Raw genomic sequence first — 70,970 nt, 5'->3', positions numbered from 1 at the left:
GAGTAACATTCCCCAAAGTGCTTTCTAATTATGGGCTCCTCCATTCCTAAGCATCCAGATTGGGTTGGGCTTGCAGCAGGGTTCAGCTCAGTGTGTGCTTTGAGCTCTCAAAGACCACCAGAAAATTCAAGCCCAAGAGGTATGAAAATGCTCAAACTGAGTCATCAGAAATGAGTGGACATTTTTTAAGCCTTCACTGCCTGCCAAAAACTGCACAATGACTCAACATCATGGTCTGAGGCAAAGCCTCTGGTTCTGTGTGTTACCTATTAAACCATGTCAGATGTGAGGGAGGGAGAAAATTATAATTCTAGTCAGAAATCCCACTGAGGAGACACCAGAGATCTGCTGCACAGACCACCAAGGAGATTTGCAAAGGCTTTTGATGATCTTGGAAGTAAAAACACCATTGATACACAAAACAGTGTCCTGAGAGAGAGGAGAGCACAAACACCCACAGACAAAACCACTGGAGGATAAAATTCAGGATATTCTACATGCTGTATCAGGACACAGAATCTATTTGAATAGCTGCCATATTTTAATTGCTTCCAACAATCCTGGTTCTTGGCTCTGTTGTGTATTTCTAGCAACAGTGCTGAAATTATTGTATAACTCTGAGGGGGAAAAAAAGAGAAACTTATCATCGGAACCACTTGTCAGGCTGAAATAAGTTGCCTAAGAAAATTTTCTTTTTCCTTTTTATTGTTCTCCTGACAAGCTGGACAGGGGCTCTTTTCTGTCATGCTCAAAAATCTAATTATATACATACATAAAAAAATAGATAGCACTAACCATTTGTCTTGCATGACTCACCACTGTCTGCAAATGTCATAAATGCTGGCAAGCCAACTACAATCACAGAACACATTAGTGTCTCACAAGGCTCCCTGGCTTGATTACAGGCTGGCAAGGATTAGGCTGAGTAATTGGGAGAAGATGGGAGGAAGATTTCACTGGACATCTGGGATTATTGTGTGCAAGAAGCATGGCAGGAGACAAACCACTAGAGGACAATCCAGGGCCTTCAGTGGCAATCCCTGCTGCAGGCTGATACCATTTGTACAGCCCAGGAGAGATGAAGAAACAGAGCCTGTAATTTAAATAAATGGCTGTGAAACCCTTTATTCATTTATCATTTGGGCATCCTCTTTTAAAGGAAAAGAGGAGATCCCTGTCTGAAATAAATCTTCATGGCCACCGCCTGTGCAGGAGCAAGGCTGGAAAGCCCTGCCCTGCACCAGGTGGTGGGAGGAAGGTTTCTGCTACACCACAGTGGGACCCTAGACACCCTCACCAGGGTGCACAGTAAATGCATTTCCCTTCCTCACCAACCCCACTGGAAGACCAGGGTCCTTCTGGGTCCTTCTGGGTCCTTCTGGGTTCTACAGCACCTCTTTCTCTCTGCCCTGGGGCTACACCAGGTCCTGAGACCTCACCTGCTGGGCTGTGTCCAGCTCTGGGACCTCCAGTAGGACCTGGAGCTGTTGGAGCCAGTCCAGAGGTGGCCAGGAGGATGCTCAGAGGGCTGGAGCCCCTCTGCTGTGGAGACAGGCTGGGAGATCTGGGGGTGTTCACCAGGAGAGGAGAAGGCTCTGGCGCCACAATAGGACACAAAATAAACGATGCACACGAGCTGAGATGTTTAAGGTAAAAAGAGGGCAGTTTAGTTCTGAACTCTAATATTTATAAACTTTTAAAAGTGATTATGGATTGGAGGATGAAATTGCTACTACTCTAGTTACACTGGTTAAACTAACAGTATTTTAATTTTTCTTCTTATAGAAAGGAATGCCAAACAATCATTATTTACATGAAAAGTGTGTGAGAAACTCCATTACAAAAATGTAAACACCAGAAGGCTTAGAAGAACTTAGAAGAACAGGGTGACACTCTGGGAAGACCTTAGAACTTCCTTCAGTGCCTAAAGGGCTACAAAAGAGCTGGAGAGGGAATTTTGACAAGACGTGGAGTGACAAAAGAAGGGGAAATAGCTTCAAACTGAGAGAAGGCAGGGTTAGATTGGATGTTGGGAGGAAATTCTTTACTGTGGGGTTGGTGAGGCTCTGGCACAGTTTTACTGGAGATGTTGTGCCTATCCCAACCCTGGAAGTACACAAGGCCAAGTTGGTTGATGCTCTGAGCAACCTGATTTAGTAGAAGGTGTCCCTGCCCATGGCAGGGGTGTTTAAACTGGCTGATCCTCAAGGTCCCTTGCAACCCAAACCATTTCATGGTTCTGTGATTCTGTGCATGGCAGGGCAGACCAGAGCCACAGAGGAGCACCCTGGGCTGAGCAGAAGGTGAGATCACAGGAGTAAGTCTCAATCTCAGAACATCAGACATGATGGATCTGCTGCAGATAGGCTTTAATAAATAGACAGTTGTTCTAGATTACAGGGCAATGTGTGTTCTATCCCCATCTGTCAGAGGTGGGGCAGTTATCTTCTGTTCATTGGGCAGTTTTCTTTATCCCTTCCACAGCCAATCCTCCCTGCAGGAGATCTCTGCTGTTCATGGGCCATTAATTATTAATTATCTTCTGTCCATGGCCAGTGAGTGTCCCTGCATGGCTGATCAAATTCCATCATCCCATGGGGAGATGCTCCACCCAGGGGAGGAGCCAAGCATTCCTACCTGGATACAATCTGAGATTTGGAACAGCACAGCAGCTTTTGCCCACTGCATTCCCAGAGGAGCAGCTTTCTGCTGCCCTGCATTCCCAGAGGGAGAGCAGGCCCATCTCCAGCAGCCCTGGAGCTGCAGAGGAAAACTCCCCCCTTGTGCAGGATCCCTGCTCCAGCAGAGCCACAGCTGGCACTGCAGGAGGGCTGAGCCCCCCTGGGATGGGACTGTGCCACCACCCTGAGCCCCCCTGGGATGGGACTGTGCCACCACCCTGAGCCTCCCTGGGATGGGACTGTGCCACCACCCTGAGGCCCCCCAGGATGGGACTGTGCCACCACCCTGAGCCCCCCTGGGATGGGACTGTGCCACCAGCCTGAGCCCCCCTGGGATGGGACTGTGCCACCACCCTGACCCACGGGGGCCAGGTCCTGCTCTGACTCTCGCAGTAGAATTACTGCATTTTTTATTTTATTTTCTATTTTCTCCCCTAATAAAGAACTTATTCCTGCTCCCATATCTTTGCCTGAGAGCCCCTTAATTTCAAATGTATAACAATTCAGAGGGAGGGTGTTTACATTTTCCATTTTAGGGGGGCTCCTGCCTTCCTTGGCACACACCTGTCTTTTCAAACCAAGACAACAACTTTTTTAAAACACAAAGCTACTTCTAAAACCTTGGAGAACTCTGAAGGAACTCATCCTTTCACGGCAGGATGGACAGTGAATTTCTGAAACATAGGGTTTCTCAAATGCTCTTCCTCAGCTTCCATGGCACTGATGGACCAGGACTTGTCCTGACAAGAGCCAGTCTCATTTCAATTTCACAGACCCGTTTGAAAATGTATCCCCTCGCTGTTTAATTTTTGAAGTTTAATCCCTTGATTGAACCCTTGTTTAATCCCTGGAGCACTGCTCTCAGTCCCATTCACATGCACAGCATTTCCTGGTTGGCCAGGGACAGCTCCTGAGCTGTGAAATATGTCTGAAATGTGTGAAATGTGTGAAATGAACTGTGTGCATTCCCCAGCTCCTTCGATGTGCCTGGAGCACAGATTTGATCTTGCTGGATGACATCAGGGCAGTGATACCTGATTTTTACTGAAGTTTCACAGTAAGAAATGACAAATCAGGAGGAAATACTCATGTGGCCTGGGAGATTTTGGGCAGGAAAAGAGCCGTGCTCAGTTTAGATGTGAGCCCATCCTATGCTGCCTTGGGAAATTGTGCTCTTCTCTACAAAAAGCTCTGCTGTGCTTTTTTCATTTGACAATTGGATCTGTGGTTTATTTTTAGCTTTAATTAGGTATTCTTTCAAATGTTATCACTGCCCACCCAGAGCAAGTGGAGTGGCATAAATACAGACACGATGTAGAATACCTCATGCTGAAGAGCACAGCAGCACCAAATTAATAATCTTTTTTTTTTTCCCCAGGAATTTCATCTTGAATCCAGGAAGGGACTTGTTTACTGATTTGGTTCATTAGTTCAAGAATGAAATATTGTCTGGCAAGGTTAATATTTCACATTTTATTATGGCTTTTCACTTGAGGATCTAAAAATTATTTACAAGACTCAAAGCTTGAACTACAAACTTTTTTTTTTTTGCAGCAAATTGTGGGTGCCTTTCCCTGGCAGTACTCGAGGCCACGTTGGATGGGGCTTTGTGCCACCTGGTCTTGGGGAAGATGTTTTGGGATTTTTTTTATACACCATGATTTCCCTTCCCCTCTACCCCCTTTACTTTACCTATCAAAAATTTTACATCTAAAATCATAATTTGAGTTACAAAGTACTTTAGAGCTGTATAACAAAACATCCCTTGCCACTATACTTGTACCAAGTTAAGCAACGTGCATTTGCATGAAAAACCCACCTCATTGCTTGTCTTTTTAAGCTTAACTAAAGCTGCAAATACCTCACAGCTCCACGGGTGGAAAGCTGATCAGAGCAGCCAAAGGCTCGCTGTTCCAGCGGGAATGGTGGGATAATTGCCCGAGGATGTGCTGGGAGCACACACCTGACCTGAATGCCTGTGGAGGAGTTTGTACAAACGAGGCCGTGTCTGGAGCAGCAGCAGGAGAAGCGTGCAGCTCCTCTGAGGGGGGAAATCACTCTCTGGAAATGCTGCTTTGCTCCCAAGATAAGGAAGCCCCAGGGAGATTAAAGAAGCATGTGTTAGAATTCTCCAAGGATTTTTCTTTTGGCAGGATGTGTGAGTATTACTTGGTCATTAAATCTGGGTATATATATTATATATATAGATATATAGATATAGATATGTATTATACATATATATAATATAATAATAATATAATATAATATAATATAATATAATATAATATAATATAATATAATATAATATAATATAATATAATATAATATAATATAATATAATATAATGTAATATAATATAATATATATTATATATATGATATATATTTTATAGATACCTATTATATATTATATATATTCTATATAGATAGATTATATATCTATATCTATTATCTATATATTATAACAGGTCCTTTTGGAAGATATAGATATAATCTATATAATAATATAATATAATATAATATAATATAATATAATATAATATAATATAATATAATATGTATATTATATTTATTGGTATATTTATGGGTATACCTATATATAGATATATAATATATATTAGTATATTATATAATATATAATATATATTAAGATATATTATATATTTTATATATAATATATATTAATACGTGTATATATTATATATATTAATATGTATGTATGTATATATATATATTCCCTCTGGCAAGAGAAGGGATAGAATATTAATGCAAGGCTGGGGAAGGCAGATGAAGAATTGGAATGGTTTGGGGGGCAGCAGGCAGCAGGAATCACTGCACATGTTGGTGGGTTGCTAAGGGCACGTGTTCATGCTGGCACCTCTGCTGGGGGTGCCCAGCTGTGCCCAGCTGTGCCCTCTGCCACCCCACAGCTGCACCTGCTGGGTCTCAGAAAGAGCAGGAGAGAGGGAAACTCCTCTGTGGGTTGTGATATAGGAGAGGCTGAATAGAGGAAAATACATCCTGTCTGCTAAGATGATGAACTTCTTTGAGCTGGATCACACAGCTCTTCAGGGCCAGGACAGAAATCCATCAAAAGCTCATCTTTTCCAGGAACAGATAGAAAGAAAGTGGGGAAAGAAATGAAAATCCTGATGAGGACAACAGAAACTGGGCTGGGGAGTGAGAGTGTGTGCACATTGCCCTGCCAGACAGCTATGCCCACCCAGCAGATCTCTGCACCATCTCTCTGCTTTCCCAAGATTGCTTTTTTTGCCTTTCTTCCCTATTCTCCCAGCTCAGTAATTCTTTCCCAAGAATTCACATAAAATGGTGTACCAGGTGCTGTCCCTGGTGTGAGAGACAACTGCTCACTTTGAAGATTTAAAAAGGTTTATTAAACCTTAACAAAAATACAACAAAAGACTACATAAGGAAAAAGCTGGGAACTGCCCCTCGTGCATACAACACAGCTGGTTCATCCTCAAGCTGGCTGCTCAGTCTTTAATACCCCTGGGGGCTGCATCAGCCAGCCCTGGCCCCTCCCAAAGTCTGTCAGGCAGCTCTTCTGTGCCATTTATCACTGGAATCATCTGGATTGGAGGTCAGGTGTTGCCATGCCTCACCCCCTGAGCACCCCCAAGCTTCTCCATCCCCACCTGCCCCAGGTAAGGGACACTTGTGCAGCTTCTTTGTACCTGTCCTGGACATCCCAGGCTGTCTGATGGCAGCAAAGCAGGGGGGAAAGGGAACTGTGGGGAGAACAGAGAACATCTAAACTACAACAAATAACCCAGCATCACTAAGGCTTTTATTAATATTCACACAAAAGTTATGCTTTAATTGTGAGAGCCAATCATCTCATTATCCATCTATGCCATGCCCACCCAGCAGATCTCTGCATCATCTCACTGCTTTCTCATATTTGCTTTTTTGGCCTCTTTTCCCCTATTCTCCCAGCTCAGTAATTCTTTCCCAGGAATTCACATAAAATGGTGCACCAGGTGCTGTCCCTAGCCAACAGCTCAGGAACAAAATCCAAACATGCTGACAGCTGTGTCAGACTGATTGCTCAGGATCACCAAACCCCTCCTCTCCCAATAACAATCTGTCTGCTTGCCTACTCTGTAATACCAAAACTCATTTTTGGTTGTTCTGATTTTCATGTCTGGCTTTGTACAGGCCAGGCTATGTTTGTTTATTTGACACTGACTTGTGCTAGATAAATATGATCTATGCCAGATAAACATAGGTTGGAGGCAAGAAATTGGTATCCAGGTTATTTATGTTAGCAGCTTGACTGAATCAGTTTTATCCAAGGTAAAGAAGTAAAATCTGAATATAGAGAAGGAACCAGGTAATAAACAAGAACAGGTTAGAAGTTGCTTTCATGTATTTTCTTCTCTTTGCAAAACTGTATTTTTCTGGCCTTTGGGATGAAGTTGCCACTCACCCCCTTTAGATCTGACACCCTCCATAGCCACAAAGCTGACATTTCCCAAACCAGGGGCAGCCACCAGAGCAGATGAAGGTCAGAGTGACCTCCAGGCTCTCCTGGGGAGGCACTGGGTCATGTCTGGGTCTGACTGTGAGCAGCACCTGCAGCAGAGCTTTGGGTCACTCAGGCTGTGCAACTCTCCCCTTCCAAAACCAGGAGAGGCAGCCCAAAGAAACCACAGCTGGCAGAGGCTCCCCAGGAGCCTTTGGGCAACCAGCTGGAAGTGGCTGCATTTTACAGAAATTCACAGTCCAAAATTAGTGCTTATCTAATAAAACTGTGGCTGAAGCAGAGTCCTTTGGCTCTGGAGGCTGAATCCCACATTATTCTAGGAATAAAATGAGGAAAACCACCTGATCTGAAACCACCACCACAGACAGCAAAGACTCCCCAAGCAGCACAACAGGGTGCAGCCAGTTTCTGATGCTCTCAGTGCTGGGCATGGCCCAGGGAGGCTCTGAGCACTGAATTTAAAGCATTTCACATTCTCTGCTCTTGCAACTGGGAGCAGAGCATAAATACCTTCCTGCAGATGAGGTGATGGGTGAAGGCAGGGACACCTCCCACTATCCCAGGCTGCTCCAAGCCCCATCCAACCTGTCCTTGGACACTTCCAGGGTTGGGGCAGCCACCACTCTGGGGAAAAAAAACCAAAAAAACCCCATCATTCTAGCAACAGGTCCTCCCTTGATGGATCAGATTTTATGTAAATTCATCAGATTTTATGTCGATTATTGCAGAAGATTAAGATGTACATGAAGATGGTTTTTCTCTGATAATTTGGTTTTTTACTTTTTTTTTTTTTTAATATGTAGTTCATGTTGCACAGAGCATTGATGAAGAGAACTATATCCTATCCCTTTTTTAATTAACACCCAGGGTGTGCCAAGAATTGCTCTAATTAGAACAATTTTAGTGCTTTCCAGTGAGGTCACTGCTTGGGAAGTGCTACTCCATTAAATAGAACTAAAAATATCACCACCCACCCCCAAAAAAACCCCAAACAAAATATAAAAACAGTTGTTGGGGGACAGAAAACAGAAGGGTTTCTGGCAAGAGAAAAGACTCCCATGCAAATCAGATTCCTCACCACTGCTCAGTTCAGATTCCTGCCTGTTGCTGCTACATGGTGTTCTGTTAAAAGCCTTTATTTTTTGGTAAAAGGAAATCCTGTTTTTCTGGCTTGTGCTTGTCAGGATGGCCCCAAGGGAGCTTTAAATATTCATTTACTTTACCAGAGTTCAGAAATACTTAGCTCAAACCAATTAAGTTTTTAATTAAAATGCATTAGAAGGAGAATCTTGCATATTAAATTTCTCCTTTTATTTTCTTTTTTTAAGAGAGACAGCAATCAGCAGAGTTTGGCAGCCCCTGTATTACAAGAAATAGAAGGCCAATAACATTTTTCACCTTTGCTTGTGAATTGCATGAGTCACAGAATTGAAACTCACTGAGCAGAACCTTGCAACTCCATTTCCTTTTCCCAACGTGCTGATTTATGTATTGACCATATTCCCCAGCTCCCTGGGACAGAAATGCTGTCATTTTAAAAATAAGCAGAGTTTCATCTGTGGGCACCGTGCTTCTGGGGATTGCCAGGCCAATATCTGCAATTCTGTTAATGCAGGAGCTGCTGCAGTAATTGATCTGAGCCAGCACCCACCACCACTTGAATGATAAATCCATGTTTTAAACAAACTGCTCTAAAAAACTGCAGAGAGCCTGGCCAAAAAAAGCCTGGAGAGAGCCAATAAAGAAAGATAAAATAAAATAAACTGTTAGAGAGCCTCCCCTGTGCAGTGTCTTGGGAGGGGACTTAGGTATGGGGTGTCTAGAAGAGGTGAACAATGGTGTTGGTTTTAAAACAAAATAAATCTTGAGTCTTCTTATTGTTTTGTGCTTACCCAAAACACACAAAATCCCATACTGGGACAGCAGGATACAGAAAAAATTGCCATTAGTGGGATGAGTCTGAAATACAGCTTTTCATGGTTGTTATTAGAGATAGGAAAACTTATTTGCAGTCTTCATAAAGTTGATTTAGTGTAGGGATTTTGATAGAAAATGAAAAATGCCATTAAAACACAAAAATACTTTTAGTTCTGTTGGAAAACAAATTGTGTACAGTGAAAAACAACCCTCTCCAAAGTAAGGATGGGAATATTTTATAAAGATACATTAATCTCAGGTGAACTTCAGGTGAAATTGCTTTTCTCTAAGAACAAAAATAAAGGGCTCATATCTTCTCGAAGGAGAAAAATGTCTGTATTTGAACATTTTCCAGACTCCTCCGATGGAGACACCTGGCAGCACCTCCTCACTGGCTCATGGTGTAACACCAAATAATGAAAATAACTCACTGCAGAGGCAGAAGTGTGTCCTCAGAGGTGGGGAATGAGCAGCAGAGCTCACCCAAAACACAACCCCAAGGGGCCCAGGACAGCTTTCCATCCAAATAGAAAATGTATTGACTGGCTTTGAGTCCAGGATTAAAGCAGCAGCAATTCTCCATGTAGGAGAATTACATTAGAAAATTGCATTGAGAACAAAGAATGTCTTTAATGTAAGTGCTTTCTAGGAAAGGGAAGTGCAAGACAGCACTGGACAATTTCCCAGGAGTTGATGTCATTCCCCTGCTCTTTGGGGTACAGAAACTGACAGAGCTCAAAGTTCCTTTGAAACTCAGACTACTGAGAAGTTGCAAAGAGATTACCTGAGACTGTGAAATAGATTAATTAACAAAGAAAAAAAAAATGCAGTGCTTAATAAAAAAATCCATATTCAAGGTGTCTGCCAGGTGTGTTTTGCTTTCAGTGCTATTTTTCTCCCCACAGCAGGGAACAAAATTTTCCATTCTAATCAGGAATACTGCTGGCACTTAATGCCTGAATGGGGGACCAAGGACAAATTACAATGGAATCAATCTTTTCAAACTTTTGTGAAGGGTTTCTCCTCTCACCTTGCACTCAAAAATCTGTTAACAGTAGTAAAATCTATTAGCATTAGTGAAATCTGTTAACGGTAGTAAAATCTATTAGCATTAGTAAAATCTATTAGCATTAGTGAAAGTTGTTCCTTTTTCAGTTTTGTTGGCCCAGCCCACTGTCTTACAGCCAGAGCTTTGGCCCCTCAATAATTCAAAAACTCTCCATTTGTAGGTTCCAGTGGCAGTGTCACCCTTGGCTGTCCCTCCTCCCATGATTCACCCTCATCCCTGGCAGGGATAAATGAGGAATAAAAAAACTGTGGCAAGAGGCAGTCTATATTTTTCATTTCACACTCTGACACATAAAACAGAGCCTGTTTCAACTCAGTGCTTGGGTTTTAAATTTACCCTTCCAACTCTGTGTTTAGGCAAGAAAAGCCTGTTGTTTTTTAAATATTTAGTTTTCTGTTGTTCACCATCCTTTGTCCCTTTAAATTGGGGCCCATTGGTGCCTTTTCCAAATTGGCAAGAAACTGGGAAATAGAAAACCTGAAGAAATTTCTATTTCTAAATTGAGAAACAAACATTTTCAATTTTTTATCTGATAGCAGCTAGAAACTTGGTTTTGGTGAACAAATGGACAGAGTTAACTTTTCAGATGCTTTTCCACAGCTATCCAAGTGTCATCCCCTCCCAGCCATGGCCCTCACCACCAGCTCCCAGCTCCAGGAGTCAGCCCTGGCTGAGCTGGAAAAGGAAAAGGTCATGAAGAGAACAAGGAATAGGAGGGAAAATGCAGATTTCATGAGCTGCTGTTGGAATCCTGGTTAAGTAGTATTGTGTAATTAAATAAAAAACCTACATTTCAGGCCACAAGGAGTTCATTATTGAGTTAAAAGTAAAAACAATTTAAGTGTCATTTCTTAATTAGACAATTTATCTTGAAAAGCCTTGTAGAGAGATAAAGCTCCATTTTTGTTTTGTTCAAGTACTGTGAAACTCACAGTTTGTAAAAATACAATATAAATAAAAAGTAACAAACATCTAATATAAATAAAAACCTAATAAATGGACTGACTGAAGAAAGTGCTTCATATCTGCAGAGTGCCCAGTGAGCCCTAAGAGGCTTCTGCAGCATCCAGGTGCTGTCATCTTGGGCATGGAATGGGAGGGAAAATGCAGATTTCATGAGCTGCTGTTGGAACCCTGGCTAAGGAGAATTGTGTAATTAAATTAGAAGCTCACACTGAGGGCCATGAGTAGGTAGTTATTGAGTTAAAAGTAAAAACAATTTAAGTGTCATTTCTTAATTAGACAATTTATCCTTAAAAAGCCTTGTAGAGAGAGAGAGAGAGATAAAGCTCCATTTTTAGTTTGTTAAAGTATTATGAAACTCACAGTTTGCAAAAATATAATATAAATAAAAATTAATGAATTTCTGAGTCTGAACAAGAAATACCATCTCACACATTTACTCCTGACCCTAAACAAAAAACAAACAAACAAACAAAAACCAAAAAAACCCCAACAGCCAAAAAGAAAACCACACTAAAAACAAAAAACTCCACAAGTTGCCTGTAAGAGTTGAAATGAGAAATGCAGGACTCCAGGCAGCAGCTCTCCAAAATGCAGTTTATTCCATCCAAGGTGTCCCAGCAGTCCAGGGTGGTGGGTGACAGAGCTGTGCCCACACTGTCAGCTCCAGCTGCAGGCAGGCCTGCAGACCCTGAGTTTAGGTTATAAATTCATTCTAGACTTTGCTGAGCATCTCAATACACCAGAACCAATCTATACCTTTGCTTTACCTATAGCCTATCATAACTCCTGTAATTACCACATTCATGTCACTATTCTCAAATCCCTAAAAGTCAGCACATTGCAGTTTGAGCTAGAAGTTGTTTTTCAGTTTTCTTGCAGTGGAAAATTCTGAGCCCTTTTTTCTACTTGCCACATTTGCTGCCTTGTTTGCCTGTGCTCTCTTTCTGCTTGGTGAAAACATCTTCTTGTTTGGGGTGGGTTTATCCTTTGCTCTAAGCCATAAAACCCCTTCTAACTCACACACCCTTTGCCTCCTTGGTTATTCAGTCAGACTGGCTCAGCAATTCTTTTCTTCTCTATCAAAACTTGCTTCCATCTCTGTTCCTTCTTCAGACTCTACATTCAAAATCTTTCTGCTAAGGAAACATATCTGTGAGACTTTCCTGTCAAACTTTCATCCTTGCCAGCAGTTGCCAGTGGAGATTTGTGTTCACAGGTGAAACTCTGAGCTCTGCTCCCCAGAGAAGTGCTGCTCCTTGTCACAGCGTGCTGTGCTGTGCTGTGTGGCCAAGCCTGGCAAAGCAATCACTGCTGAGCTGGAGGTGAAGGGCAGGCAGGCACTGCTGGGATGCTCCTGGCAGTGATGGATCTCATCAGCCCCCATTTGGGAATGCAGCAGTTCAATAGGCTCCATCCATGCTGTGTCACACATGTGCTCATCCTTTCTCAGATCCACACTGCCAGAAAAACTCCTCAATGCAGGCTGGAGGAGATGGATGTTTGCTGTTGTTAAACCACAAACAACACTAAATAAATCTATGAATAAATGTCTGGAGAGTATCATGAGGTGGGCAGAGGTTGGCTCACAGTTAGAGCTACTGTACAGAGTAAGGTGTGCAGCCAGAAGGTGCCAACTATTAAAACTTGAATTCCCAAAGCAGAGCTCTGCCAGGAGCTTGCTTGGGTGTACAGCAAGGAGATAAAAAACTTGAATTAATGAGTGATTTGTGACAGAAGAATGGCTGATGGTGACAGGCTGCAGGAGGTCTGGCATGATGCACAAGGGATTGATTAGGAGTTGGGATGTTGCATTTCTGGCATGTAGGGTGCATGAGCTGCTCCTACTGCAAACACAGAGCTGTGCCTGAAATCAGGCTGGGACACACACAGGTACACACACACACACACACAGAGGAACACCCACACTGTGCAAAACAAAAAAATGCTCAAACCCAACCCTGGCCACAAGGCTGGGCAGCCAGATCTGGCTTTCATCCACACCAATTGTCACTAATCCTCTACAGCAGCTTTGTCTTGCTGAGTCGTGGGCTAAGCACAAATTCAGTTACATGGACCACCCTGTTCCAGTGCTTCAGCTGATTTCCCTGGCCCTGATTTAGCATCATAGAAGTGCCTTCAGGATTCCTTTCTAACCCATTCTCCATAGTCTGGTTTAATGTGGAAACAATACAATAAATAAAGATAATAAAAACTCAACACAAAACAAAAGAACCCCCCAAAAATCAGCTTTCAGTGCTATTCCCCAGACAAGATTATTTATTATACATATTGGTCAAAGTTTTGAGTGATCAACAAATGAAGGAGTGGGTTGCTGCCTTCTTTGAGGAGAAAACACCCCAACAAGCAGTGTTTGAATAGGAAAACATCTATTCCAGGATGTGCAGCAAGCGTGGAAAATGTGAATCCAGGAGCAGCTTTATGAGGGCTGACTCAGACATTGGTCATCCCCAGAAGAGTGGTCAAAACAGTGAGGAAAGAGTGGCAGGAAAGCACCTGCATTGCAGAGCTGAGTGACTCATGGAGAGTTTCATCTCCAGCCTCACAGATTTCTGTCCTGTCGTGCCAGTCCCATGCCCAGGAGCATCCCAAACCCATCCATCTGTCTTTCCCTACCAGCTGCAGGCCTGGGAGTTTGGGGTTCACACTCAGGAGCTTTTCCCTTCCTTCCCAGAGGTGAAATTTTGGGGAAGAGTGGTTCCCCTTCGATGCAGTTTTCATTCAGGTTGAAAAAATGATTTGGCCCCAAAACTATTTGAAAATTCATGTGGGTTTCACCAAACACCCCCTGCTAGCATGGTTAGGATTATGTTGATAATCCCAGCTGTGCTAGCAGGATGGTTAACCAGGATTATGTGTAAAGGGACAGCTGATTGTGCCCTGAAAAAGGTGGATAACCAAAATAGGCCAAGAATGAATGGAAAAAGTGTTTCAGTTTTCTAAAAACCCAAGTATTGTCTTTCCTCCAGTTCCTCTGTTTTTCAATATTCCTTTTCAAAAGCTAGAAATGTGCCAGTGAAAGGGAAAGGCCTGATTCAAAGTTCAAGGGAAAGGCCTGATTCAGTTCAAAGACTATTCCCACACTTCTTTTAACCTTGAGCAACTTGCTCCTGAAACCACAGAACTTCCCAGCCTTGCACTCACCTGACACCCCACACTTCACTCCCGACCAGGATGGGCTGGTTCCCACACCCTGCACTCCTTCCCTTCTCCTGGACAGCTCCAGTCCCACAGAGCCACAGCACCAATGCATTCCTGTCTCACCAGGGTGACCTCCAGACAGCGCTGGAGTCAGATATTAGAGTTCTCCAAGAACTGCAGAAATGTTGCTTGGATGTTTTTCCTGCAACAGAAAGAATTGGGATCAGAAAGAATTGTATGAAAAACCAGAGAATCAGAGCTGGCATTTCTCCATCTGGCTTGCACAGCTCCATTTGGAATTTTAAAGCCCATTTATTTTGCATCAGGCAAGCAGGGAACTGGTAGAAAGCAGCACTGGGTACCTATCACCTCTTATCCCTGCACTGGCTGAGTTCCAAGGCAGCAGTGGACAGGCACAGGCACCTGATTCCCCAAGCACATCAGCTGCTGCTCAGCTCTTCTGCTTTGCACCACTTCCTGATTTCTTTGCTAGTCTTCAAGCAAATTTTCCCACCTCTCAAGATTCACACTCCTCCAAAAGCCTCAGTGAGGTGTGCAAAGGTTTGGGGCTCTGTTTGGAGCCAGTGCCCCAATTTTGGGGGGTTCTGTTATTGTGCCATCTTCACTGCCCTTCACACCTGGCACTCAGCACCAGCCTGGGCAGCAGCACCATGTGAACAAGCCTAACTCAGCACCAGCACCTTGCAAAGCCAGGCTAAGGCAGAATTCAAACCTGCAGGCTGGTATTTGTAGCAGCAAGGTTGGGTTTGTTGATTTTATTGCAGGAAGCTGTGACCCCTGCCAGAAACAGTGCAGGGAGGCAATGGGGAAATGCAGCTGTGGGACTGCAAAGAGTCACATCAAGGGTCTCCTCTCTCTGATTTTTATTAAATTTACTTCTAATTTTTTTCCTTATTTATTTTTTTTACAAAGTCTGAGCCTCTTGAAATAAGTGGAAAATTTTCCAGGGAAGGCAACAGCCTTTGGATGCAGTTTTCAGGGTGTGTGAACCCAGCACCACCACAGTGAGAGATGCAATGGGACTTTGGGAGCTCCTCTGTCACCTGCAGGGCACTACAGCTGATCTGGCTCTCCAGGGAAGGCAGGTTTCTGTCACAGCTGAATTGAGGAAGGTGCAGGTGATTGCAAAGGTGTCACATTGATCACACCTGTATCAGCTTTTGAGGTGGTGTGATTGAAATAAAATAATGAAGTTCTTGTTTTCACTTGTGGTCATTATTTATGTCTTTCATGCACACATTCCTTGGATCAATCCAGTGAAATCTCACAGTGGGAGCAGGGATGGAGAGCAGGAGCAGCTGGCAGAGGAAGGAGGAGCTCCCAGCCTGGATGACCCTCACATGTTGGTTAGAGCAGGAGCTTCCTGATGGGACTGTCTGCCCTGCTGACCTGCTTAATTAATTAACTCATTATCAGCAACTCCCCCAGGAGCCATCAAACATCACCCAGGAGAATATTTTCCCTTGATATCCATCCCACAGAGAAATAAAATCTACTTATTTGTCATATTTCTCTGGCATATCATTTTCCTGCTGAGTAACACACACAGTTGGAAGTTTCCATGGAAGGATGAGAACTGAATTTGCAAATATTACAGCATGTTTCCACTAAACAATTGCTTTTTAGAAAAGGGAAATATTCTATATAGGCTTAGTTCCATGTAAGAGTGGCTCCTCCTAAGGGGGTAGGCCTGGCTGGATATCACCCCTGCTCACAGGGAGAGCAGCAATGCCCAGGTCTACAAAGGCCACATCATCCCAGAACTCCTGAGATGTGTCCAAGACTGAGTTCCAAGGCAGAGGAAAGGCTCAGGCCACCCAAAACCCAAATTTTTTCAAGGTCCAGTGACCAAGGAGATTAAGAGGAAAGTTAAAATATGTGAGTCAGCATGAGCCTGGGTTGAAACATTTTGTTTTGAACTCATGGAAGGAGAACTGAAAAATATGAGCAAAATCAAAACATATTACAGAATATGTTGCTTGTAGTTTAAAAACAAAAATAAAGTAGTATCAGTGGAAAATTCTTACAGTTTTACCAGCATAGTTTATATTTGATGAAGGGAAATCCTTCAAGCAGCTTTCAAGCTGACCACAGAATCACAGAATAAACTGAGTTGGAAGGGACCCCCAAGGATCATCCAGCCCAGCCCCTGGCCCTGCTCAGCACCATCCCCCAGAGTCACCCCCTGTGTCCCAGAGCATTGTCCAAACACCCCTGAGCTCTGCCAGGCTGGTGCTGTGCCCACTGCCCTGGGGAGCCTGGTCAGTGCCCAGCCACCCTCTGGGGGAAGAACCTTCTCCTGGTATCCAACACAAACCTCCCCTGACACAGCTTCAGGCCATTCCCTCAGGCCCTGACTGCAGGAGTGTGGATCCTTCCAGAAGGAGGAGAGCTGAGGCAAAGCACTTGGAGGCCACCTCTGAGCTGAGCACAGGTGCATGCAGAGGACTTGTCATCATCATGTAGTCATTTATAGCTGCAGCCATTTAGAGCTGTAAGCTCACTTTTATCTTGCAGCAGCATCAGACAGATCTGTACACCATAAATGGAGTCATCCCATCCAGCAAGACACCCCCCTTCACTTGCTATGGATGATTCATGTGGCTTTTAACCAAAGCAAAGAAGCCATCTTCATCTAAGCAAGCTCAAATAAAGCCAGTGAAGAGCTTTTAATGGTTTATGAACTTCTATGAAAGTTGTGTCCCAAATTCAAGCCCAGCAGACTGTTCCCAAGCACTAACAGCACCTGAGCTGCCAAGGAACAGCACAGAAACAGTGTGGAAACAGGCATGAGGCCAGCTGAGTCTGGTTGGAAAGCAAAAGACCTGACTTTAGAGAAAATGGGAGGAGTGGCTGGCACTTGGTTTTGTTGTAGACTGCCAAGCCATCACAGTAAACCTTTCACACTTCTGTTTCTCTCCATCTCTTTTGAACCCCATCATTTGCCCAAGAAAGTGCCATTAAAACTCTACCACTCAAAAAGAGCTGTTTGAGCACCCTCTCTTGACAAAATTCAATTTAGCAAAACGTGTTAATTGGCAAATTCTTTGCTTATAATTTCTGCTCAGGTGGGTGGCTGAGCCAAGGGCAGGGCTGACCTGGCTGCAGCAGGTGTGGATTTGCATCATTAACTCCTTCTCTGTTACCACGAAGCATTTGCTGAAGGATTTATTGCACAATTGCCAGTTGGGTGGCAGCCATGGGAAGAGTTTTGTCCAAAACAGGAGGAAAAGGTGATTGTTCAGGGATGGGGCTGAGGATCAGCCCTTGAGTGTCCTTGCAGCCTTCACAGATGTGGTGGCATTCCTGGGCAGTGCTGTTTGCAGAGCAGTGAAAGTGTCCAAGCATTTACTGCAGGTGTTTCTCTTTTATAAATGTCACATCATGCCACTGAAACCCCAACCACCAATATTTTGTTCTGCTGGGCTAAATTAATCCTCTAATTACCTCTGGAAATTTGTGCCTGTTACAACACAAATCACCAGTTCTTCCCAAGCAGGCTCCTCCAAGGGAGCTGCTGTGGGATTCCTGCCTGTTCCCATGCAAGGAGCAGGCAGCATCAAACACATCTGAGGGTTCAGTCATTCCTTGGTGAAGTGGATGCTCTGTAGTGGTGGCCAGAATGACCACAGACATATTTTAGCCTGTCTTTCAGCACTGTGAAATTCATTTAGCCATTCAATAAGGATGTTTTGCACCTCTGATGTACAATGAGATCATTTGTGGAGAGTTCTAGAAAGATTCAAAGTAGAGAAAGTCATCAATGGATTAACCCATGATAATTTTGAATTAATTTTTCCATAAAGGACTCATGAAGTAAATTTGGAGCTCAGTCAGTGCTTCCGTGCTGGGAAATAGAAAAGACAAAATTAAAGATGGAAAATGCTACTTTAAAATTCATGATGAAGATGAGGGAAGAACCCAGAGCATCCTTTTCCCTGAACATACATCTGCATTATGAATCCCAAGCAAGACAATGATTTGCTGCTCAGCAGGACCAGGCAGAGTGTGGGGTCCTGATGCCAGTGGGGATTCTAATGGCTGAACAGCCAAGGGACTTGAGTTCCACTTCCAAAATGAGAATTTCCCCTTCTACCCAGGAGATGGCACTAAGGCATTCAGGTAGAAAGCATCACTTCAGCCTTACTAAAAACCTGCTTTTTCTGAAGCTGGAAGTTGGGGAGAAAAGCTGCAAATTTTACATTCACTGAGTTGTGCTTCTTATGATGGGACCAGCTGATGTCCTGAGAGGGAACATGTTTCTGACTGACCTTCTCATGGCTCCAGTGAGTTCTCCCCAGACCAGAGCAGCCTCCATCCAGGGATGTTCCTCTGTTTTGGACACAGGGAAGCACCAAACACTCTGAAGAAGTATGCCTCAACCATAGCAGTAATGAGGCAGCAGGATCCTGAAAACATCTCCTAATCTCCACCAGCCACTTCCTGACCCATGCCCAGCTTGTTTCTCTGTGTTGTTTCAGGGGTTTTCTCTCGGATTTTGTTACTTCTGTAAAACCTGATTGCATCCCTTTTGGAACCCTGCTGAGCTCATGGCTGGTGTCATCTTGGTGCTGCAGAAAAAGGACTGGAAATGGATGGTGTTCAGGTAAAGCCAGTATTATCTAGATCTTCTCACCTGTTTTTGACCCCAGTGCTCTTCAGTGTTAACCCTGTGTCACTCCCATGAACAGGATCCTGCTCTGAAAAGCCTTGGATGCAATTTGAAAATGAAAATTGAAAACCTGATTCTGTGTCTGCTCCCTTCTGCCACCTGGATGTATTTGCACACAGCCTGAATGGCCCCTGCATGCAGCAGTGACTCCTGGGGAGGTGTGAGAGCCTTTTGGTGTGTTTGAACTGCCTTGGGACCATCACAGCTCCCATTCCCAGGGAGCTGGGATGGGGGAATCACTTACAGCAATCACTGCCATGACACACAGACCTGTATTTGGAAGAGGCAGTGAGGGCTGGAGAAACAAAGGTTGGAAAGAAAATTTTGGGAAGAGGAGTGGCAGGAGATGAGGATGCAAGAGGCTGGATCCTTTGTGGGGGCTGAACTTTCAAAAGCTGCATCTCTAAGCCTGGTCTCCAAATCTGGGAAGCACCTGAACCAGGATACTGCCAGAAAAACCAGGAAGGACATTTATCACCAACATCAGCAGCTTCCTTCCTTCTCCCTGGCACCCCTTTAGCAAACCCAGCATCCATCTGCCTGATTGAATATCCTCATTAGTGCTCCTGACAGCACAAACTCAAGGTTCTTATCCAGCCATTTTTATTCCAGTGTGGTTGTGATTAAAATTTAGCAATATGCTTTTTCCTAGTGGTATTACCTTGTGTGTGTGCTCTGAGAACTTTATCTAGACACAGCCCCCATCAGTGCAGCAAAACAGCAGAGCAGAGTGGAAATCAGTTTGAGGAGTCCAACTCCAGCATGGGGAGACAGGAAAATTATGCTTTTTTAATAAGAGAAAGTTATCAGTAAGGCCACAGGGTAAATTTTAAGTGGTGTAAAAGCACACATTTCCCTTAAGAACATCTCAATTCTCTTGGTCTCATTTTCCTCAAAGAAGTCAAACTCTGTCTCCTCTCTGACCTAAGCAAGTATTTCCCCCTGTTTTTTAGGTTTAAGGTAATTTTATTTTTTTCTGTCCTCCAAAACTGCCACCAGTCCACCACACTCAGCTGCAGTGGGAATCCCAAATGCTGCATGAGCTGTGGTCAGCCCTGCCCCTCACCAGGGCAGCTTTGAGAAACACTGGCCCATTCTACTTCCCTGTATCTTTTGCTTGGAGCTTGGCCCTGCCAGACACCATTCTGCCAAATCCTGTAGATTTAGATGATGAACTCCTTGGGGCAGGGACCAGTGTGCTGCTGTGTCTACACAAGTCCTGTCACCAACAGGTCTGGGGATAGTTGATTTCACTGCAAAGTAAGCAATTTGTTCTCATTATCTTTGACATGTTGGCTGTTTATCTTGCTTAACCCTCAATACTGCAAGGATGCCCTTTAAAAGGAATAACTTTTAGGTGTCAGGGAGAGGTTTCTCTACACCACCTACTCTGGGATAATTTTGGCATCAGTTTAGAAGACCCATTCAGGTCGCTAAAGGCACAGCAGGGCTGTCAGCTCTTCCCAGCTCTGGGTTCAGCAGCTCTCCATTGCCATCTTCAGGCTGGGAGCAGCCTTGAGCCTTCCAGAAACAAAAATCCCGACAGGACACAGCAAACTCAATTCCTGTTTGCCCAGCATTAGCTGAAACTGATGGTCAAAAACTGGAATAAGTTGTTAATGTAAAGGAGGAGAAGGAGCTCTGCAAGGCTGGTACTCGGCTGCCCTGAATAACACGGGATATTTCCCTCCCTGTAAATGGACAAGGTTTTAGAGAGTAAATAAACACCAACAATGCTGTTTAACACACATTACTTCTTGCTGACAGTCAAAGTTTTATCATCAAGTTTTCTTTAAAGTACATAAATTGAAACTGCCAGGGTGATTTTAGCTCTGCAGCCTCCATTGTCCCCTCAAAAAAACCATATCCTGACAATGATAAAAGCTGAGGTTTGTGGGAGATTTTAATCATAACTTGCACTTAAAGAAGTCTTTGCCAAACATTTCACATCTGACAGACACAGTGGTGGGGTTGGTAGTGACAAGGTTTCCAAGGCTTTCAGGGTCTCTGATGAGCAGTTTCACACAGGCAGCTTGGAGGGCCAAAGAGCTGTAATCAACATAGGTACACATCCTAAAAGAACAACACAGGTAACACATCCTAAAAGAAATCAGAAAAATGTGCAATAATGTAGGTGTCTTGGTCCAACAGGGCCAGCCCAGAGGAGGCTCCTCAGAGCCAGTACTGTCACCCAGTGAACATCTCCATGCCACTCCCCCACCTCTCCAGTCTCCAGAGAGTGTCTGACCACCCTCAGAGTGAAAAACATTCTCCTAACTAGATCTGGTTGGAAAATCACTTTCTAGGAGCCCAGGAAATCATAGAATGGTTTTGGTTGGAAGGGACCTTTGAAGGTCATCTCTCACCCAACCCTCCTGCACTGAGCTGGGACAAAATACTGCTGCTCAGAACATTCCAGCAGCCCAACCCTCAGCTCTCATGGTAGTTTGTACCAGATCCCCACTGCCTCAGCCCCTGAAATCCCAGCCCTGAGGGCCAAAATGGATGATGCTGGTGCTCACCACAGCCACCTTGGTAGCACTCAGTTCCCGGCCAGTTTCCATCGCGGCGTCCATCGCGCATCCTTCCCGAAGGGCAGCCACTGGCCAGAGATGGGAGAGGACCAGTCCAGCCTCTTCAGGAAGATGCTGTAGCTGTCTCCATACTCAGTCACCCAGCGGCTCCTGCAAAGGACATGGAGAAGGGCATGAGCAGAGCACCTCCACCCTCTGCTTCGTGCACTGGGACAAGGGACCTGCCTTCCCTCCTGTCTCCCCCACCAACAGGTCTGGGGATAGTTGGTTTCACTGTAAAATAAGTTATTTGTTCTCATTATTTTTGGCATCTTAGCTGTTTATCTTGCTTATCCCTCAATACTGCAAGGACGCCCTTTAAGAGGAAAAACTTTTAGGTGTCAGGGAGAGGTTTCTCTACACCACCTACTCTGGGATAATTTTGGCATCAGTTTAGAAGACCCATTCAGGTCTTCGGCCACCCAGCCAGGAATCTGTGTGGAGCAAACAAAAGCCCATTCAGGTGGGATGGGAGAGAGGGGGAACTGCCTGTGTCCATCAGGAACAGGGCAGATGCTGCAACACACATGGCTGTCACCAGGATCCATCTCCCACCTGGACCAACCATTACACAGGCACAGTCTCCAGCCCACATACAACTCCAGGATGGCAGATTAAAATCTGCAATGCAGAGCTGAAATATATGTGTGTTTGGGGAAGGTGGGGGGCATGAGGCAGCGGGGAGGAATTGCCTTTCCAGTGAGAAATGAGAGATGAGGAGCAGTTTATGCCTGTTTGGTTCATAGTGTGCAGATGAGTCATGTTGCAAACAGCTCCTGTGTTTGATTTGAGAGAGCCCTTTCCCAGGGGAAGCCTGGGCATGGAAATGATGAGACATGCCTCCTGCCCCAGCCCCATGGGGATCTTCTTTCTGCAGGGACAAGGCTGTCACAGGAGTTGTCTCCCCACTCTTATGAACCCCACGGCGAAACTTTTCAAGAAAAGGCTGATCGGGCTTTGGGAGTGGATTTGTCCCCAAGGGAATTTCCTTGGGCTTATTGCATAATGTGGACAAAGAGAAATTTGCTTGAGAAACACCTTCCAATGCCAAGCAGCTCCAAAACCTCCCTGACCTACTCCTAGCCTGTCCCCCAGCCCCAGCAGCCATCCTCTCCTCCCATCCCACCTCTCCCTTACTCATTGAAGCGGAAATCCTCAGGGAAAATGGGAGAAGGCCTTATCTCCTCTGTGTACAGGCCAGCATGGATTCCTCTCCGGGGCTCAAAATCCTGCTTGTAGATACTTTTCCAATCAAGGTCAGAGCAGTCTAGTGAAAGAGAGTCCAAATAATTTAAAGACTTTTATTTTTGGATCTCTGTCTCCTGCACTGCACAGTCTGAGTGCTCCCCCTTCCCCTGAGCTCCACTGGCTGTTTGTGCTTCCAGCTCTCCTGTTGGAGTTACCACGATGAAGGGATTAACCAAGGGAGAATGGAGGAATTGCTTCCCTGGTGTAGATAAGGTCATCTAGATGAGATTATTCAGCCCTTACTTTCTATAGCTGTGTGAGGGAAGCCACACAAGGCAGACCTGGAAATGACATCTTGTGATCTTCCTGTCTGGATACTGACTTGGCACCTGGTATACATTTTCCCATACTATTTTCTTTTTCATTCTGCTACTCATCAGGGACTAAACAAGAGATTCATGGCTCACTTAACCCCTAACTGAGGACCATCACATCTGCTATAATATCTTCCCCAAAAATCCCTGTGGGAGTTGGTTTGAAGAGGCACCATCTCCCTCCCACCAGAGTCTCCAGAGATGTCTCATCTGTGTGTGAGCAGCTCAGTGTGTGTCCTTCTGATCGAGCAGATCTAAGTGGGGATAAACATGCAGGGAGGACACACAAAGAGGTGCCACCCATTGTAGAGAGATTTTCTGGGCATTTTAAAAATGACACATTCATATAGTGAGTAATTAGTAGAGTATTTTTGTTGTTTTCACTGAGGCTGAGGTCACAGGTGTCTCACACGTGCATGGCCATGTCAGATTGTTAATGCAACCCAGCAGCTGCTCCTGTCTTATGACAATATTTCCAGGGACACCACACTGAGGTGTGATCCATGGGATGGGCTGTCCATGGGAAATTGGCATGAAAGAAACACCATTTACAACGCTCCAACCTCTTCTAGAAGACAACTGTTTTTCTCTGCCCTGCTTTCTCCCCACCAATGGGCAGATGGTCACAGGGGAATCTGTGAACCCTTCTTGTGTCACTCATTTTCCCTTCACCCTCCTCAGTCTCTTCTGGAATTATATTAAAAAGCATAAAACCAGGCTGAAGGCCACCAGTTATTCACATGGGGCAGTTTCCACAGCCCTCCATCCATCCACTGACCTTGCAATAAAATACACGAGCTCCGGTTCTTGGTTTTGTATTTATCAGCATTGGACAGCACTTCCTTGTACAAATCCTGGGCAAACTGCTGGTAGGTGATCGTGTTTGAGGGTGGTGGCTCCCTTGGCTCCAACACCCCTGAGACATGGAAGGAGAAGAAGGTGAATCAGTCAGGAATCACCATCAATCACTTACCCTTTGGATAGGGTGAGTTGGAGTCCCAGCTGGCAAAAATCAGGGGAGACCCAGTCCCTTCATGTTGGTGCAGAGCAAGGGGAAGGTACCCACTGCCTCCACATTGCCAAAAGGAGACCTTCAGCAGCAGGTCTGTGTGAGAAGGGGAGAAAACCTGCACTGCTGGGATACACAGGGGAGAACAGGAAGGGAAGAGCCCACAGGAGTTTTGTCATTAGCATAACACACCTTCAGATGGGCTTGGCAAGGAGATCTCTGCAGCCCTCGGAGGTAAGTGGAGTCCATATGGAGACACATCTGACTGAGCTGCTTGTCCAGACTCTCCTGTTGAGTGGAGAGAAAAAACCCACCAGGGCTCACTTCACCTCATTGTCAGGGTGAATTTAAGCTACAGGAGATGGCTGTGCCTTTGCTCCCCTCTGATCATGAAAGGATCCAGGCATCCCACACTGGGAGAGATCAGCTCAGGGAACAGAGGGGACATCCCTGGCCATGTCTCCTGTTTGCTTCTGGAGCACTGCTGAGCAAGGACACCCTCTTGCCTCTCAAGCAGGATCTCAGAGAAAAATCTTTGCTTTGGGATGGCTGAGCAGGTCAGAATGATGCCTGGTGACCACTCCTTTTGTTTTCCTGACTTCCATGACTATTTTAATCCATGCAAGCAAGCTGTTCAATGGTGTGCCTGAGGGCTGGCTTCCAGCACATTTGCTGTCAGACAGGTACCCTTAGCAGAAGGGTTTTGTGAACCACTCAAACCCCTCACACCCAACCAGAGCCCTTTTCCCTCCCTGCACTTCTGCAACGTGGGGTTGACTGCCTCTCCCTCTATCCCAGCAGAGCTATGAAGATAAATCCCAGGCTAGAAGTGGCTCTTCATGCACCAAGATGTTTCTATAACCCCAGCTCCCTACACCCATGCTTTGGGCTGGCCTGGGAGCTGCATATTCCTGGTGAGAAGGAGCCGTGCCCATGTGTGAACCCTCTCCAGCTTAGCCCAGCACCATCAGGATGCAGCCATCCATCCCTGTGTGTCCAGCCAGCACAGAGCAGGGGCTGGGGGGCTCAGGCAGCTGGACACAGCCTGTTCACCAGCAGGGCCAGCATCAGGGCTCACCCTCAGTTTCCTCTGCCTGAGGTGGAAGGGGCGAGAGGCAGCTCAGGTCGTGCACGGGCTCGTGCAGAATCTCCAGTTTCCCTGCCCATCTTGGGCACAGGTCAGAGGGCTGGCACTCTGGCAGGTAGCACTTGGGCAGGTCTCCCAGAGGAGGGTATGAAGGTGCCTGCAGAAAAAAGTCCTGTGTGAATGGAGAGGCAGGAACTGGGGAGGGCAGCTGCCAAAGCCTGGGCTCGGGTGGGGTCAGCATCCCTGGGGATTCAGGGGCCACAGAGCAGCTCTGGGGCTCTCACTGGAGTACAGGAACCAGCACAGCTTCCTCTGTCTGCCCATCTTACAGCCTGGGACTCTGCTGGGCCCTGGCTGGGCAGTGGGAGGGAACCAAAAAAGCAGGAATGGCTCCAGGGTTCATGTCAGGGAAAGGCTAAAGAGGATCCTGGTGTGGCTGCTGCCTCCAGCCTCTCCAGCTGCACACTGCAGCTCCAGAGGCTTCTTAGGGGCTCAGAAAGGGATTCACCTCCTGTGAGCAACTCCAGGCTGCTGGGCCAGCAAGGACCATCCTCACAGGGTTTGTCTATTGTTGTTTTGGGTCTCTGTGGGTTTCTGTTTGTCCCTCAAACTCCAGGGTTGCCAGGGCAATCTCCTAATGTTTTTCATTTGCCAGGCTGACAGGTGGAGGCTGCAGAGCTACAGGAACTACCTGTCCCTGGGGGCTTCCCCCACTGAGGATGGCCAGAGCTTCTCCTGAGGTATCTCCAGAGGGACAAGAGCCTCCAGGAGACCCTGGTGGGGATGGCTCACCAGCCAGAGCTTTCTTCCTTAAGCCAAGGAGTTCCCCTTCCCCTTGGGAGTAGGTTAGTGCCCAAAATTTCACAGATAAAAACATCACAGTTGTTTTACCCTCTTAAAAAGGAACAAATCCTATCAGGGCCAAGAGGGAAACCTGGGCCTCCCGACTACCTCATCATCACACTACCCAGTGGGACAGCTCTCTTTGGCAGCTCTTGGGATTAACAAGGAACCAAAGGGAGCTGCAACCCAAGAGAATCAGACACAGCTTCCTTCCTCCTTATCTCCCAAGCTACACCAGCACCTCCACAGGAAGTGTGCAGCCTTCCAAAAACAAAATTTAAATGAAATACATAAAGGAAAATGAAAATAATTTAAAAAAGAAATGGAGATGCAGGGCTTGGGAACCGCATTCCAGCAGGCAGGGGTTAAACCCTGCCGTGCCAGCCGGGCTCCTGGAAACAGAGCAGCCACCGAGGAGAGGAGAGGGAGAGGGAGAGGAGAGGGAGAGGAGCTCCCCAGGCTGCTGCCCGGGCGGGGATGGCAGCAGTGCCTCTCTGCCCCGGTGGGCACACTCACACAATGATTTCCCTGCTGTTGTCCCCTCCTTTTCCTCCGCAGCCTCCACTTTTTTCCCCCTCTCTGGTGAGCGTACGAGCCCCAAGCAGTCCAGCAGCCGAAGGTGCCCCCCACCACCTCTCCGCAGTGGCCCAGAGCAAACCGCAGCTGTCCCCACCGGGCTGCCACAAGCAATTAAACCAGGGCAGGCGGAGCGAGGCAAATCAGATTAAATAGCTCAGGGGGTCGCTCGCACTGCCAGGAGATTAGGGGAAAAAAGAAAAAAAAAGGAAAAAAAAAGAAGAAAAAAAAAAAAAAACAGCTTCTCCTAGAAGTCCTCTCAAGCCCGTGTCAGGGCAATGAGCCATCTCCATCCCTAACCCAAAGGCAATTCCCCTCCTCAAGGCGCTCAGGGATGGGTTCCCAGCAGCCCCACAGGGAACAGGCGCAGCCCAAGGCTCCGGCACCGGCTCAGCCAGCGCTCGTTAGCGCCCTGACTTAATGAGTGTAATTAGCATCACTCCCCACCAACAGCTTTACCGGAGGGTGCCAGGGGGATTTCCCGCAGGAGGGACGGGGGCACAAGCCGAGGGCATCTGGGCGTGATGGGAGCTGCTGGTGGGTGACAGCCTGGGGACCACAGCCCTGGGGTCACAGCCCTGGGGACGGCAGCCACCCCTGCCGCCCTTTGGCACCATGCCAGTCCCCAGCTGGGCCGGGAGGGGAGCTGGCAGCCTGGGCTGGGCATCCAGGGCAGGGAAAGGAGCTCCGTACCGGTACGTGTGCCTGGATGGGTGAGTGATAATCGTCGTGCCAGCAGAAGTCCTTGCGATAGATGCTCTTGTACTTGTCCAGGGCCGGAGGCAGCTGGGAGGGAGAGGAGCAAACACAAGGCAGCACTAAGCCTCGGGGCAAGCCTGCAAACCCAAAATGGTCCCTCACGGCTCAGGAGAGGATGAGCTGCTCTTCTGGGCCACCTGGGACCAGCCCAACAGGGCCATTCCTTGCTCTGCTGAGCCCCAAGCAGGGTGGCTGGGAAGGTCCTACACACTTTTGGCAATGATTTGTGAGGCTCTTCTTGTCCCAGGGTTTCCCTTTCAACAAACACCTTCCTCCTGCCTTCCCCAAACCTCCTCTGAGTGCCCAAATGGCCTCAGGCAGAGCACTAACACACAGCTGCTGAAATTCTTTGATCAGCTGCTGAGGTCCAGCGTCACTCAGGTTAAATCAGCACATGCTTCCATCTTCCATCTCAGGAACATTTGCTGTGTGCTTGTCACATATTTAAAGAGCTGGCTAATGTCAGTACTCATTCTGCAAAGCCATTGGGGAACTGTGGAGGAAAACTCTGCCAGGGGGTATAAAGTCAGTGACACCTGCCCTACCACCAGAAATCCTTGCAGTGCACATTTAGGGAGACAGGGGGAGGATTTTAGGGAGAGAGCACTGTCTGTGTGTTTTGTCCCTCAGCATGCACTGCTGGAGCCAGGAAAGCTGCTGAGATGAGCCTTCAGGCTGGCTCCAGAGCTGTTTCTGTGCTGCAGCATTAAACATGGGAACTCATCAATGATAACTCATCAATGATAACTCATCAATGCAAGGCAAGGGCTGGGGGAGCTGAGCTCTGACTGCAGTGTCACTGTGATCTCCACTGTTGCACAAACACATCCACCACACAGGGGTGGCTTGGCCAGCCCTGGCAGGAGCTGCCATGTCCCTGTGACAGGGGACATTGCAGCAGCACACGGCACCCTAGGGAGGGCTTTGTGTCCCTTGCCACCAGCCACCCACCTTGGGCAAGGATATATTTTATATTCTCAGTCCTTCTTTTCTAACATTTCACTCTTTTCCCCCTCTGGGTTTCCCAGACCAGTGTTTGCCTTTGGCCAGGATGCAGAATTCCATTGTCACTGATTCCTGTTATCTTCCCAGACCAACAGACCCAGCCAAACCCACTACTGAAACACCAGGGAGGATGAGAGTCCTGTGGTACTTCACCTTCCATGCCTTTGCATCTTTTATCATCTCCATGGTGAACCAGGAACCTGGACCAGAGAAATCACTCAGTTAAAAACCAGCAACCAGGTCTTCTCCTCCATCCCACCTCAAGGGATAAGGGAACTGGAGACCTGGAACTGGCTACTGGCAGGAGGAAGGGGATTCAAATGGGGCTGAAATACTCAAATTGGCAGAGTCTGACTGATTTCAGCCAACCTCAGCAAAGCAAAATGTACCCAACCAGGACCTAAGGAGATGGACACCTCAGGGGATGAAGTCTGTTGGAACTCAGAAGAGAGGAGATGGAGGCATCCCAGCACCAGCAACCCCAAAATCACCCAGAGGGGGAACAGGTGTGACCCCTACTGCAGCAGGAACATCAGCAATGGGATCCAGCAATGCCTGTGTGGTGACTTTGTTTCCAGGGTCAAGGGAAAACCCCATTGTGACACACTGAACTTCAGAACCCTGGAGGCCTCGGTGGAGGAAGGGGAGCCTGAGGGGGTTGGTGTTGTTTCTTGGAGGAAAAGGCACCCAATAATCATGCTGGGGAGCTGTTATCACTTTTCCAGCTGCAGCCAGCCAGGCTGGGGACACGTGGCCAGGAGAGGGACAAAGCCTGCCTGTTGTGAGCTCTTGAAGCCTCCCCCCCAAAACCCACTGAAGAGGTGAGCAAAAGGTGGGGAAACTGAGGAGAAAAGGACATTACTTTGTGAGTGTGCTGAGCAGAAGGAAAGCATCCGTACCTCCCTGCATGGAAGGATGGGGAACACTCAGAATTAGGGCAGGCAGGGATCTCCACTTGGGCTCAGAGCGAGGCTGAGGACACTGAACTGAACTGAACTCACTTCAGATGCTGCCATTCTCTTCCTCTGCTGAGGCAGCAGGGGATGCTCAAAGGGAGTCCTGTGTCCCATGAATAGAGAGGAACACCCCACCAGATACACAGAGCAGTATTTAATCCTTAAAAAACACCAAGCCCTGACCAGGTTTGGATGCATTTCACCAAAAGATTAATCTTGCCTAATTTTGGCTGTACACAATGAGGACATCTCCCTCTGAGCTGACCCTTCCTGGCTCATTTAGGACAATTCATGTGACCAATGCAGGTACCTAGCTGGGGCTGAAATAAATCCAGAAATCCAAGTTTCATGAGCTGATTCTCACCCGAGTCCAATTTCTGTCGCTGCACATGAGCCTGGTGCAGCTGTTGGCTCAGAAATGAGATTCTCTGCCACTGCAGTGATGCAAGTAGTGGTGAAGGCTGGTGATGAGGCAGGAAGATGAGATCTCAGCTCCAGGAGGAGAGCCAGTCACAGACCTGTGCTCACAGGCACCGTCGGAATGAGCTGGATTCCACGAGTTTTTCTCTGTGCACACTTTTACAGTGAGCCCAAGGATGGTCTGGCAAGGGCTGTGTGCTGCTGACAGCTCTGCACTGGTGTCAGGAAAGAGGAGCAGCCCTTTGTCCTCACTGCATCTTATGCAAATTCATATTAGAATAGATAATGCAACAAGGAAAGAAAGAAACTATTTCCAGAAATGTGAAACTCTCATGTTCTCCTGTGCTTATATTAAAGGGATTACACTCCATTTCCTTCTTAATACAGCTAATGCTCTATGGGAAGCCCTCAGGCCAGGGATTAAAGCACTTATTCAATTAATTAGGAACAAACTTCTGCCTTAAAGTCAAACACACAAATATCAGTAAGCCCTTGAGAGTGTCTTCCTTCCAGGGCAGAGAAAATGGATTCTATTTCTGATGTAAATGAAACCAAGCCTGTAATCTAGAATTACCTGGAATAATAAAAAATTAAGAAGAATCACTTTTAAAATATCACTGTTCTCTAATACAGCAGAGTAAAAAAAGGACAGTCCCATCATCTTGAACTCAGCATTGGAACCCCCACAATGGGGAGCAAAATCAGGCCCTACAAGCATAAACTAAATGAGATACAGTTTTAGGATGTAACACTGGTAACCAGCTCCAAGCCCAGGCACAGCAGTGTTTGGGAATATTTGAAGTTAGGGGTGAAATCCTGGCCCTGGTAAACACAAAAAAGGAAAATGCTTATTCAGTAGGATCTGAATTTAACCTAAGGTGTCTGATTCATTACTGAGATAGGAGACAATTTCCAAAACCTGGCTCCAAATCCTAATCTTCCTTGATGATAGCTTGATCCTTCCATCTTCTCGCAGGCACAGCTCACATGAAATTAAAAGGCATTTTGCCAGAATGGTTTATGCAGGAGCAGCCCCCTACTGCTGTTCAGGTTCCCATTTCTTCCTCCCAAATATCAAAAGATGGGGCTGATAGTTGCCAGCATAACCCCAATTAGAAGTGGAGAGGAACCAAACTTGCAGCTCCTCTGCCTCCAAGAGAACTTATTTGCCTCCTCTTTGCTAATGCAGATATGGAGAAAGCTGTGCCCTGCATGGCTGCTCTCTGTGTAGCTGTCTGCACATCCCTGAGACAGAAGGTAGTGCTGAAGACCAAACAAACACCTGCAGGAGGAAATTACTCTTAAATAATTGGTTTATTTTCACAATACTCCAGGGAGACAATGGCTCAGATTCCCAGTGTCAGGAGCTTAAACCATTCACCTGAATGGCAGTGCCCCTCTTTCTCAAGGCAATGGCAACTCCAAACATCCAGGAAGGTATTCAGAGGGTGCTGGTGCTGTTGGCCTCTCCACATTTACACATCAGGACCAGAAAGTCAAAGGCAGACATTCATGTGTTTGAGTAGCACCTTGGGAGAATTTGCCAGTGGGCCCAAATGTGTGCTAGCTGAGATCAGATCCTTTAAAATCACATAGGAAGAGTTTAAGCTGGAGTCAAGGACGTCAACTATAATGTAAAACAATGAGATTTGTGCACCTGGCATGTGCAGATCCCTCCTGGCATCCTGCTGGTCATTCCCCCTGTACTCAGAGGTACCTCTGGAAAGCCAATCTTGTAGTCTCAGTAAGACTGCAGTTGCATACAGGACATGATGCAGAGATAAATTTCACCTCAGTTTGGCCCTACCTTACCATTTTTGCTGTCTTTTCCACCTGTGAAGCACAAGAGTTCTCTCTAGGTTTGTCCTGCCCTTGTGCCAGGCGCTGCTCTGGGCACTGGCAGGATCTGGGGGAACCAACTCAGCTATTAACACCTCCATGCACAAACACATGGCCAAGGAGGACAGACCTCCCTGTCAGCCCAGCCCCTGACAAGTGCTCCTTGGGCCAGGAATAAGATTCATTGCCCCCATGAGGATGTTGAAAGAGGGAAGTGATGGGTAAGCAGGACCCCCAGCATGTGGAAGAGGCAGGGTTCAATCTGGGAATCTCCATTCAGGTTATCACCACCGGGAGACAAAGTGCAAAGAGGAGACTCTTCTTCCAGGGAGGAGTGTTGACAGCCCCTTCTGTCAGCAGGAGGTCAGCCACCCATTTGGGTGTAAAAACATGAACTTTTGTGGCAGTGCAGCAGTCCAGCATGGCCACATTTCGCATCTTTATTTATTAGTTAAATTTATTAGTTATTTAGGAGCTATTTATTTCATCCTTCTCTCCTGCTTTCTTGATAAATTGGTGGGGCATTTATGACTTCCTGTGAGCAGAAACAAGCAGCACTCTTCAGCCTAAATCTGAGGCCCCTGTTGCTCTCCTCCAGCCACCTAAAGCACTTACAGGGCTGAGCCCTCAAAGGCAAACTCCCTGTTCCACAGACACTCCTCTGTGCAGAAGACAAGGGCAGCTGGTGAACTCAGTCGTGGTGCTCCAAATCTTGGGGCAATTCTGCTGTAACCTGCTAAAACAATCAATTGTTTGTCCCTGATAATCCCTCAAAAACCATCCATCAGCAGAGGAGGGCTGAAATCTCGTCACTGCCTATGAGATGTGTCCTGTGATATAAATCATGGCATATTGATGCACCTGTGTAAGGCAAATACATATGGGCATTGTCAGAGAGCCTAAATCTGCTCCCTAATGCCGTTGTTTAAACAGCCCTTTAACCACATCACTTTTCTCCTCGTTAGGTTAAGTTGCTGGAGGTGAAAAAGTCCTTCCAAAATGGTTTTCACTCACTCACTCAGGCCAAAGTAAACATGCCTCTGGGACCATTATGTGTATCAGGTATCCAGGCTTTGTTAAGAGCTTGCCTGTTAGGTAAATTCTGCTTCTCCTTCTCCTTGGAAAAAGCAGGTTAAAATTAGAGGCAGGCTCACAGGAGTAAAGCAGAGCAGCTTTGCAGAGAAATGGGAAAAACAGAAAAAATTCAGAGCAGAGCACACAAGTGACCCAAGTCTGGGGAGTCTCTTGATCTAATGCAACTCTGGTTACAATATGACATTGACTTGACTTATGCCTGTCCCTTGTGATCACATTCATCTCATGTGATGAACATTTTATTTTCTCTGTGCTGGACATTTTCACCAGCAGTCAGCAGAGCCTCCCTGTGGAGCTAAGAGCCCAGGGTAGCAACAAGACATAAAGAGGAAATGTGCACCTTGAGCACACCATGAAAACCTTCCAGCTGTATGCCCACAGGCCTGGAGGAGCTCCTGGGCTTTCCCTGAGTGTCACCTCGCATTACAACCACATCTGCCTCTTATAGGCAAGGCTGGCAGGACAATGACCGCTCTGAATCTGCTCATCCAGACCCCATCCACACCCACCTGCCATGAAAAGGAGCCTTTCCATGGACTGCTCCAAGGTTTGGGCTGGCTGTGCCACTGGGAGATTCCCACTGCAGCCATTAGAGCTGTTCAGCTGATCCAAACTTGTCGGGGAGAATAAAGGAACCACCTGCTTCCAGTGACAGGAAAAGTAAAGTGAGATCAAACAGAAGCAGGAGGAGAGAATTTAAGCAATGCAAGAGGTGGCTGCATGTCATTTCAGAAGTCACCTTTTGTCTTTGATCTGTGCTTCGGAAGCGGGCAGCTCCTGGATCAGATGGCCAGGGGAGAAGTGTGCCACCAAAGCCACCCCACCCTGAGGTCTCAAGTGTTTGCTTTCCCCAGGGATCCTCCTTCTACTTCCTTGTAAATCATCTGCCCTAAGATTTCCTTTAGAAAAACCAAATAATGCGCATTAGGGAGCAGGGCTTGTGTCCTCTCCTAACACCAGGATCATTCCCTTTGAGGAATTTGAGCCTTCTCTTTTAAAACTGTATTGCACATGCACAGGTAGGTTCCCTAGAGATCAGGGACTTTGTATAAAAGCTGCTGTGCAAATAAAAAAGCCCTGTCCCTGAAAAGCTTACAGTCTAAACACATGAGACACATCAAGACTTTGACTGGAAGGATTTTAAAGACTAAGCACTTTGAGACAGAGAAAGCTACACATCACACAGAAAATCTGTGGAAAACTGTGGATAAATCCCATTTTGCTGAATCCTCACTTCTGCTCTTAACAGCTCCTTGGAGCACTGCCTGGCTTTTGCTAACAAAGCATTTGTCTTAGTAGCACACTTTGGGGAAATAAAACCCTGTGCCATTTTCATGTGGCAAGAACACGCAGCATCTTTCTGAAGGCCAAGATTCATATCAGGTGGAGCACAAATATTCACCAACCCTGGGCATGCCACAAAAGAAACCCTCTGCATTTAGCTTGTTGTGCCTTCAGTGAGTATTGACAAGTGGAAAAATCACGGGGAAGAGAGAGCCTGGTCTCAGGTTACCCCATAAATTGGCTAAGGCTGCAGAGGGGATTACAGTCCCAGAGCCACCCTAAGCACGGAGATGTCATTAGGGCAAAATCAAAGGTAACCATGGGGCTTGGCAGGTAACTGTCAACAGCCACGGGAAAGAGCCAGCCTGGGAAGGAGCTCCACGTCAGGATGAAATTCAGTCACCTTTATTTTCATTTCAGGTGAGGGGTCAAGCAGAAAAGCTATCCCCAGCGGCCTTTATTTACAGTTTTCAAGGGAGAGGCTGATGGAGCATTTAGAAGAAGAAGGATGAACCTGCTCTCCCTCACTCAGGCAGACCAGCCTGATGACAGACAGGGGATGCTGTAATGGCACAGGAGCTGGGAAGGAGCCTTTTATGAATGAAATGGCCGTGGTGCTAATGAAAAACTCCCAGTGTCTCAAATGGGGCCAGGACTTCATCTGTAATATTTGCAGGGAGCCCAAGGAAATGACTGTCCCACCAGGACACTCTCTGTAGGCAGGAGCTCACTCCCAGGACTGGTAACAACACAGAGCCCCATAAGCAAATTTCAAGGCATTTTTTTCAACATTTTTCTTTTACATTTTTATCTCCATGCTCCCTAGGCAACCAACCTGAATTTCTAGAAAACCACTATATATATATATTTTTATTTTCATCTAGACAGGTTTAAAATTTGCTATAAAATCCTTGCAAGGTTTTTGTATTTCTTTGGATCTCTTGCTGTTGAACAAATAGAGAAGCTATAAATGCTTTTGTGTTGTCAAGTCAGAGTAGCTGCATCCATGCTGGAAAAAATACCAAGGACTGTTCTGTGTTCTGAGCTCCCATCCACACAGCCCAGCGAGCACTCCCAGTAACAGACTGGTCTCATGGAAACTGCCACTGGAGAAGTTTATAGCCTCTGAGCCATGCCTGGGGATGGCAGAGTGCTGTAAATCCCAAAACATGCCTGGTGCCTGCTAATAACTGGGCAGCATGGAGTGCTGCAGGTCACTGCCAGGGCCCAATGCAGCAGTGGAAATGCAGCCACTGAGTCTGTTCTGGGCATCCAGGGCTCTCCTGTGCTGCTACCAGGTAAATGGAAGATCACTTGCAAGGGAGTTTTAAGTCCTCACAGCTTCCAGCTGACCAGCACGGGCAGGAGTGGGGTGGTGGCATCACACAAAAACCCCACAAGGCACAGCTCCAACTCCTCCATGGACTGTGGGTACAGCCAGGCCTCCTGCCATTCCCAGAAATCCCCACCCAGACAATGAAACAGACAACAAAGGGCAAAATTCCTCCTTTTCCATCAGGCACTGGAAACCTTCCTTCACCCTCCCTCCTCTTTAAAGACCTAAACCCAAGCAGCAGCCAGTTTTGCAAGGGTTAACCAGCATGAAATGAATGTGGAGAGACAGTCCAGGACTGTAATCACTTATTATTTTCAGGTAATATGCTTTATCTCTGGCTAATCTCCTCATCTGGAGAAACACTCAGTGCAGACAAGAGTCACTGAGGTTATCTCTGATGCTGGGGCTCCACGGGCTGCTGGCTGCCATGGACCCAGGAGAGGCCAAGGAGAGGACTTCAATTATGGCCTGAACTATGCTCTGCTAGCTGAAAGGCCATTGTTTAATCTACTAGAAATCATCCATTTTAGCAGATAAAGGGATTACTTGGGTTTTCTTTCCCCCAAGAACAGCATGTTATTCCAACTACTAATGGAACATTCGGTATTTAATTAAAGAAAAAGCACGGGGAGAAGCCACACAGGCATCAACATCACTTCTGGGGAAATTCAAATTGATTGTCACCCTTTGATGCTGCTCAATCACCTCTATCTCACTCACCCTTCCTACAACCCAGATTAAATCATCTGGTTCTCTCCATCCTGAGCAATTTTGTTTTTTTCCTAAGGGATCCCATCCAAAACTTTGGGACTATGTGATGTGAATTCACCGCTCTGCAGGAACTTCCTGACTTGTAAAGAGCCAGATTACACTCTCCTTGTCAAGGGGAGAGTGTGGAAATTTGGTTTTGCCTCTTCCACACACTTGGTGTTGGCTGCTGTCTGCCAGGGCTCTGTCTGCCTGGCCCATTAGAGTGACCTGGGGACACAGGTCCCACGTTTGGAAACTCCAAGTGGCTTCAGTGCTCATGGATGAGCTGGAACTGCTGCATGCAAAAATCTGCTCCTTGTCCCTTTTCCCTCCCAGTTCCCTTGGCTTTTCCATCTCCATTTTCTGAGATGTTTGCCCTTTATTTTTTGTCCCACAGACTAATGACCATTAAGGGCAGTTACAAATAATTCCGAGTGCTCCTCTGTGCTCCTCCTTTTTTTGTGTGTCCTCCACCCCTTCCATCCACAGACTGTGGACCCAGAGGGTCTCTGGGGGAATATTAAGATGCAGATGCAAATGCAGGGTATAAGGGTGCACACTTATGTTGAGAAAATTGTAAACTTACAACAAAAAAATCCAAATGAAAAGCAATAAACTAATTTCTGTTAACATCTGAATCGTAACCCCCTTCCCCTTAGCAGAATAAAGAACAGGGTATGTTCAAGGAGATTATCCATCCATGCAGCAGTCAGAGCTTCCTCACAGAGATGACTTTTGGCACATCCTCCTGCTGACTGTCCCAGTCCTGGCACACTCCCAAAATCAGTGACACCTCATTGCAAACCCCAGCTGTCTTTTTGTTGGTTTTATTTTTGCCTGACCATTCATTTCTTTGCACACAAAGCAAGGACAGGGACCAACTGAGCAGCCTGATTTTTTCCTTCCATAATTTTTCTGTGTCTTTCATGGCTGTTTCAGCTGATCTGCTCCCACATGTGCCAGCTACATCCTCCTCCAGATCTCTGTGAGGGATCTGCTGTGTGCCAGAATGTCCAAGACAAACAGGGCTGCCCATCTTGTCCACCCAGCTGCTGCCTGTCCATGCAGTTCCCATCCTTTCTTCCCTTCCTCCTGGCCTTTGCCTGGCTCATGCCAATGTTTGATCTGCACCATCCATCACAGGACACAGCAACCTGACTCTGCAGGCCTGAGGAACCGGCACCACCACTGGAGATGTGATCATCTTCAGGTTTTTGATCTTCTGCCTTTGCCCAAAGTCCTTGGTGACTGTAACTCCATCCTTCGCTTTCTACAGGCAGCTCCAGAAGTTGCTGTGAGTTATCAAGGCACCCTGTCTGCTGCCAGCCATGGTGTTGAACCAGTTGTTCAGCTTGTTCTTGACCAGCACTGCTGACCTCACCTCTCCACCATGTTCTTCAGCAGCTTCTTACACATATCACATGGCCCTAGGACACTCCACACACCTATTGCAACATTCCAGGTCAAATGACTTTTTGAAATTGTGCAACTGAAGACATCAAGTACTCCTTGATATCTCTGAACCTGCCAGGGACCAGCCTCTTGTGCTGGTTTTGCTGTACTGTCCCTCTTGCTCTGTGGAAATGATTTTACCTTCTGACTCCTCCAGCAAGGAGCACAGTGAGGAATTTGCCTGGGTGTCAGGAAACACACAACGTTTGGAAGGTCCCTTGTGCAAACTCACCCACTAGGAACCCTTTTCCTTCTTTAAGGGATCTTTTCTTTCCTGAAAACATCCTGGTTGGGCCAGGGCCCCATGCCACAGCCACATCAATCCATTCTCAGCCCCTCAGAATTCTTCAGTCTCCTGGCCTAGAATAGAATTAGAGAATGGTTTGGGTTGGAAGAGACCCTAAAGATCATCCAATTTCAACACCCCTAGCATGGGCAAGGACATTTTCTGCTAGACCTGATTGTTCTCAGTCCTGTCCAACCTGGACTTGAACACTTCCAGGGATGAGGCAGGTTCTCCAGCCAACCTGTGCCAGAGCCTCACCACCCTCACAAAGGATTTCTTCCTAATTTCCAATCCAAACGTGCCTTCTCAGTCTAAAGCCATTCCCCCTTGTCCTGTCATGACATGCCCTTGTAAAAAGTCCCTCTCCAGCTTTTCTGTAGGCTCCCTTCAGGTACTGAAAGGCTGCAATAAAGTCACCTCAGAGCCTTCTTTTCTCCAAGCCAAACAATTCCAATTCTCTCAGTCTTCTCTGCACCTTTGCTAGCAAGATGGTCTTGTCAGCCTGCTTCTGAGGCATTATAATCTCCCAAACACTGAGAATCTCTAAATCTCCTGATGGGTCATCTTTAAAAACTCTGGTAATATTTCCCCCATCTCTTCAGCCTTCCCTCAAAGCAGGGAGATCTCTTCAACATGAATGCAGAAGACCCCAGGGGAAACCCAGGCCTTGCACTTTCTCTCCTTGTAAATTTTGGTTTTACTAAAAGCCAATCAGAGCTTTTCAGCTCTGTTGACTGTTTAGTTTTCACACTTGCACTTCTTTTTGCTTGCATGAGCCCCATGAGAGCCTGCAGGCCCTTGCCATGTCCTGGTTAGTGTTGCCCTTGCTGGTTTTTGACATGTGCCAGTCACTCACAAATGTCACACGGGCACATGGGTGGTTCCCTCTCAAGGTCAGGCTTAGGCACACCCTGACTGGTACCAAAATCACCTCAAATCCTTCAAAGAAATCCAGGAAGTTCTTCCTCAGCATCAGTCATAGGAGCCCATGGAGCTGTGAGCATCAGGGAACCTGGGCCACAGCCCTGAACAGAAGGGCTGATTTCTGTAAGGAGACAAATCTTGAGTTTACCAGGTTTGGTTTTCTATAAGTGTGAGTCCTGCTGATGCCTCTCTGGAGTTTTGCATCACTGCCTTAAGGTTTTCCCATGTGGTGTCACTGCCTTGTCTGTCCACCTGATTTTCAAAGGCACACAGGATTGTGCTGGAATCTTCAAGTGGCTCATTAGCAGTGAGATTTTACCCAAACTGACCTCAGACTCCTGCTTCTGCTGGCCAAAGCTCCCATCAGCAGCAATCCTTCTGCTGGACCACCTCCCCTCATCAGACACTGACCAAGTTGGAGACACCAAATAGCCAAGAAGAGTGAACAGACTTCAAAATGTTTCCTTTCAGTGTCACTGTGCTCAGCTGTCTCTGTGTGACCAGCTGAACTGAGCCCCTGCTCTCTGCCCTGCTCCAGTTCTGGCCTCTGATTCCTGCTCTGACTTTGTCCTTCATCCTCAAGCTCCAGGTTTTGCTAGAATATTTACAGACTACAAACAAGTCACCCCTAATATGTCCTTAAAGAGAAGAAATTAAAGAGAATTCCCTGAGAAGCTTCAAGCTGCACATTGTCTGGTGGTATCTGCTCACAAATATGGTCCCAGTTTTAGCTTAAATCCTGTGGTTATTGGTATTATATTTAACTGGATAATAAACAACTTCATCCCTGTTGTTTTACCCAGCTACTCATGATTTTATAGGTGCCACCACAATTTCATACAGCCCTGATATGGAGTTATTACAAATTCTTATTCTTGGGCCTCATTCACCCCAAAAAGCAGAACAAGGAACAGCTGATTGTTCTCAAGAACCACAATAACCTTTTAAAAAATTTTTAATTTTTGATACAGACTCCATCATCTCTTCAATAGAACCTTTTTTCCCTAAATGTGTCCTTTTGTTTTTCCATATTGAAAGACACCCTGCCCATTTGCCCCCCATTCCAAGGCAGAGATAACTCTGTGTCACTGAGCTGTTCTCTTCCTTATTTAACATTCCATACCCTCAATTTTAGACTCCTTCACAACTGGTAGACAATGATCCTTTATTTCCCCCCTAAATCGATGACAGAAACAGAATAATGAACAAATTTCCACCAAATTTCCCTGAACAGAGACTCAGGGATTATTTTTCACAGTGAAATTCTGAGATCTTGGTTTAACCAGTTGGATCCACCTAATTTGCACTACAGTGATTTTACTTCAGGTTGTAAAACCCACCTCCAAAACAGAACGTATCAAACACTTTCAGAAATCACATCAAGAGTTGCTCCCTCTTGCTGGAGAGAAACAGCAAACTAATTTGACAAGGTCTATTTTCTACCTACACACACTTGTTGGCATCAGTGTCATTTTCTTCCTTTAAGAAGGAAATTAATCATTAATTAAGAGATGCACCCATGCATTTCCTGCCTTTAACAGTGAAGGGCTGAAAGTCTGAGCATCACTAAATCATTAGCCCAAAGTTTTTAAATAGTGAGCCAATATCAGTTTTCTTAGTGCTCTAAAACCCTCCTAGTCCCAAAATGAAAAGCCAGCCCACACAAAATGTTCCTGGTTCAGAGAGTTCTGGAACCCTTGGCTGTGAATTACCAGGACTGGCTGATCATAAAATATTTCACTTATGTGGCTGCTATTTAACATAATCCCTAGGTATTAATGGAGCCCAAAATGTTCTTTTGCCAGCACCTGAAACTAACACACAATCTGATTTTTTCTGCCCCAGACAAACATGGAAAAGAAATTCTAATTTAATACTCCTCTATTTCCTTGTGGTGGTGGTGGTGATAGCAGCCACTGCCTTTACCTACTAATAGTTTTGATTATTTTTACCTTAGCTGACCATAAATTTATATTTTTCTGTTTCTCTTACTCATTCCAGAGTGGGGGTGGCTCATTCAGATGAATTAGGACCAAAAGATTTTGCCCTTTACCTTACCCTACAGGAGTGATCCCTACAGAATAACCAGCCCAGAACACCAAGCTCCATTTCAAATATCCCATTACACACAAAAAACATTTAAAAAGTCCAGAGATGCTTTATTTCAGCCCAGGTCAATTTCTTGCTCTAGGCAGGAGGGAAGGAGCCCCTTGCTTAACATTCCTCCCAGAAAAGACACAACCCAACAGTACCAAGTCAGGCACACCTCATTGCCTGAAAAGTGGATTTTTTTACTGCTGGAAAAGTAAAATGAGGAAGGATTAAATTCGTGTGATCAGAGTGAGGATTTTAAAATACTTTATATGAATCTTAAGCCTGAGGAGAGGCTGGAGGAATGCAGAGTGCTGAGAACTTCTGCAAACGTGTTTCCAAACCCCTGGAGCGTGTGCTTAATCCAGCCACAAACAGGTGACTTCCTTCTGTCCCCCACCAGGTTCCTTTCCCCCCCAAAACACAAAAGTCAGGCTTCTTTCCCAGTTTTGGTGAAATCACTTCTGATACACAGAGCTACTGAAGCCTGGCCACATCCCTCAGTCCCTCCAAACTCTGAAATTCCCACTTGCAACCATCTCACTCCGGAGGTGTCTGTTTAATCCCACTCTTAGTGGGAGCACAGCTCTGGGTACTTTACAGGGGTTGCAAACAATGAAGCTTTTATCAAACTTCAGCTAATCGGTCTCTAACAAGCTCTCACTCAGGAAGGGGCTAGGCAGGCCCAGGCTAAAGCTAACCTGAGGGGAAAGAAAAGGACTGGGAAGACGGTGTTCTTCTCAAACTGGATTAGTGCTCCAGTCAGCCACAGAAACACTTGTGAGAGCACAGCAGCCACAAAAACCAGGGAGAAGTGGACACAGAGCAGACACTGCTCCTTTCAACCAGGATTTGCTCCCAGCAGCGCAATCTAGCTTGTGATGAACTATGATTTATCCCTTGTTTTGTGGCTCCATGACACTCAGCAACACAGCACTGACTGAGAAAATATTAATATAAATAACCCAAAACTTAAACCCTCGGTTTGCAGCCTGCAGAGTTTAACAGAGACTGTGAACTCCCAACCAAACCAAGCCTGTTGTTGGTAGCCTGAACATGGTGGGATGAGGACACCTCCCCAGGAAACATGGTAGAGCCTGAAAAATCAAGAAAAGGTTTGAAAACCTCTGATCTCATCATAAGGAGAGCTGGCAAAATTAGAGTGTCAGAACTTCAGTCCAGTAGATGACCAGATACAGAGAGGGAGGAATATACATCATTGTCCTTAGGTAAGGGACTAAAATTACTTTAACCTGTGTACACATACACAAAACATCCTTCCCAAATTCACAGCAGTGAAACATCTATTGCACACCACCAGGTATTCTCTGTTAGCCATTTGCAGGACAAATCAGGGGTTGAGAGAATAAAAGAGATGTTATATTAGCATATTATTGGGAGGAATAGGGAGAAAAATGCTTGGCTCTAAGGAAGAGAGGGATACTGATCTTAAATTTAATTTGAGCTGCTCTTAGTCAATTCCTTATTGTTCTTGAGCATGGAGACACTGGAATACTTCAAGAGAAAAAATATTTTTTCCATCTTGCCTCTGAGGATGAAGAACTCATTCCCAATTTCACTGATCACTCTGGAGTTAGATAGAAAAGAATTTTTACTGAGCAGATTTTATGTGGACCACGGAGTCACCACCTTGCTCCTCACCAGCCCTGGGGAAAGAGCAAGACTCAGATTGCAAATGCAGCCAAAACAAAACAAACTTGCAGAGATCTGGAGCCATTTGAAGGGCTCCAGATCTCTGGGCTTCTCTATCCTCCTGGCAAAGGCAAGAGAAGCCAATATGGGCTATTGTGTTCTGTTCCCCCAACACACACCCTGTTCCTGGAGCTCAGCATCCTTGGGAAATGAAGAGAGGTCCAGCTGGGTGAAGCTATCTGTTCCCACTGCTCAGCTCTGAAGCATTTTCAGGCTTCTGTGTTCAGCTGCACACACACCTGAGATCCACCAGGAAAGTGGAGCCTGTACCTACATGTTCAGAGGAGCAGGGCCCCAGAGGCACAGCCAGTGTCTTCCTGCAGGGAGAAAAGTGCGTGTGCATGACAAGGACAGGCACAGCACCTGAGCCAACGGTGGGGACAGCACCAGGCAAGGATGGGGGGAAGGATCCTGCTCTCCTGCAGCACTTGGGAAGCCTGGAAACACTTTCCAAGGCAGCTGGCTGGAAAGGTTTGCATTTCACCCCAGCTGGCTGGGGCTACATCTCAGCCCAGCTTGAGGTGCCACAGGCTCCTCTAGCCAGCACATCTCACTGCCCACTCCCAGAGCCAACAAAGCTGCTGAAACCAAGCCCCAAATCTGCTCCAGAGATGGACAGTAGCCTCAGACTCCTACCTTGAAACTGATTTCAGTTTGGTGTTTCATCATCTTTTGCCAGCTCCCCGGTGTGTTTCTGTAAAGGTCTCCCAGAGCTCTCTAGGAAAAAAAGGAGCGTTTAGAGAGCAGAGAGTGCTGGATCTCTTAATGCTCTCCTCATGCCTTGGCAGAAGGGAGCAGCAACAGGTCTGTACTGAGAGCTGAGGATGTTTCGAGGCAACCCTGCATGCTACTTGCAGGATAAATGCATTAAGAAAATTAAATGTTTTTACAGCCGTCACAGCATCAAAGCTCTATTCTCTCCACTCTTTAAATTAAGTGTTGGTTTGTATATCCATGCCATCCCAGCTATGTAATAACCTCTCTAAAGCTATTTTTGTTTCACATTCCTTACTATTCGGTAAAGCAAGCTGGAGTTTTCTGAGGACACGCGTTTTTATGAGAGCTAATTCAGCATTATTTTCTAACCCGTTTCCTTTGTTGGAGGCAGAGAAATCAGCTAAGGGAAGCTCCAAGGCAGCACCCCATGCCTGTGAGGGAAACTGCCTTCCCCGTCTGGCCATAGCCGGGCTGCTCCTCTAGATGGCTCTGCCTTTGCCCAAAAACATCAAATCCCTGGAGCAAAAACCTCAATTTCTAGCGATACGGAGATACCACTGACTGCTCCTCTCCCTGCCGCAACGATCACGGGGGTTTTGGCCAAACGGATAAACACAGATTTGCTGTAATTTTAGAAAATAATATTTTCGGTTTAGCTCTTCAGACTCGGAGAGAAATTGCTTTTTAAAAGTCTACCCGTTTCTTGTCCTTTAAACGTCCCTTCTAGCTGTGATTTCTCTGTAAACTGCTTGCTTTGGATGCCTGTTGTCCTGTTGGACTTCAAACCGGCATTTTCCAGCGTGACCCTGCTCTAAAAAAGATGAGGAGCTCTTAGAAATCTTAAAGAAAAGGAAGCTGAGAAGGGAAAAGGCACCTTGTGAAACGTAATGTAAACTTTTCTCCTGCCGTTCTGGATAATTAAATACACACGGGAAGCTCTTTTCCCAAGGGATACAAAATAAAATCAGCAAAAAGCAAAAGTGACAGCAACAAAATAACAACAGAAAAAGAAAAAAAAACCCACACACGCACACACACAAAAACCCAAGAAAACCAAAAAAAAAAAAAAAAAAAAAAACCCAACAAAGCCCCCGAACGCTTCTCTTTATGATTAAAGGAGAAAAACCCAAATCCTAATTGTTTAACTCAGACACTTTTCAGTGCTTTTCCGTCTCAAAAACCGTTTGTTCATTTGTTTTAAAACGAAATACAAAGTTGAAAATCCTTCGGCTATTATATCCCTGCTCAAATCACGCAGGGGATGAAAATTTGAGATTGAAGTCAGCTCGGGAAAGCTTCACTGGTTTACACGTGCTTTTATAACTATTTTATGGAAGACATAAAATGCAAAGACTTTTCCCGAACCATCCTCTCTGCCCCAAATCCTGTTGTCAGACCAAGACACCCGGCGCTTGCAGAGAGTGTATCGTGTATACACCTGGGAAGGGCATTTTTTGGCATTTTTACCAGCAGAAAACTGAATAACAACTCAATTTAAGAACGGGGAATTAAATGTACATCTCGTGTACCTGGTATTTAGACAAAGTCTCTAAATCATCTCGCACTACTGACGGTTTTTTTGTTGTTACACATGTGCTTTGTCCGGGACCAGAAGATTTGTCGGAGCTGGCCCCTGTGTGGATCCTGGCTGTCGGGATCGTTACGAACACCGAGAGCTTTTTCTCTGCAAAAGGATGCGCTTTCCGTTCAGGCTGCCCCGGAGCACTAAGGCGAAAATAACTTTTATTCACTAAATCTCGCCCCCCATCCGCCAGCCCGTTCAGCCCGCGGTACGAGAGAAGACATCAGTGGGGTTTGTTTGTTTAATTCGAGCAATTCCTCATCCAAAATTAATGAACGGCGATCTCAGCCACGGCTGTTGGGAGACGGGCGGCAAAACTACACTTCAAGAACAGAGTTTAAGCGAATTCCTCCCTTGGTGCTCCCGTCGGGGGAACCGCAGCGATGCGGGGCCGAAGGGATCGGGGGCGATCGCATCCGTGGGAAAGCGGGATGGCATCCCAGAGCGCCGGGACAGCTCCGGTGCGGGGGCGACCGGGCAGCACCGGGAGAGACCCCCAGGTCGGCAAGGTGGGGGACGGGCACAGCACGGGGTGGGTGGGTCCGGCTCAGGGATGCTGCCCCCGCGCTGCCGGGAGCCAAATCCTTGGCGCCTCCCGCAGCTCCCCCGCCGGTCCCTCCCCCACCGCCGCTCTCGGGGCCCGGCCTTGCCCCCCTCCGCCTCCCCGGCCGCCGCCGAGCCGCGCTACTGGCTGCTCCCTGCGCGCCGCCGCCGCCCGCCCAGCCCCGGCCCCGGCCGCGGGCGGGGAGTGCGGGCGCACGGCAGCGCCTATAAGGGCGCCGCGCCGCAGCCCCCCGGGAGTTTTTGGTCTAGGGCCACCGGGGCCGCGGGGCGGGGGGTGTCGCCGGGAGAGCACGGGAGCGGGGGGGAGCGCCGGCCGCCCTGCATGGCCAGGGATTATGAGCGCCGGTGAGTTGCAGCAGGCGCAGCCCAGAGCCTCGGCGCCGGCGGCCGCCCCCGCGCCCCCGCAGCCCCGCAGCGCGCAGGAAGCCCCCGACATGGCCGTGTACTGCAGCGAGAACTTCAGCGTCTACCCCCAGCCCAGCCTTCACCCGCCCGGCGCCGCCGCTGCCGCCGCCGCGGCCGCCGCCGCCGCTGCCGCCGCCGCCGCCTCCTCGGGGCAGCGGGCGGGCGGGTACGCGCTGGGGGACTACGGGGCTCCCGCCAACGCCGGCTACCTGTGGGGCATGAACAGCCCCGCGCCCTACCTGCAGGGCCCGCCCGGCGCCGCCGCCGCCGCCGCCGCGCCCTTCTTGCCGCCCGCCTCGTACGGCTGCTCGCGGGGCGGGCAGCTCGTGGGCTCGCCCCCGGCGCCCGGCTCGCCGTCGGCGGGCGGCGCGGAGCTGAGCTGGCTGAGCCTGGCCAGCCAGGAGGAGCTGCTGAAGCTGGTGCGGCCGCCCTACTCGTACTCGGCGCTGATCGCCATGGCCATCCAGAGCGCGCCCGAGAGGAAGCTCACCCTCAGCCACATCTACCAGTACGTGGCCGAGAACTTCCCCTTCTACAAGCGCAGCAAGGCCGGGTGGCAGAACAGCATCCGCCACAACCTCAGCCTCAACGACTGCTTCCGCAAGGTGCCCCGCGACGAGGACGACCCCGGTGAGGTGCCGCGCCGGGCGGGAGGGATGGCTGGGCAGCGGGGAACGGCGGCTGCGGACACCGGCACCGCCGTCAGAGAGCGGCGGCAGCGAACCCGTGGCCGGGGGGTCCCCTGTCCCCTCCTAGTCGGGCGCTGTCCCGACACCGCGCTCTGCGTCCCCCCTGGGCCAGCGCAGTGATGAGCTCGCGTTTTTCCATCCTTTCTAGTGGGATGCTGTGACGGGACCGCGCTGCGCGTCCCCTCGGGGGCCAGCGCAGTGATGGGACCGCGCTGCCCCGTCCCCTGACCCGGGCTCTGTGATGTGTCCATTCCCTTTCGCCCAGCCCGGCCCGGCGCTGCCCCGCGGGAGGTGTAGGCGGGGGCCGGCCGGCCCCAGCCCTCGCCCCCTCCCCGAGCAGCCCGGGAGCGCCGGTTGTGCAAGGCCCGGTTCCTTCGGCCCGTGATTCACGGCTCCCCTCCCTGCCCGCCGCTGCCCGGGCCGGCCCCGGGGCGCAGCCGGTGCCCGGGAGTGGGCGGAGGCGCGCCCGGACAGCGCTGGTCCGGCCCGGCGGTGCCGGGACGTGTCGGGCTGGAGCCGCTTGGGACCTTGTGGGGTCACTGCGCCCGTCCCGGCCGTGGGCAGGAGGCGCTGATGCCAGCTGATGCCACCACAGTACCCCGCACCAACGCTTGTGCGAGGGGCAGCTTGTTTGCAGCCCCTGCAAACAAGCAAGCTCAGTGCTGCTGGCCTGCCGTCCCCTCGGAGTGCCTGAGTGTGCCAGCCCGCCTCTCCATCAGCTTTTCCATGAGCCATGGCCCGGGCACTGCCTTGTCACCACTGCTGAGATGGCTGTAAGTGGCCCAGCTTCTGTGAGGCAGCCAGAGCAAGGGGAGCCCCTCTTCACATTCTCTTTAGCCAGGTTGGAGGTACAGGTGCAGATCTGTTTGTGCTTTAGGATGGGGAGGTTCCCTTCTATGTGGTCTTAAGGTTCACTTGGGCATTGGAGGGATGGAGGTGGAAATGTCCTGGAGACAGGTTTTGGTTCCATGTACTGGACAACAGAGGGAGGAGGAGCAGGTGCAGGAGCGATGGGGGCTCTGCGCCAGGTGGGCAAGACACGGATACTGCTTATCTGTCAGCAGCAGGGCTCGCTGTCACAGAAGCTGACTTTCTCTCTTGTGTCTCCTGTTTTCCACCAGGGAAGGGAAACTACTGGACCTTAGATCCCAACTGTGAGAAGATGTTTGACAACGGGAACTTCCGCCGCAAACGCAAGCGGCGCTCCGAGCCCAACGCGCCCGCGGCCGCCTCTGCGGCCTCCTCTCTGGGGGGCCTGAAGGCCGAGGAAGAGCGACCCATCCCAGCCACAGGCAAACCATGTGGAAACAGCCCACCCCCAGAGCTGGACCCCTCACCCTCTGCCAGGGACCATCCCAAAAGCTCCTCTCCCTCCAGTATCATTTCATCCACGCCCAGCTGTCTCAGCACCTTCTTCAGCGGCATGAGCTCCCTGAGCGGCGGAGGCAGCCGGCTGACGGGGGGTCTCAGTGGTGACCTGCATCACAGGAACTTCTCTGCTGGACAGCTGAGCAGTGGCACTTTCACCCCTTCCAGCAGCTCTTCTCAGGAGGTGCCTTCCCCAGACCAGCTGCAGCGGGTTGCAGGACCTTCCCCTGCCTACTACAGCTCCTTCCACCCCAGCAGCGGCAGCCAGGGAGCCCAGTACAACCACTACTACAACTTCACAGTCAACAGCCTCATCTACACACGGGATGGGACAGAGGTGTAGGGCTGGGGCAGCCAGCCAGCGCTGCAAAGGGAAAGGGAGTTGGACCATGAGCTTTTGCAAACAGCATTTCAACGTGGACACTTCCCAGGAGTTCTTCCAGGAAGATTGATCTTCTCACCTTTCAAAATAAGAGCACCCCTCAAGCACCAGCAGAAAGCAGATGCAATGTTTTTTCCCCCATCAAGGAAAGCGTTAGGTGGTGTAGATGGTTTGCCATCTAAATTCTGCGGGCGTGAACTGAATTATTGTTTTCAGAGGTTTCTAATCCTGAATGTAGAACAAGAAGTTTTAAATCCATAGCCATAAAGTGGTATTGGCAAGTGTCAAGCGTAGACATCCACTGAGTCTTAGAAAAGAACAGGGAAAAAAAATGAAGAGATTTCTTATGAAGTGCCTTGTACAATGTATTAAAAAACCTCTTCTGCCAGCAATTGCCTCTGTAAGCCCTTGCTTGTGCCCTGGTCCTGCAATATGCAATGCACGGGGGGAACACCCTCTATAAACACCCACCCAAAACCTCCTCAAATTCACAGAGAGGTCTTCCTGTGTCTGGCATATTGTACTGCAGGGCTGTGTCTTGTAAAACAATCTTCTTTCCCTGAGCTTAGTACCAAAGATAACTCTAGCCACGCAGCTTTAGCACAAGAATAAACACTGGGGTATTTTTATACATATTTGTACGTAATGTAACTCTTCTGTACATAGGTTTCTATGTGGTTTTATATTTGTAAATTATGCTCTGGAGCTGTACTTATTTATAATGTGTTTTAAACTTTGTTAAAGTTTATTTTACTTTGTTTCCCCCCTTTTCGTTGTTTTATTTGTTTTGAATTTTTTGTTGGTTTTGTTTTTGTTTTTAGTGTATTACTGAAACTTTTCAGGCTGAACAGCTGTTGGGAATAAAATATTAACAATTGTTAGATATTGGCCTGGTTGTTCATCGGTATGTTTGAAGTATTTTAAAACTCTATGGGAGACAGGTTTTCCTTCACATCATTTGGGATAAAAGGTGTAAAAATTTATGAACAATTTCATCTGTGCAGTAGGGTGGAAAACACCTGCTTTGCTCTCAAAGGAGACACATCTGAGCTGGTTTGCAGTTTCTTGGAGTCTCACTGTGCAGTGTGGGCACTATGTCGGTTTTGTTTGTTTTTCTCAACGCACTGAAATCCCAACTGTCCTTTTTCAGACCGGTTTGGTAAAAAAAAAAAAAAAAAAAAAAAAAAAAAATTTCAACAGTAAAAGAGGCAGGACTGGTTCCAGCGTGGTGCCAGCTAGCAGGAGGCTCAGTCCGTTTTGCAAATCAGTTTCTCTAATGGGATTGCACCTGCTTACACTGTCGGCCAGTGAAGAGCTGGGCCCAGTCAGCCAGAGGGCCAGGAAGCACTCTTGGGAATCCTTCCTGATTTCCTGCTGCTGGGAAAGGAGAATCCATCATCCAGAAACCATTGCACCACACTCCCTCATTCCTGCCGTGTTCAGGAGCTGTTGTTGGGGGCTGCGTGCAGATAGAGCATAAATGTAGGTGTTTTCATGAGGAATGTAGAATCCACAATGAAAGAGCATAAATGTAGGTGCCTTCACGAGGAATGTGCAGTTGCAGCTGTTTAACACCCGGGCATGTGCCGTGATTTAGGGCCATCCCTGCGGGCTATTCACAGCGCAGAGCAGTTGGCAGCATCTGAGCGCTGGCTACCTGCAGAACGTACAGGGCAGTGATGCAAGACAAACCGCTGGCCTGATCCAAAATATAATGAAGCCATGACGAAACATCAGATGACTTCCATGTGCTTGGGATCGGGACCAAGTACTTGCCCCGGCACTGGCCAATCCCTTTTGCAATCGCTGGGACCAGTGGGCGGGTGGCAACTCCTTCTCCCCCCTCCCCCTCGCCCCTTCCCAGCACAGATACCATCTTCCTGGCTTTAGGGGTAATTCCTCCTGATTTTAATTCCATCTCGGGTGATGCAGTGGCAGCGGTAATGGGAGGGAAAGGGCAGAGTAACACTAGGAAAAGAACAAGGTGGTCAGTCTTGCCCTGCTTCAATCCCACCAGGTGTGGAATAGCTTTCTTTGGAGTTTGATCTAAGAGCAGTGGAGGGATTCCCAACACCTCTGAAAGATAAAGATCCAGTCCCTAAGTAAGCAAGAACTGCACACTTGTGTATCTAAGTGACCATTGCACCCCTTCTCCCCTCTGCCAGCCTGCTCTCAGACCTTGGCAAGCACTGAGCCAATGCAGGACACTCGTGTGTGTCCAGCTCATGTTCTTCCACTCAGATTTTTTTAAATTCACCCTCTTCCATCAGCTGTGTCTCTGCAGGCATTACCCATAAATGTTTGAGGATGCAGAACCAATGGCAAATTCATGTTCCCACTTCCATCAGCTGTGTTTCTGCACAGTACCCATAAACTTTTGCTCTGGAGGATCCCAAATATGACAAATTTGTATTGCAGGGTGGCCTGCACCTGGCAGTATGTGCCATGGCTCAACAGGGTTTGTGCCACTTCATTTGGCAGGGGCACAGCCAGAACCTGCCAGGTTCTGTGCCAGAGCAGAGTCAGATAAGGGCTCACCCACCACAGTGCTCCAGGCCCGCTCCTCAGGGATGGTGGTGGGCTCAAGGGAGGCTTTGGAAGGTCTGACTGTCTCCAGTGCACCTGTCCAGAGCCTGCTTTTCCCGGGAAAGCACATCCTTAGCTGGAACCAGGGAATGTGGCCTCTCCTCCGGAGGAGCTGCCCCGGGTGTGCTCAAGGGACACTTGAGAGCAGATTTCAGCAATAGGCACCCAGTCTGCAGAGGAGACAGTGAATGAGCTAATGGCAGCCTTTTAGCTTTCCTTTTGCCATTGAAAGAGGCTTCTTTTAGCAAATCTTGGGAGAGGGAGGGCAAGAGGATTGAGTTTAATGAAAGGCAGTTAAAAGCAGCAGGGCTTTTGTCATGCGTTTAGGGATTTGCTGAGACTCCCCGACTGAGGGAGGGGGAAGACAAAGGCAATTAGCCTGCTGTCCCACCCTGAGAGTCCCCAGTCCCCTATAAATGCCAAGGCCATGCCTGGATTGGGCAGTTCTCCATGACAATGAGCCTCTCCCCAGCCCGGGTCAGGTGATGGCCCAGGAGCCCGGGGCATAGCAGGCTGCCAGGGAAATCAGCCCAGAATTGTCCTTCCCTAGGAGAAAGGCTCAAACTGCCGGCCTTCATCCTCTCTGCTCCGGCAGATCTGTGGGGATCACTCCATAACCAGCCCCTCACACAACGTCTGGCTCTAGGGGAGCAGTGATTTCATGCACAATTAGCTGGTAGCCCACGGATTCCAGCTGCTGGTCACTAAAGTTAAACATCACAATATAGCTGTGCTGGGAACCCCGACCAAGGGAGAGAGAATGATGCATCTGACTTCACTGATACCAGAAGAATTAATTCCTTTATTATACTATTTTATTCTATACATCTAAAACTGAACCTGCCAAGCACTCAGCCTTGCACACAACTGCACACCCTGCAATGAATCTCATGACTATCACCCAACAGTCCCAACACAAACACACAGGCTTGTCCTTGATAGGCCAAGGAAACAAAACTCCATCACTTTGGGTAACCCATCTCCATATTGCATTCTACTTTTGCACTAACACAGGCACAGCAAATGATAACAATTATGTTTTCTTTGATGTTCAGAGAGTGTGAAACAAAGAAATATTCTTGGCTGTGCCTTGCTTTTCTCTGTGAAGAGAAATGTGGGGCTACATCACAAGAAGTCTCATCTTTGCTTGTTTTCTCCACTCTTTTTAAGGCCTCCCCAACCGTGTGAAACCATGGTTGTGCTGATGACTGCAAATTCAGCTGCTTGGTACCTCTGCCACACTCCCAGCACACACAACCTTTGTGGGGGTCCCAGTTGTGGGTTTCTCTGGGTTGAAGGCACTTGAGACAGTCATTCGTGTTTGGACTCAAGTGTTTGTTATTTCTTATCAGTAAAACAGTCTCACTACTGTGAGTTCTGCAGCCTTTCATTAGAAGGCACAAAATGGCCAACAATCTCTTGTTCCAAGGGCTTTTAAGACTAAACTATCCAATTAAGAACTGACACCTGGATTATTTTCCCTTTTAACCCAATAACTGATCCCAAAGAACCCACAATGGGGACTTTTCTGCCCAATCAAAACAGCACCCAAACCTATGAAGAAGAAGGAAGAAGAAGCATGAAGAAGAAACCCAGGATGACACCCTGTGCTCTCCATCTTGCTGCCATCCACAACACACTAAAAATCCCAAACCCTAAATTTCTCCCCAAGTGATATACCTACACTGCTCTCTAGAATCTATTCCTCACTTTTGTGGATTGTGGTCTATCCTGAAGTCTGGGAAACTTTCTCCATGAATGAGGGTGAAAGTCAGTGCTCCCCTGGGGGTCAGGGCACCCCAGAGCAGACAGAGAAATATTCCTGGTGCCCTGAGTTTCCACAAACCCCTAAAAAAGGCATTCCCTGCTGGAAAAGAAGAGCAGTCCAGAGGCATTTCCAGCGGCTGGATCAGTAACAGAGACGCTTGCTGGCTCCTAGGGGTGACATTTCTCCAGCACGGGGTCTTTTCCCCCCGCTCAGCGCTGCCCCCGAGGCTGGGGCAGGCACCCACCCAGGGCAGGTCTGCGCTTGAGCTGCCGCAGCTCCAAGGCTCTGCCAGCACAGCTGGATCGGGCCCGTCCCCTAGAGGAGACCCAGCTCCCCCAACAAAGGGCTCAGCCGTGCCAGGGGAGCTGAACCCCCCGCCCCAGCAGCAGCCCCGGTTGCGGGGCGCTGGGAGGGGACCCCGGAGGCAGAACGGAGCCACTCGCGCTGGGTTTCATCGCCCGCCAACTCCTGCCCGAGCGGGGCTTCAATTACCGCCGGGGCCGGGGGCTGTGGTTTGTGCTCCTCTGAAGGTGGAGCCTTTGATTTGCCCCTGTCGCTCACCAAGTCCGGGGAATTTGGCCGCGGTGTGTTGTTGCTTGTACAGAACGTTTTATTGCCTCTTTTTTTTTTTTTTTTTTTTTTTTTTTTTAATGGTGATTTTCCCCAAAAATTTTTAGGAATAGTTCAAATGATACAGCAGTGTTGTAAACAGGTATCCCTGCCCTTGCCCTCTCTGGGTTTCTAGAGATAAAAAAAAAATCTTCATCAGACTCTTTGAGACCCTGCAAACCCTGCAGAACTCACCTGACTCTGAGTGTGATGTACCTAATTCTGCCCAGCTCAAAAATGGAAGTTGGTGCTGTCAGTGTTGTTCTGATAGCACACAAAATAAGAGGGACAAAGACTCATTTTGTAGCTTGACCAAAAAGAGTCAAGATGAGAATCAAGCCTGATAATCCGTAGATGGCTGACACCTCAGCTAGAAATAGCTGTGCCAGATGGAGACTGAAATAATTGGGAAATTGATATTTCTCCTTAGTTTTTGGAGAGTGAAAAAACTGGTTTTATTGCCCTGTTAGAAAATCCCTTCAAAACTAATTATTCTTTTTTTTTTTTTTCTCCGATTGCTGAAAGAAGGAAAACATGGATGTGTCTTTTCTTTTTTCTTTTTTTTGTCTTGTTTGGCAGAAATCTCCATCAAGTTGAATTTTCACCCCTGTCCCCCCCCTCAACATTTCCTATTAAAAAGAAGGTTTATTGAACATTTTTGACCAAATTACTGAGTGCAATATTCACCTGGGTAAGGTGACGAGAATTTGCCCCCCAAGGAATAACTGAAGTGTGATGTAAAACATCAAAGGTGTTATTTTTTTTTTTTTAAACCTTATACCTGAGCTATCTCTGAATCATATCAAATAATCTTCTCGTTTCATAACACCATACAATGCAGGCTAAAAGTGTATGTGATCTGCTTTGTGTACTGCTGAATGGATGATTAAACTGTCTAACCTGAGGGATAGTCATCCAGGGCCTGCCCCAAACACAGTGAAGTCAGGGGAAAGACTCCCACTGACTTCAGAGGGCTTTGAGCAGACCCATAATCAGCCAGGCTCTCATCACTTCAGGTGCTGTCTATGGGACTGCCTGGGGACACCTAAAAGCAGCTAAAGGTTGCACATTTGTGAAATGAAAGTTGCAGGTCTGATGCAGGCACTGGCTGCCCTAGGAGAGCAGAAGTTGTCTCCCTGTCTGCCCCAGCTCCTCGGATCATTTCCCCTTCCCTGCAGCCCATTGTGTCTGGGATTTATTGACAAAGCAAAGCTCTCACCATGCAGCTGATCCACGTTTGCCATAACAGTGACAAATCAGGTCAGGAATGATGGTTAACCTGCCTTCAGATCCTTGAAGGGGTGCTGATTAATTTATATTTAATTTATATCAGATTTATGTCTAATTTTTATCTAATTAAAGTAAATAGCAGAGCTGAGCTGGGCCATTTCCCTCCCAGGCCAGTTCAGAGGGTGGCAGAACCCCCACCTCACCCCACCACTCCACAAAGAGTGATCCTGGAAGACACAGGGGTAGTGCCTCAACTCCAAAACAGTGGAAGGAGTCAAAGTGAACACAGAGCAGAACCAAGCTTGGGCTTCCTTTAACAGAGTGAATGATGCTCAAATGGGGATAAATTACATTCCCCTTGGGTAGAAATGACATTTTCACTCATGTAGGTGTTCTTCTAGTCAAGACTGTGGACATCTAATGAAGTTGTCAGGCAGCAGGTTCAGAGCAGGCCAGAGGAGGAGGTGCCTTACAGGTGATGGAGATACCCTGGAGATTCAGGAGACTGGGTATCACCCTAAAAAAAAAAAAAAGAAAAAAAAAGGCTGGCTAAATAAGAGCAGACAAGTTGCTCTCTGCAGCTGCCTGAAGAGCTATCTTAGGCCAAGCTTTGAGATTCCCCAGGGCAGTAATTCATGGATATCTGCAGACATGGGACATCTGTCATGTGGGGTCATGTATCTGGTTACAAATAGTAGCATGACCACCAGAGAAGGAGGTTTCAAAGCAAGACACAGCCCTAATCCATAGGTGGGCATCCTTTGTCATGGCCAAAGAAAGCTCCTGCTGGGGAATTTCTTTGAGGGGGAATAGGAAGTTTTGATGAGCTTTTTTGCTCTGCTTATTTTATCCCTGTCCATACACTGCTGTAATCTGTGCAAGCACCTTCCAGCAATGCAGCATGATCAGTGTATTCTCTCTTGCCTGCTGCTAGGACTGCTCATGAAGTGTAAATCTTTTGGGTTTAGTGACCTGCTGAGCCACTTAGATGCTCACAAATCAATGGGATGAAGAGGGATCCCTCCAAGGGTGCTGAGAGAGCTGGCAGAAGGGCTCACCAAGCTCCTCTCCATCATTTATCATCAGTCCTGGGCAACTGGGGAGGTCCCACCTGGAAGTGCCAATGTGACACCAATCCACAAGAAGGGCTGGAAGGAGGATCCAGGGAAGTACAGGCCTGTCAGCCTGACCTCAGTGCCAGCCAAGGTTATTGAATAGATCATCTTGAATGTGATCACACAGCACATACAGGACAGGCAAGGGATCAGACTCAGCCAGCAGAGGTTTTGGAAAGACAGGTCCTGCCTGACCAACCTGATCTCCTTTTATGACCAGGTGACCTGCCCAGTGGATGGGGGGAAGGCTGTGGATGTGTCTGCCTGGACTTGAGCAAAACCTTTGAAACAGTCTCCACAGAACCTTCCTGGAAAATCTGGCAGCCCAGAGAGGTGCTGGAGTCACAGTCCCTGGAGGTGCTTTAGGAAAGACTGGATGTGGCACCCAGTGCCATGGTCTGGTTGACAGGGTGGTGTTCAGCCATAAGATGGACTCGATGATCTCAGGGTCTTTTCCAACCTCATTGTTCCTGTGATTCTGGTTTCAGGGAAAGACTCTTTCTTATTCATGCAGTCTGCTCTCCAGTTCTCCTAGAACCAGCTGTTTGTCAGGGGCAGCCTGGCTGGAGATGGCAGGAGGTCAGAGCTGTGGTGCACTGACATTTGCAGCTCCACTGTCCCCAGCACCCGGGGCAGCAGTTTTGGAACTGAGCTCAAATCATTGTTTGGTCAGGAGCATCAAAACCATCAGAAGTCTCAGTGGCAGAAGGCTGGACAAGCTTTGCTGGGCAGCAAGAGAGCAGCACTCCTGAGACAGCTGTGGTGAGATGCCCTGGCCTTGCCCTGCTGAAGCTTCATCAGGGCCCTCATTTGGACCAGAGATCATCTTCAAGCCCAGGGAAACACATTTACATCCTGGTTAAGACAATGTGAGTTTTGTGGCTTTCACAAGCAAAGTGAAAGTAAAGCACAATCTCTCAGCTGATGAGAAATGCAGGGGGGACTTTCCCAGCTTGCACATGTGAGTGATGGGGAGCAGCTGGGCTCTGTAGCTGAGACAGTGTGTGACTACATGTGGGCAGAGATTGTCAAAAGATGGTAAGAGATGCCATACTTCAGTAGAGAAAAAAAAAAAATAGCATCTTCCTCCTCTCCAGCATTTGTCCCTTTTCCTTGGCAGCACGGTGGGGCAGCAGACCTGACAAGAAACCAAGGAGACCCTTCGAGGAATCAGGGAATTATAAGGAATTCCTTGACCCTTCAAGAATCAGGGAATGTGTTTATCATAATGGAACAAGGGATGGTATTTATTTTCACTGTCCCAGGCAGGGAATAAGTGAGCAGTGGGAAAACCACAGCGGTGAGCATGTCATGAATGTCGAGGGCATTTAGCACAACTCTGAATGCTGTTCTATTCCAGACAGCAGCTGCTTGTCACAGTGTGAAACCTCATTCCCTCCCCTGAAAAGGTGACAATCCAAAGAGACAAGTATGACTGAGGAAGTGTCACAGGCCCTGTTTTACTGCAAGGGGTCAAGGGACATCATGGGACAGTGATTTGTCAGAGGTCACACAGTGCTGTGGCAGAGGTAGGTGACAAATCCATGCTTTGCAATGCCTCTACCACTGAACTGTCCCTGCTGAGTCAGCCTGAAACCCTCTGGCTCCAAACTCACCCTTCCTTCGTGCTGTTACAGGAAAGCACAACAAATCCCAGCATTTCTAGCCTAAACCTTATCTCTATTGGGTTCACACAGAGCATTGGCCCTGCCCAGGAAATCCTGCAGCATTTAATGTTCCTCCCTCCAAACCCCACCTGTGACCTGCACATCCAGGGACTGGTTCTCACCCAAGGGATTCTCATAGGGTATAAGACCTGATCTTAACCACAGGACAACTGGAAATGTGCTAAACCTGCCACAAATAATACCAGCAGCTGAGAGCAGCAGTGACCAGAAACTTGTGATCCCTTTCCACACACTACAAACCTGCCCAGTTTTGCAGTGAGAACATTTAATTTGCACACCACGATATTGGGAGAAAGGGTTAAAATGCCTTATGAGCTGAATCCTGCCCTGGAGATCTGATAATCTAATTGCAGCAGTTCAAGTCCCTTCTCTACCCCCAGTGCAAACCTCTTTGCATTCTGGAGTGATACCAATCTGATTCCATCCAGTTTGAGCTCTCTCCAAGCAGCAGCCTTGCTTGCACTTGTGCAGCTCCATCAAGACATTGCAATGCTCTAGGAACATCCATTCTTCCTGTTCCTGGGGGTGGAGGGATATTTTTCCTCATTTTTGGTGGACAGATAAACTCCTGGACTGGTGAAAAGCTTTGGGTGCAGGAATGCTGCATGCCTCCTTGCCACTAGCAATCTGTTTCCACTGTAAGTCAAAGGATGCCCAGAGTTTTTGTGAGGAGGGTGCTGGAAGCAGGAGGAAGGATGACTTCTGAATGTGGGGGTCCCAATTGTGGGTTTCTCTGGGTCTGGATTGAAGGCACTTGAGACAGCAGTTTCATATTCAAACTCAAGTGTTTATTATTTCTTATCAGTAAAAGAGTCTCACTACTGTGAGTTCTGCAGCCTTTCATTAGAAGGCACAAAATGGCCAACAGTCTCTTGTTCCAAGGGTTTTTAATACTAAACTATCCAATTAAGAACTGACACCTGGATTATTTTCCCTTTTAACCCAATAACTGATCCCACAGAGCCCACAATGGGGACTTTTCTGCCCAATTACAAAATGCCACCCAAACCTATGAAGAAGAAGGAAGAAGCAGCATAAAGAAGAAACCCAGGATCACACCCTGTGCTCTCCATCTTGCTGCCATCCACAACATACTAAAAATCCCAAAACCTCATTTTCTCCCCGAGTGCTACACCTACACTGCTCTCTAGAATCTATTTCACACTTTTGTGGATTCTGGTCTATCCTGAAGTCCAGGAAACTTTCTCCATGAATGAGGGTGAAAGTCAGTGCTCCCCTGGGGGTCAGGGTACCCACAGCAGACAGAGAAATATTCCTGGTGCCCTGGGTTTCCACATCTGAACTGATCTCTTTTCCTGGCCAAGTCACTCTGACTGGATCCTCAGCTGCTAGGAGGTGTTGGCTCAATAAATCCAGAAAATATTTCATTTTGCAGCAGAGGAACTGCCCCAGCTCCCTTCATGTGAGGCATCCAGGTGGGACTCAGCCCCTGAGCTCCCCTGAGTGTGCACAGCCCATTTCCCTGCTGCTGACAGGACCTGGGCACCCTGCTCACCTGCAGACACCCACCTGCAGACACGTGTGATGCAGTGTCTCACCTGCAAGCTGCATCCTGCCCTCCCTGCCCACCTACATGCCTGGCTCTCAGATCCCACCAACACTCCCCAGCTCTTGCTAACAGTGGGATTGGTTTCACCAGCTTCAGGTGTTTCCAGCACAGAATGTCAGATGTCTATATCTGAGCTAATCACCCTTTGAACTGATAGAGAAATTGGAGTGGTGCACCTGCTTGTTTTTCTTTTTTAAATTTTTTTTTTAGGTTTTCTTCAGGAATTGATGCATTTGTCCCTAGATCCCTACTGCCAATGGAGAGATTTGCTTTAGGTGGCTCAGTTCCCTCTCCACAGTAAAATAAATGTGATTAAAGTAATTAAGGGCATGAAGGGTAGGGAAACTCTTGTACTTCACCAGGCCTGGCCTTCAGACTCCAGACCATGCTGCTGCAAGGTGGGAGATGGGGAGGGAAGGAGGGGTTAAACAGGATCAGACAAACTCTTCAGGAACCATTCATTCATTTCACTGCCCATGGAAGAGGTCTTTTCTTTCCTTTGCTCCAACACCTACAGGAGCCACTGTGTTTCTCCAATTGTTGAAGGAATGAGGCCAAGTCCCTGTTCTGATGCAAATCCCTTTGGCTGCATCCTGCCATTCACAGCATGGACAACTTCATTTTCCCTGAAAGCAGCCCGGGGTGGCTGAGTGACTCTGAGAAATGGAATTCACTGGCTCTGGCTGTGAAATGTTGCTCAAGCAGTGCAGAGGAGCAGCCCCTGGACCCTCCTGACCACTGAGTTCCTCCACTTGTCTCTCTCTGGAAGGATGCAGGCAAATTTGCCCAGTGCAGGTTTCACACTGGCTTTGCTGCTTGGAGTTTGTCACACCAGCCCAAAGAAGTGAAGGGAAATTCTCCCTTCTTCCTTGCCAGGGGAACTCTGTGTTTTCTGCCACCCTCCTCAATCTATGGGAAGAAGACCCTCCCAAACCATCCTTTCACATTGTTTTCAAAACCTGCCTGGGCTAGAAAAATCAGGACCAGACACATCAAATCACATTTAGACTTAAAATCCTTCTGGGTTTACAAAGATTTTCCAAATCTTAACTGCATTTCTAGTCCTGACACCTGTATTGAAATGTACTGTATGTGGTAATTTCAAATTCTTTTCTTTTGCCTTAATATTTTTCTAGTCTTCTTGCACTCAGGCAATAAATTCAATTAGGTCCATGGATTTTAGTAGTGAGCCAGATTAAATTTTCAGCTCCAGACATTCTTTTCCTTATTTTTCTTTTTATTTTCATTTTTTTTTATATTTTATTTTTCCTTTTTTTTTTTTTTTTTGCTTTTTTTGGTAGTTTTAAATTTTTTTTCATCTTCTTTCCTCTTCATATTACTTCCCTTCCCTTCCCTCTCTAATCCTACACAGAAGTTACACCAGTATCTGGACTCTGCTCCTTTTTCTGTCCTATATATATATTTTTTTTATGCCTTTTTTTTTCTTTGCTTTTTTGGTAGGTTTTTTTCTCTTTTTTTCATCTTCTTTCTTCTTCATGTTTCTTCCCTTCCCTCTCTAATCCTATACAGAAGTTACACTGGTACCCGGACTCTGCTCCTTTTTCTTTCCTTTATTTTTATATTTTAATTTTTTCCTTTCTATATTTATATATATATATAATATATATATATATTTAGTTGTTTGGGGTCTTTTTTCATCTTCTTTCTTCTTCATATTCCTTTCCTCCCCTCTCTAACCTTTACAGAAGCTACACCAGTACCTGGACTCTGCTCCTCTGCACGTTCTCCTTTCTTGTGTAGGCTGAAACTGCTGGAGGTAGAGGTGTGGCAGCGATGTTTGATCTTATTTCACATGAAAACTCTGCCATGCAGGGCTGATCCCCCCACGCACACCTTCACCCTGAAGAGCACCCTCCTGTGTCAGAGCTCTGCGGGAGCCAGCAGGCAGGGGAAGGTAATTCCTGCTGGGAGGAGGGCTGGCAGCACCAGCCATCCCCTCGGGGCATGGAATCTGCAGCCTCCTCCAAAATAAAGGTGAACGTGATGGTGCTGCCTGTAGACAGTTCATGCCTCCAAGCATATTCTGGTTCCAGCTGAGGGTGAAACCTCACCAGAGCCAGGATTCTGCCTGTGAAAAAACACAGAGGATACTCCCTCTGAGGAGCATCCTGGAGGTGCCTGTGTTGTCTCCAACCCTGTGAGGGCAGAATCAGGCTCTGAAGAGCACCTCGATCTGCAGCCTTTTGTCTTCCCAAATGCAAATGGATGGCAGTCATGCAGTGACTGATTATATAAATGTGAGGGACTGAAAAGATGACTCAGGTGTGAGGAGCATGCACTCCCAGATCTGGCAGCCAGGCTGCAGGATTGCCACTGATGCACTCACTGGGATCTAAGCAAATCCTTCCTCTGTGTCACTGCAGTGTTACAAACACTGGAGAGTTTCCTCACAAAATGTTTTGAATGTCACTAGATGGAAACAGCACTTCAGAGCTCTTTTCTGCTGCCCACCTCTGTGCCTGGTCATTTTTTAGCTCAGTTCTCATCTCCAGGAGCTCACAGGGACACCTAGCCCAGCCAGGCAGGCTGCCCTGCTGCAGACATCTCCAGTGAAAGCACAATCCTCTCTCAGTCAGGTCTCCAGAGGAGTTCTGGGCACTTGCCCCGTGATGGAGGAGCCATGAGCTCAGAGGAGGAAAGGCTGGGAGCAGCAAACCTTGGAATGCTCTTTGCATGGCATGTCCATACTGGGGACAGATCATGGAATCACAGAATGGTTTGGGTTGAAGGGACCTTAAAGGTCATCCAGTTCCAGCCCCTGCCATAGACAGGGACACCTTCCTAGACCAGGTTGGTCAGAGCCCCATCCAGCCTGGCCTGGAACACTTCCAGGGATGGGGCAGCCACAGCTTCTCTGGGCAGCCCGTTCCCAGTACACCCATTCCCAGTACAACCATTCCCAGTACACCCATTCCCAGTGTGTCTCACCACAGCCAAAGTAAAGAATTTCAGGTTTTAAGTGGAAAAGAACTGAAAGCCCTGCCTGTGCAGGGTGACTCCATGGGCAGTATCCATAGCAGGGAAAGCAGGGAAGGTCATGTCTGTTCCCAAGGCATGAAGAGGTCACCCAGCCCCGTCTGACCACAGGTGTGGGAGGTGGAGCAGCCAGTCCTAGGTCTGGTCCCTGTAGTGCCTTCAAGCTTTCCCTTGAATAGGTTCCCAGTGGAGATCTCCTCTGTGGTGCTTCATGGGCTGTTCATTGGCCAGTGGAGGAACCAAATTTTGGCTCCTGTGACCACAGGTACCACCACCACCACTGGTGAGCACCCAGAGGTCTGTGCTTCTTCAGCCCCTCCTTCACCAGCAGGTTGGATGGGGGTACTTGAGCATGGAAGAGACATGGACAGCTGTGAGAAAAAAATCATCAAACACCATGAAAAAAGATCAGGGAGTGAGTGAGACACACAGAGAGGGATTCAGTGAATAGCATGGCAGACAGGCTAGAAACACAACCAATACCTAGAGGTGCGAAGAGTCAAAGACAGGGATGGAATACAGAGGATTGTGTTAGTAGCTGTGGAACTAAATACAAACAGCTGAAGTAGAATGGTTGCTCCCCAGCTCCTCCACTCTGGTCTTTGGGATAATTTTTAAAACAATATTTGCTAGAGATACATAATGGCCCACTGGGACAACACTGAAGGTTTCTGAGGATGGGTGGTTTCTGAACCTGCTCCTACATCTCCTAATCATTCAGCATTTGACACCACCTCAGTGATAAACAGCCTGCTGTGTGTCTCCAGCTTTCTGAGGGTCTGTGGCTGTTTCACTTTCCTCTGCTGCACCCACACTGAGCACAGGAGTCCTTTCCCCAGCAAATTGGGATGTCTAGTAAAGCCTGGTAATGTGCTTCATGATTATTGATCCATATGTCTCAGCCAGTGCTTTTCTGGCTTCATCAGGGCTCTTCAGATTGTGGGGAAGGACAATATTTCCCCTCTACATTAAAGGGTAAATTCTTGTAGAAGCAAGGACTTGCATTAAAATTACTGCTGGGGTCCATGCAGGGTGGTGTGCTCATCGCCTGGAGTGGCTCCAGCCCCTCAATGTCCTTCCTGAGCTGAGGGCCCAGAGCTGGACACAGCACTCTGAGTTTGGCCTCAGCAGTGCCCAGCACAGGGGGACAATCAATGCTCTGCTCCTGCTGCCACACTATTGCTGATGCACGCCAGGTGCCACTGGCCTCCTTGGGACAGATTGGCCCCTGTCACCAGCACCCCCAGGGCCTTTCTGCTGGGCCACTCTCCAGCCACTCAGCCTGGAGCTCTGGAGTTCTGTGGAAGCTTGTTGTGGCCAAAGCACAGACCCAGCACTTGGCCCTGTTGAAGCTCAGACCTTCGGCCTTGGTCCATCCATCCATCCATCCATCCATCCATCCATCCATCCATCCATCCATCTGTCATCCATCCATCCATCCATCCATCCATCCATCCATCCATCCATCCATCCATCCATCCACATCCATCCATCCATCCATCCATCCATCCATCCATCCATCCATCCATCCATCCAATCCATCCAGTCCAGATCCCCTGCAGATCCTTCCAGCCCTCCTGCAGATCCACACTCCCACCCAGCTTGGTGTCATCTCCAAACTGACTGAGGGTACCTTCCTCCATAAAGAGATTAAACAGATCTGGCCCCAGAGGTGTTCCCCTGGAGAACACCAGTTGTGACACTCCCCCAGCTGGATGTGGCTCCATTCCCCACTGCTCCCTGGGCCTGGCCATCCAGCCAGTTTTTCACCCAGCAAACTGTTCCCCCATCCAAGCCATGAGCAGATGGTTTCTCCAGGAAAACACTGTGAGAAAAGGTGCCAAAGGCTTTCCTAAAGTCCAGGTAGACAACATTCACAGTCTTTCCTTCATCCACTTAGCGTGTCACCTTCTTAGAGAAGGACAGCAGGTTATTGAAGCAGGACCTGCCTTTCACAAGACTGCTAGAGGAGTCACTGCTACCCTAGACTCTATCTCAGTTCAACTAAAATTCATCTTGGACACTTCTTTTTGGTGGGTTACCTCGACAGTGACTCCATCCTGTTCACATTAGGCGTAGTCCCAACTGTGGAATATCCCAGTTAGCTATGGCTCCGAGGTCATGGCAAGGTGGCAGTGCAGTGTCATCAGCATCCCAAGTGCCCTGTGGCTGGATAACATCTGGCCACTGTCAGTTCCCACAAAGACATGTGACATAACCTGGGCACAACCTGAACCTGCACCACGGTGGCTGGGCACCCACATCTTCCCCTGCTCCCATCTCCTGCCACCACAAACACAGATAATCCCCAGCTCATGCTCAATCACTCCTCCTGAAACCACTTCATGGGCTTGAATTTAAGCTCTGCTTTATGACCGAGGGAGCACAATCCTCGCAAAGCCCCAGTAATCATAATAGGTGGAGGCAGAATTGATACATGTGGGCTTTTTCTATCACTCAATTAAATGGTTAGTTTATGCAACATGCCGTCCTTTTGAATCAAAGCTGGGTCACTGTTAGGCTGAGGTAACATTAATTATTTTTCCGCCTGTCGGATCCCATGAAAAGGATGTGAAAATGGCCTGTTTATGAAAGAGTGCGGGCAAAGGCTGTGAGCTGATTATGTCAAACATATTCAAAGCTTCCTCTGCAAAAGGGATTGTGATCAACAAAGCATAGCCCACACCTGCACCCACTTCACAATGAAAGTTGTTAGGACCACGAAGCTTTTGGGGGAAAAGAGAGGTTGCATTAACCCTTTTGGGGAATGGGACCCTCCACTGTAGGGTTCACACACAGGCACAAAGTTGCTTTTCTTAATCCCTCAAGGAGATCCCAAGAACATTACTCTGGGAGCAAAACCAGTCTTTCTCACCGAAGTTTTTTCTATGCATTGGTTTTCTAAGCTGGATGGAGCCATCAGATTGATGAGTTTCCTCCTGCTCTTTGCTGGGCTCCAAGGGACATTGCAGAGAAGAGCTGTTTGTGCTGAAAGAACAGGAAAGCAGTGCAAGCTCAGCCCCCAGTCCCAAAAGTTCTGTTCAGGGCAATCCTGGCACCCTCAGGGCAAGTGCCTATCACAGGGATCACACTGCTGGAGTCAGGCCATCTCCTTAATGTAAAATGCATCTGCCTGGAAGGCAGGAACAGAGAGAGAGGCGTGCTCTCAGGGAAAGCTGAACTGCATCCCAACTGCAGGGTAGTTACCAGACCCCATTTTTTTACCTTACCCCCTTTTCTTGCAGCCCTGTTGGTTATATTACTGCTGGATAAGATGGTCTGAATTCAGCACTGAGCCTGGCTGGAGCAGGAGCTTGGACCAAAGTGGTCCTGTGGTCCCCATCAACCCAGGTGATGCTGTGGTAGGCAGAGCTGTGTCCTCATGAGATTCACAAGACTCAGGGCAACCTTGCATGTGCTGCTCTGTGGGGGAAGGTGGGACAAAGAAGTGTGCCAGCACCTCTCTCTACATGCTGAGTGTCTGCTCTCCCTTTTCTCATTTGGGTGACAATGCTCCAGAAAACAGATTTACAGCAGGGTGACCTCCCTGACAGCCTATGGTGAACCCTGGCCAGGTCACAGTGCAAGCTCAAAAGGCAAAGGGGGTGCACTCTCCTGGCATTTTCCTGCAGCACCCCAGGAATTGTGCAGGAAAGAGCTCAACATTCAGAGTCCTGATATCTGGCCAGAAATGCCTTTTTTTTGGAGCTCTCAGAAAGTCACAGTCCCACCTGTGCTGGAATTTTCAGCTCATCCTGTTGGCTGGTACAGATGAGCCCTCCATGAGCAGATGAGCTCCATGACAAACCCCTCTGAAGCCATCTGAAGTCAACCAAGGCACACAAGATCCACTCCAGGATAAAGATGGTGATAAAAATTCAAGTTTCTGTTCATGCCTCCTGCAGTTCAGCAGATTTTCCTGGCTCTGTCCTCTAAATCCTTTCTGGCTCCTGTGCCAACTCAGTATTATCTTATGGCAAGACCTGGGACAATCCTTTAATTCAGCAAAACTTCTACTGATTAATGTAAGAATTCTGCCTTAATAAGGATGCCATAGACTAATTGCATTTGTTCTAATTAACGCTCCTGAGGGGGGATCTAGAAATGTCCTGCTAAGCATCCCATAATATAAAACCAGATTAGGGAAAATCTCCAACTGACTCTTATCAAGTTTGAAGTTTTCCCTGATTCATTGCATGATGGTAAAGAGAATATTCCTCTTAGTTATTAAGACACTTCTAGAATGATTTTCCCACTTATGCTGTTGTAAAATAATGTTGAAACAACTCTATCCTCTATTTATGGAGCAAAAGTAATTACACAATAAACCTCTAAAACTCTCACATTTTAACATCTTCAGGCTGGGTTTTGGAGTTTTTAAAGATGAAATGCTATAAAAAACATTGGCTAAATGCTCTTTGGTTGGGCTCTAGTCTTATGTCTGGGCCATGGTAAGCGGAAATGAGTAAAAAATGCAAGTTATGTTGCAAAGAGGTGTCAGTGACTTAGGTAAGAAGGTGAGGAGGTAATTTTTCATTATCAAATGTTCTCAAAGATACTTTAACCTTGTTTGGAAACAAACAATCAAACAAAACCTCCAAATACATAATCTAGCAATCCTCATAATTAGCATGGAGCAAGGAAAAGTGAGTTTGGTAAACAAAAACTCAGCTAAGAATCTATTCTTGATTAATATGAACAGCGGTCATCGGAATAATTGTTTTATTTTAAAATCCTTCTTTTTTTCTTTTGACAGACAATTTAAATCCGTTCTCTCAGGAGTTTAAAATAGCTACAAATATTTAAATGGAGCAGAGGGTGAGAGCACTTTAGTTTAATAAATACTACAAGCTCTTTTGAGAACATAATGAAAGACATTATAAATGATGGAGAATGGTCACAATTCGATTGTAATTATATAGAAATACACTAGATCTCTCAATAGTATTTGTGAGGGTCATTACACAAATCAGACTATGGCTTTCTGCACAATAGTTGATTCAATCATGAACACACCTCTTTAGAAACCAGAATTTCCCACTTGCAGGATATTCTCTTGTTTCTCTTATTTATTCCTAAAACTTTAATGAAAAGCTAAAATACCATCATTTTCCTGGAAATTATGCCCTGAAAAAATGTTCATAATTTGAAAGTGTCAGCATGTAGACATATTTTCAATACCTTTTTTCCAAAATCTTAGTGTTCTAATGCACTAAATGGTACTCTAAGCCCAAATGTTTGATTTTGATTTAGAATTTTTTTTCCCCTTAGGAAAAAAAATTAAAAATGCTTTTTAAATTAATAACAACTCATGAAAATTTTGTGGTGAGAAAAGATAAGCAAGATAAGACCAAACCAGCTTTTAAAGGGACTAAAATATTTGTGGAAAAATGCAAACACATGAACCCTGTCTGAAGGGAAGTTTCAGTTTCCAGGATGTGGCATTTACAAGCAATCCCCTCCTCTGGCTGAGAGCAACTGCTCATGCCAGTGGCCCTTGGCAGCCTCTGCAGCTTCTGTGCCTGCAGGTGGGACCTTGCCAGCTCCAGGCACTGTGAAATTGGGCTGGTGCTCTGTGGGCTGGTGTGGACACCAGAGCAGCATGGCCAGTGAAGCTTCTTGAGCAGTCCCTACACCTGGAGAGTCGTTTTTCCTGAAAATTATTTCTGCTCCTGGAGCAGCCACCAAGGTGCAGCGTGCTCAGGGGCCAAGTAGGTGACAGTCACCTGATCCCAGGCAGGTGTCTGCCCAGCCCCTTGCTCCATCTGAGCCAGCCCCAGGCTCCTCTTCTCATCAGGGGAGAGAAACTGGATTTCCCAGAGCATCTTTAATTCAATATCTGCATCTGACTGGTGAAATGGGCCCTGCCTGGCAGCTCAGGAGCAGACATCTTCCATACAGACATCTGCAATTAGGCAAGGTGAGTCCTGACCATCTGTCCTCAACTGCTTTGGCTATTCCTCTTCCTTTCCCTTGGAAAACCACTGGAACACCTGACAACCAGTCCAGGAGCAGGAGAGTTCCTCAGGCACTGCCCACAGCATTTACCCACTGTGACATCTGGGACATCAGCACCATGAGCTGCCTCTCCTCAGCATTTTGCTCCTTCAGCATGGAACCAAAGGACTCAAACCCTGTAATGGCACAGATATAGGAACTACACTATGTGTCTAACCTGAATTCTATAGGGGCCCCTAATACATCTTTTTATGGTTTTGACACACGTGCCCTGAATTATTCATCCCCATGTTTGCATCACATCACACACCCTCGTGGAGCAGCAGGGACCCCTCACAGCCTGGCCCAGAAGGTCCAGTATCACTCCACAGGTGATGTCCACAAACCCTGTCCTCAGTCTGGGAATGGGAATCTGCCATTCTGACACAAGTGCAAAGCAGATATGAAGTGTTATTGCCATCTTAGATTGTTCAGCAGCCAAGATAACACCAACATGTCAGAGGGAAGGAGAGGATGGACCATTATCTGTGACCTCTCTCCTCCTCACTGGTGGTGGTTTTTCATGACATGTGGTTTGTTTTGTTTGGTTTTTTTCCATGGGAGCTGAGTTCCAAACAGGTCATGAATGGAATCAAAAGCTCCTTGCTTACCTTTGGATTTAAACCTGGAGGTGTATCTTCTCTACCTCTTTTTATTTCTCCTTTTCCCACATCTTCCTCCAGCATCTCCAGTGGCAGATGCAGTTTCTTCTCAAAGGAAATGCCAGCAGGACATTTAATGACTTTCCCTCTCCTCCAAGGGCTTGACTCATAATTACACATGGAAAGATACACAAGAGATTATAGGAGGAGTAGCAGGCAGCCAAAACCAAACTGATTTATGTACAGTGTGTGACATATGGCAACGTGAGACAAGATCTCTGGCTCATGGGCACTCTGGCAAGACACGAGGTGCACCCTATGGCAACACCTTGTGTTTGCAGAGCTCCCATTTCTGCTGCTCTGCCCTGGTTCTTTTTCACTTCAGGCCTTCAGTGAGAGGACCCCAATCTCCCTTGGCCAGTTCTGTCTCAGACATTGCTTGGACACGTGCACAGGTGAGAACCACGGAGGGATAAAGCATCTCATGGAACAATTTTATCCCATTTTCACAGACCGTAAGTGCAGGTAGTGACATCCTGTTTATCTGCCTCAGAAGGGAGTGTGAGGGCAAGTTAGTGTTCAAAGCACCATGTGGTTGTTGGTTATCTTTTCTACTGTCATGAAAAGTCAGAAGATAAGAGCAGGCAGTCTGGCTCAGATCACACTCTGCTGGCCCAGTCACATCTTCAACAGGACCAAGAGCAGGAGTTTGGGAAAGGATTACCAGGATAAATCAAGACTTGTCTTTACCTTTATGTAGCGTTCACTTGTTTCCCACTAAGCTGAAATAATAGCAAAGGACCTTTCCTCTCTTTATCCCTCTTTCCCTGGAAATGAGCCACCAGGTGAGACAGGGAGGTCAGGAGGTGTCTGCTGTCAATGGGAAAAGCAGCTCAGTCAAAGGCAAACCTGCTTCCTACAACCAGGAAGGGAGTGGAAATTTCCATGTGGCTGGTGCTTGTGGGTCCCACCAGTCTTGCCTGCAAACCCTCTACCTTTGATTCCAAGATCTCCTCACAATGGACTTTTTAATGCATCATTCTGCCTTTGATGACTACTGCCAGATTATTTTTCTTATCTGACTTAGGAAAGATCTGACAGGATCAGTTAGCTAGCTCCAGGGTAGGTTCTTTGAAAAGCAATGATTTAACAGGGCTTTCTTTTACCTCCTTCTTGGGGTTCTCCAAACTTTCTGGTTTCTCCAGCTCTCTGATACACAGCAGTGCCCTCAGCAATGCCTGGACAGGCTCAGTTGAGGTGCTGGCACAGTCTGACCTGTGGCTGTAATTCCTCCCTCAGTGGGGCCATGAGGATGTGGAGAGCATCTCCAAACACAGCCCCAGGACAAGGGGAAGCCTCTTGGGGCAGCAGGGAGATCCAAGATGCTTGGAGTTAGCAATGGGGCAAGCACTGAGTTAATCTGCACTCAAAGTGGCTGCCAGAAAGCTTTGGCTGTGCAGTCCTGTCCCCTTTTAGCCTCTGCACAGCCCTCAGTGAGGGTGAAGAGAGAAATGATCCCTGCTCAGCTGGAGCTGGATGCCAACAAACTCCCAGTGCTCAGCTGGCCCTGGCTGGTCCCTGTCAGATTTAGCCCTTTTCTGACCCAGATGGGGCAACTGAGAGGCATTTAAAAACCTTTCATTCCATTTTCAGTCTCTTATGAAGGGTGAGACAATAGAGGTGTTACAACCCATGCCATCACAATCAGAAGTCAACTATTTCCTAATTACAAAACCCTGTAAGCATTTTGTACCACTCTTGTGAGGGTGCCCAGGTTGTAGGGGAGGAGGGGCTGGAGGGGAGATCAGCAGCCACCCCAGACAGCTGGGACCCTCTCAGGAGAAGCAGGGGGACACAAGGTCTCAGCAAACCAGGCAGCTGGGTCTCCTGCTTGGGAAGGGCAGGCACATGGAGCTCCATGGTGAAGGTGTGGCTGGAGGAGCCGTGGTGGGACAGTGGCACTGTCAAGCCCAGAGGGGCTCACGGAGGGCTCGCATGCTTGAGCAGCCCTGAGCAATTCACAGTCAGAGCTATCAAAGCAATGACCCAGCTCCTTTAACATGCTGTGTGAAATTGTGCTCAGAAACTATAGCACAAAATTTTAATGCTCCACTGTACCCTTACAGACAGGCCAACAATGGTGTTTTACATCTACACCAGAGAATCCCATTGGGAAGGTCTGGAGCGAGTTCAGGGAGCTCTGGGGGCTAGTGGCACTATGTGAAATGGCCACAGAGGCACACAGCAGCTCAGTGAGGTACAATCCTGGTCTCATTCCAAACTGGAATTTTTTTAATGGGGGAAGATAATAATTTCACACACTGTGGACACACAGAGGAGTTTGGATTTGCCAAATTTGCTGCCTGTGCCTAAGCTAATGGTCTCACTGTAACCCTGTTGAGTAAAGGGCAGGCAGAGACATCCCATCACCATCCAGACCAGTGGAAGGAGAAGGACAAGACCATTGTTCATCTGCAATAACAATGAGACACTCCAGGGTTAGGAGTGTCTGGAAAGCCCTTTATGGAAAAAAGGGAGCCCAGGCAGGAG

The 70,970-nt window shown here is 47.5% G+C and overlaps 2 protein-coding genes across 3 annotated transcripts; one reads left to right on the top strand and one right to left on the bottom strand.

The window, feature by feature from the left end:
• Positions 1-20,811: 20,811 nt before the first annotated feature.
• On the bottom strand, positions 20,812-46,088 carry LOC108963368 (uncharacterized). Of its 2 annotated transcripts, none has more exons than XM_018923556.3 (10): positions 46,059-46,088; positions 43,188-43,268; positions 28,559-28,605; positions 27,335-27,427; positions 25,214-25,379; positions 24,328-24,423; positions 23,905-24,042; positions 22,702-22,831; positions 21,514-21,675; positions 20,812-21,091 (listed from the first exon to the last, which is right to left on the bottom strand). In XM_018923556.3, the coding sequence occupies exons 3-9, from the start codon at positions 28,589-28,591 to the stop codon at positions 21,534-21,536; spliced, it is 798 nt and encodes a 265-aa protein (XP_018779101.1). In that variant the 5' UTR covers positions 28,592-28,605; positions 43,188-43,268; positions 46,059-46,088; the 3' UTR covers positions 20,812-21,091; positions 21,514-21,533. The 2 variants fall into 2 exon arrangements, with proteins under 2 accessions (XP_018779101.1, XP_030095470.1); XM_030239610.2 differs by having other exon boundaries at positions 20,812-21,064.
• FOXI3 (forkhead box I3) lies at positions 45,642-49,146 on the top strand. The gene is made up of 2 exons (XM_030239609.2): positions 45,642-46,449; positions 47,630-49,146. Exons 1-2 carry the CDS (start codon positions 45,750-45,752, stop codon positions 48,217-48,219), a joined length of 1,290 nt encoding a protein of 429 aa, XP_030095469.1. The 5' UTR covers positions 45,642-45,749; the 3' UTR covers positions 48,220-49,146.
• Positions 49,147-70,970: the final 21,824 nt, after the last annotated feature.

Source organism: Serinus canaria, chromosome 4 (genome assembly GCF_022539315.1).
Source record: "Serinus canaria isolate serCan28SL12 chromosome 4, serCan2020, whole genome shotgun sequence".
NCBI lineage: Eukaryota > Metazoa > Chordata > Aves > Passeriformes > Fringillidae > Serinus > Serinus canaria.
This window is presented reverse-complemented; position numbering and strand designations above follow the sequence as displayed.

Excerpts from the sequence above, each read along its gene's own strand:
- LOC108963368 (XM_018923556.3), bottom strand. The coding sequence starts at position 28,591 with ATGGAGATGATAAAAGATGCAAAGGCATGGAAG. Across the intron at positions 27,428-28,558 it reads AAGATGCAAAGGCATGGAAG|CTGCCTCCGGCCCTGGACAA; the intron begins GTGAAGTACCAC and ends TCTCCCTCCCAG. Across the intron at positions 24,043-24,327 it reads CTTGCCAAGCCCATCTGAAG|GGGTGTTGGAGCCAAGGGAG; the intron begins GTGTGTTATGCT and ends TCCATGTCTCAG.
- FOXI3 (XM_030239609.2), top strand. The coding sequence starts at position 45,750 with ATGAGCGCCGGTGAGTTGCAGCAGGCGCAGCCCAGAGCCTCGGCGCCG. Across the intron at positions 46,450-47,629 it reads CCGCGACGAGGACGACCCCG|GGAAGGGAAACTACTGGACC; the intron begins GTGAGGTGCCGC and ends GTTTTCCACCAG.